Here is a 72,089-nt window from a genome sequence, read left to right as displayed (position 1 = left end):
AACCTTGCGCCATTACAGTTATCGGATCAAGCGTCCTACTCGTTGTAAAGCTACGGTTCAAAATTAGAAAATGCCAGACAAGAAATCATCCAACTCCTACAGACCAAAAAGCAAGACTTCATCATGAACGAAGCCCCCGAGGAAAGACCAGTTAAAATTGTCATCAGAGGCTTCCCCATCTACTCAAGCACCGAAGATATCAAACAAGAGCTCGAATCCAATAACTATCAAATACTGAGAATTAGCCAGATGAAGAACTTTAGAGCAAAAACCCTCCTCCCCCTATTCCTGGAAGAAGTAAGAAAAAGTGGTAACTTTAAAAGCATCTACAATCTGAAAAACCTCTGCTACCTATCAATTAGAGTCGAACCGTATAGAAACAATAGATCAGCCACTATCTGCTACAATTGCTCTGGATTCCACCACTCCGCCCGAAATTGCCACATCAAACCAAGATGTATTAAATGCAACGGAGATCACCCCACAAGAGACTGCTACTTAAAGGAGAAGATAGAAAATCCAGTATGCATAAATTGTAAACAAACCGGACACCTCGCAGCCTGGAAAAGATGCCCTGCAATCCCTAGAATCCTGACCCCCACAGAAATACATCCTAAAAGATCTTACGCAGACGTTACAACTAGGAGAAAACCCTACTATAGTGAAATAAACACCCCAAGAGTCCCAGAAACCATCTCCCAAAGCCAAAGACCCAGTCACCCACAGCCTTCCCAAGCTACTTCAGCAAGCTAAATCGAAGACATCAAAGAAATGCAGAGCCACTTAAGCGATATCAGAGAAATTAAAGAACTACTAACAGAATTTCCAAATATCCTCCAGGGCATCCAATTAAGTAAAAAAGCGAGAAAAACTTCTCATCATCCTTGACGCACTACTCTGTGAAGATCCAGCTCCCAACTAGACACGCCCACCGCCGAGTTCAAGCTTCCTGATTCGCCCGCCCCTACACCTCCTCAATAGTACTTAAGACGATGCCTAGTTCACCCAACCTCATTCAAGACCTACTCAAACTAAACATCCCGGACACACTGGTAAAGCTCCTTGAATCCTACCTAAAAGGCCGAAAGTTCCAAGTGAGAGTCGGTAAAGAACTATCATCGCACAGAATAACAGAAGCCGGGGTAGTACAGGGCTCAAAATTAGGACCCCTCTGTTTCAATATCTTCATTAATGACATCAGCCAAAACACAGCAACCCGCCTCTGTCTTTTCGCAGACGATACAGCGATCTTAAGTTCAAACAAAAATAGAGATAAACTAATGGAAGCACTGAAGGAACACCTATTGGACCTAGGTAAATGGCTGATCAAATGGAAAATTAAAATAAATATCGACAAATGTCAGGCCGTATTTTTCTCAAGGAAAAAGAACCTCCCTCCCACTCCACAGTTATTCAGACGCCCCATTAAATGGGAAAATAGCACCAAATATCTTGGAGTCATCCTAAACAAAACACTTACCTTCGGACCCCACATTAAGAAAATCGGAGATAAATTTAAAAAAGCAAAAGGCGCATTATACCCATTTCTGGGCCGGAACTCCAAATTATCACTAAAAAATAAACTCCTCTTGTACAAGACCCTGCTAAGACCACTCATAAGCTACGCCTCCCCGGTGTGGGGGGCAGCAGCAAAAACCCACGTAAGAAAACTGGAAGCCCTCCAAAACGGAGCAGCAAGGCAAATAGCTAACGTGCCCTGGTATATTCGCAATAAAAATATACTCAAGGACCTACGACTTCCCACAATAGAAAAATATCATAAAGACATTTCATGCAAATACTACCAGAAACTTGACACAAATACTAATTTAGCGTTGCAAGAGATCCCCACCTACGATCCAAGGAGCAATAGAAACAGGAGAAGACCGAGAACCCTGCTCATTTAAACACCTAGCCCCCCTACGCCTCAACTAGATTACACCCACGCCAATTAGCCAATGGAACTCATTAGGACAACTAAAAAACCCCTCATAGTAAATAGCTTCTTTTGTTTTGTTTGTTTGTCGTTGTTGTTGTGTGTCTTGTGTCGTCCATGTCCTTAAACCCAATAATAATAGCTATAATATCTGTAAATTGTTAGTTAATTCTACTCTAGTTTATGCTCAACATAAGTTGTCTGTCACTAATAACCATTTCAGCTGAGCGGAAGATGAAAGGCCGCCGAGCCTAGGTGCTTCCAAAGAACCCCAACATCATTGGCATTGGCATTCAAGACCTCCCCAGTTCATCGGACTTTTTTGCGAAGATGATCACGTCAACTACTGAAAGCCAGGTCTTTTAAAAGTTTTCCATCTACCGGAGATTAAGCCCTAACCCTAGGGGCTAGGCGCTCCGTCAAACATATCATTACCGGCACCCAACCTCATTCAAGACCTTTCCCCACTTCTGTACAAACCATCCTTCGTTCTGCTCAAAGTTTTTGTCGATCGGAGATGGCGCTCCTAATGTTTTCCTTGTGTGTACGAGATCTTTCCCGAAATACCTCTTTAAAATGGGGCATTAATCTGATTCAACAAACAGCTGCTTCCATTAATGAATCCAACAAACGACTACTTCCATGGTTAAATAAAGACTCTGTTCCTATTATTCAATATCGTTTTGATCTATCAACTGAAAAAATTATAGTACGTTGATCTGAAAAATAAAGCCACCACTGCTTCATCAAACTGGACGGGAAAAAAATAGTCTGACTCAAAATCCCTGAGAATCTTTTGAAAGAATTAGTGATTTTAGGAAGTTTCAGAGTCGGAAATCTATACAGATATCTTCTATAAATTATAAATAATTCGTTTCTGGTCGCAAGATATTTAGATATATGAATTTAATGATTCCTACATTGATTCCTATTTTTAGAGAATGAAATGATCAACACAAATATACTGAGTTCGTTTCGTAATAAATTGAAAAAACATTGCTTTCTAGGAATTTGGAACATCTAGGAATCAGTGTTGCCTTAAAACATCAGTTGGATTTAAATAATATTTAAATTCTTTCGAGGAAAGCTATTCCGGCTGTATACGATCGGCTAAAATAGATCAGAAAAAGAATAGATTTTTTGTAAATTTAGCCCAATATATTATCGAGAACTGTTTTCAATAAACAGTTAAGTAGTTTAATGCGTATTATATATACAGTATATTTGTGTTGATCAGGTACAGGGTGATCGGTAGAGTCCTTTTGAGCCCTTTAAATTCAAAACCTTGCACAGCCATAAAAGTAACGAGTACCTGTAGTAAAGTGACTATGCCGAATTTATTGAGGCAGATTATAACGCCCTAGCGGTGAAATAAGGAAGTTATAAAAATAAAATTAAAAAAAATAAAGGAGATTGACCAAGAAGTCCTCTTAGAAAAATATACGCTATACCATAATAAAAGCATCAGAAAAAGATTCATGGAGCTATCTGTAAAAATGGTGGAGAAATTTGTGGTTAAAATTATGAACTGTTTGTGACTTGAAAAAAGGTTCGTCCTAAAATGGAAAAATATATTCTCCGATATCTCTCACGAGTGTGTTTTTCATATTTTTTGATAATTTTTATTTACCTTCATTTCCAAAATTTCACTTCGCCATTGCTTAACATGGATGTATAATAATACCGGAAAATACAATTTTCAATTTTAAACGAATCCTTTTTCAAATCAGGGAAAGTTCATTATTTTAATTGCAAATACTCCAGCCAATTTTGCAGATAATTCCATGAAACTTTTTCCTGTGTTTTTATTATGGTATGACGTGCATTTTTAATTGAACTTTTTGACTTATTTCCTTTATTTTGTGAGTTATTACCTATAATTTATTCATTTCACCGTTAGAGAATCTGTAGCACATCACAATAAACTCAGTATAGTTACTTTACTATAGGTACATGTTATTACCCTGATAATATGAGAAGCCGTTTTGAATTTAAAAGGTTTTAAAAGACTTACTGGTCATCTTCTGCAAGAAATCCACTGAGCTCTTTCATTAAAAAGAAAATGCTTTCTTTAGTTGTTAGAGAAGCATGATTACAACTACCAAGAAGAAGAGATGAAAACGAGATAATTTACCGCGACATGTCTCAAGAGTAATGTAACTAATCTGAGATAATCACTAACTGGGATAAATATGTAATTAAATCAGTAAAATCTAAAACTCACAAAGAATTATTTAGACTAAGTATTGAAATTATTGGAATGCATTTTAAACACAAGGCAGTAGCCAAAAGGAAGATCCTATCATGATTTTTTTATCCCATTTATTTAATTCTACAGTATTAGAATTAAGATTAATTTGGAGATAACATTATTATTTGGAGATATCATTATCGCCAATCCGAAATGAAAGTAGCGCCCTCAATCTTATCGAGAAAAACAAGAACGGATAATCTTCAAGAGAAAAAGAACGTTAAAGTCGTGAGGAACGTGACTCTTTCAGCTGATTTTTAAATTAGTAGCCCTCATTTACTTGTGTTAATTTAGCCAGGCGGTATTACTTATAAGAAGTCAGATGGGCACTGAATTGGTCTGATATTTCATAGAAACTCTAGAAGCCAGCTACATCTGTGAATATCCATATCAACAAAATCGTCAATAATTAAATATCTAATTTTAATTCATTGTCTATTGAACTGTGCCTCCATTTTAATGATAGATAATCTCCTGAATGTTTTTCAGCTTGTATAAAAAAATATCGAAAATAAAAGCTCAATAAATTCCAATATGAATTATAGCTCCTTTACTCACAGTTGTAATATAAAAACTTTAAAATTATCTATTTAAATTATACTTTGTGAAATTTTCACTTAATCTTTTTTTTATAACTAAGCTACCGAATCCCAAATAAGTAATTCGCCCTCTTTCATTTTATTAGGAGAATATATGAAATCTTTTATTTTGAATTCGAACTGGATGTTTTTATCAGATAAAGAATCATTGATACTGATTTGAAAAATGTACATATATATATATTCACAAAATTTTCTACTGCTATTTCTTTGGTTTATTAGATTTCATTTGAGTGCGTTAAAATTACTTTTTGACAAGTTTTGATTGACAGAAAAATAATAATTATTACTCTATAACTTTTTTCTGTTCGATTGTTTTAATTTTAAAATAGCTGCTTTGGGATGTCAGTTTTGTTGCTGTTTTCTTTACTGAGTGTTGCGAAAGTTTATAAGTGTTTTCTTAAATGTCAACGAATTTTAATAAATTAATTTGGCATTTCGAACTCTATTCATTATTTTTTAGGAATATAAATAATAGTTTTCTAGAAAGAATTCAAGTTTTCTTAAAGTTTCATAACTTAGAAATCGAATGCAGACACAATTTGCGAATCTTGCCAAATAAAATAAAATTTGAAAAAATGTTGTCGGTATCTCACATAATAACTAAAGAAAAATGCTTAGTATTTGGTATATTGTTTGTGGCAATGACACACAGTTCCAGAGGCGATATATTACTTTAGCATGCATTATTTGCAACAAAGCACATTAAATAATGACACGGCATCTGATTAGGCCATTTTATGGCAAATTTAGCTATATTGCGTCACGGGAAAATATTTTCTTCTCTCTTTTTACTTTCTCGTACATAAAGTATAGAAAAAGAAAGTGTCTACTATAATCGTCAAAAAATTCGAACTCGAAATTTTGACTAATCTCTAAGTTTCAGACCTTCCTGAATCCGAAAAGTACGTTTTTTGAATTACGTCTGTCCGACTGTGAACTCGATAACTAGAAACGCTTTGAGCTAGATGGATGAAATTTTGTATATGGTATTTACACCAAATTTGTTAATTTTTAACAAATTTTGTGGCAAATCCAAGGAGAGGAAGTCTGTCAGTTCGGTTATAAGTTAACACTATAATTACGAAACGAAACGAGGTTGGTGAGTACGCAGATTTAACATCTGAAGCATAGATTGGTATCAAATTCGGAACTAAATCTGACAAGTTGATTGTCTATTGGTCTATACTTTCACAAGCATGCAAACGCAATGAATGCGATGACTTAAATATATGAAATCTAGTAGTGAATAGTTCTAGATGTATGTCAAATTTTGGTTTGAATCGGTCGAATAAAAGGCTTCCAAAGTCTACAGTCAGTTTTTTGGTGTTTCTGCACTAACCGCAGTTCAAAACGATTGGTCACCAATGGCATGCAGTTAATAATATACAAGTGCATTTATTAGAAGGCATGCTAGAAAGTTTCCAGAAGACCACTCCCAATTTTTGGATTTGTGTCTTTCTGCGGACACGATAACTCCAAAGCGCTTCTAGCTATATTGATGAAATTTAGCATGTGAACTTCACATTAAATTACATTGCAGATTTCTATCATATTTTGAGCAAAATCCATTCCAGAGAGTTTGTCTGTTTGTCCAAAAGCAAGTGAACACGATAACTTTAAAACGTAAACGTTAGATCCCCAATATTTGGTACACAGTTTTAGCGTTTAAATTATAGATCCGAAACAAATTTTGGACCAAATCTATCAAGAAATTGACAGTCTGTCGGTCTGTTTAACAGCAAACTTGTTAAAGCGGTAATTCTATATATTATACCCACCAATATTATATATTATACCCACCAATAAATAACGGATGGACTCCAATTCATGGATTGTCAAATCGGTACAATAGGCAACCAGTGCAGGCTTTCCACACAAGAAGGTGGAGGTGACCGCCTTGCACCTCCATAATCTATAGAGGTTTCAAGATTCATTTCGACGTATATCATAGTGCTAAACTGATGACAAATTTTCTTGTTCAGTCTTCTATTCTATCTGGTTAACAGAATTTTCTCCTTTTATTTTTATTGGGCCACAGTGGCTTGGTGATAAGGTCCCGGTTTCAGAGCCGGATTGTTTTTAGGTTCGAAACCTGATTCAACTGAAGAACCGTCGTATAAGCGGGTCTGGTGCACGTTAAATCTGCCGGGGCAAACGTCCTCCCGCTGGTGTGGTGTGGAAGTTTGGAGAGGGGGTGCCATCTTTGGTGTCGTCATCTTCATCTGATCGCGGTTCAAAATTACGAGGTCTGTCCTAAAGTAGCCCCAGTGTTGATTTAAAACGGGACGTTAATATAATTTAAAAAACTCCTTTTATTTTTCCTTTGAAAAAAGAAAGAAAGAAAATGAGTGAATTAAAAGAGCCAAATGAAACTTTGGGAGGAATAAACACTGACAAAAATACGGAATGAAAAAACAGATCAGTAAATAAATTTGAAAGACTTGGTATTCAGGGAATTTGTAAAATGTAAATAAAACTGATCACTAAATAATTTCGAAAGTCTTGGTATTCAAGGAATTGATAAAATGTAAATATTACAAAAAAAAACTATATTATTCGATTAACAATCTACATGTTTAAAATAATAAAGAAAAAAATTAATCAATCACCCAACCTAGTTCGATTTCACCCATTTCTATTTTACATGAAAGCTCATGATAAAATGCAGCTGATTAAAAATTGGGTATTTGATTACCATTAATAAGTTGGACGAACAGATGGTGGCCGAAGGTGGACGGCATCTATTAAGCTAAAAGCATAAAAAGAATATTTATCAATCCAATGAAAGAAATTAATTCTGAGTAGTAATCATTTACGTCAATCCTCGAATTCTAGCTTTATACTGTGGTTTGTCTTTTCTGTCAAAGTCACAGTTGTCAGGATTGAGGTGATCCTGTATGTGTGTGTGTGTCGCTCAAGCCAGGTACTTCTCTTTTCGATAATGGCAGATTACTTTAATTAATGGGAATAATGACTCACATTTTTTAATTAATGAAAGCATTCTAAATGCAGTAAATTACAAATGGAAATTAAATAATTAAGTAAAAATTCTTTGGATGCTTTATGTTTATTTTTCTACGAACTGAAATCTAACGGAAATCCATGGCGAATTTGTAACGCAAGTTGAAGATATAATTTTCTGTTCTAAATAGTCAAGAACTATTTAAGGAATAATGCGAGTCGCTTATTTATTGGGAATTGTGTCATCAAAAATTATAGACAAGTTCTCCCAATTAAAACAAGAAAATGATATTTTGGTACTTTGATGCCTTTCAATATTTGTTTTTATATTTGTAGAATTTTACTCTCATTTTTTTTTTTTAAATTTCTTTCATTACCATATCGAATGTATAAATTTAACGCACCTCAATATGGACTTTTGTATCTAAGTCTAAAATTCAATTTAATTTTTTTTTATTATTTGTTATCAATATTTCTATTATTTTTCTACCAAAAATGTTTAACTTTACTTTCTTTATTAGAAAATGTGCCAGAATATAGAAGGTGCCATTTAGCGTTTGGGTTATAGGAAGCTGACAATGTTTATTTCAGCTCGAAGTTCAGAGAAACATAGCATATTTTCTGATTATAATACAATTTATAATAATTTTAAAAAAAATCAATTATTTAAGAACTCGAGTCCATTTTTACTTACGGATAATGAAGTATATAAAGAGAAAATATTGCAATCGTCAAAAAATTCGAACGCAAGATATTTGATAAATCTCAACATTTCAGAATTCCCCGAATCCGTAAAACATAATTTGGTTATATGTCTGTGTGCATACTAATTCAAAACTCCCTTGAGTTAAATAACTGAAATTTGGTGTGTTTTCCTGACACCAAATTTCTGTCAATTACAATTTCTATCAAATTTTGAACTTAATTCATTAGAATGAAGCCCGAGTACAAATGAACACGATAACAACAAAATGTAAGTACATAAATAAAATTTGGTACATAAATTTAGCATCTAAGGAGTAGTTACTTATCGAATTGAATCCTTCAAAGAATGAACGAGTTGTTGGTCTGTACTCTTGCGTGCCTATAAACGCACGGTAACTTTAAAAAATAAAAAACCTAACGATTTAGATAAATGAAATTTGGTATGTGCTCTTGATATTAAAACTGTAGTCCTGAGTTAAATTTCAACATAAGTTCGTTGTAAAAAAGGCCATTCACAATACAGATCTAGTTTCCTTTATTATACTACGACACACATAACTCTCCTGCGTGATTGTCTGAAAATGAGAATCTCAGCACTTGTGGCACTCAAGGCTTTGACCAAGATCCAAGATTTCATGGGAGTAGGGGAGTGAGATCTTTGTTAGAGAGTATGCTAAAAAGTTTGAAGAGACCACTTCCACTGTTAAAATTGAATAAGTTCTTTTTTTAATCTTAATAAAGATAAACAAAAATAATATAATTATTAGAATTTTTTTTTTTTTGTTCCTGTTTAATATAAAATTCAATGCTTGAACATCATATGTCCATCCGATTTAAAAAGACGAAAGGATCGAAAGAAACCATTGTCATTTTATTCTTTTACATATATTTTTTTAAGTTTAGAGTAAAAATTAATAATGAAAGGCAGTAAAATATTGTATCTTTTTTTATTTATTCGATTACATGCATATGTATCCAAGAATATATATATATATATATATATATATATATATATATATATATATATATATATATATATATATATATATATATATATATATATATATATATATATATATATATATATATATATATATATATATATATATATATATATATATATATATATATATATATATATATATATTTATTTATTTATTTATTTATTTATTTATATATATATATTTATTTAATTTATACCCTGAAAATAATTTTCTAGTCTGTCATGCTCTGATTTCACTATGCCTTTAACTTCTGAGATGCGTGGGCTCCTTTTTCCCATAGAATCAAAATGCTGCGTGGGCACATTCTTTTCTAAAACTATACAAATTCACTATACTTTCTCATGGCCATTTTTTTCTACTTTTTGTCTTCCTATTTGTACATTATAGCGTGCCTACTAAACCTTAAATAAAGAATATTTATAATATATAAATTTTGGACTATTTTCCCGAAATTACGAAAAATAAAAATTGATAAGGAATTCTAAGACTGTTGCTTATATTAATATACATTATTAGAGGAAAATATAGTAGAACCATGTAAAAAAATGACATAATATATAAATTATGTCGATAATAAAGTAAATTATACAAAATAAAGAGAGATAAAAGCTATAGATACATTAAATAACATATAAGAATTACCTTCAAATTATATAAAGATATTAGAAAATAAGCATGAAGATAAAGTTAAAAGCTCAAATAAATTTAGTTCATGTTACTTTCTTGTCTTTAACAGTGTTTACCAAGGAGAGGTCTCAAAATATTTCAACGCCTGTGGCCTCACATTATCAAAATTCGCCACTAAAGGCAACTACGTAGAAGCTGGTTGGCTGGCGCAAAACCCATGCTTGACTATGCTACGCCAAGTTTATGGTAGATAAACAGGTTCACGATATATGATGATGAAGGATAAAAGGAGTTAAAATTTTAAAAACATTGAGATTTTTTAAGGTAAAGTTTATAAATTGATAAAATACATGTTGTCAGCCCTCAGATTGTAAAATAGTAAATTAAATATATGTCTAAAAAATCAAATTTTGAGCAAAGGAAAAATATAGCAGAAGTGGTAAAAACAATATAGATAAAATGGTAAAACACTGTGTTAGTAAACGAGTTTGGGTAAAAAAAAATATGCAACAACTTTTTTTATATTTTATAGGCCAAAAGAAAACAAAAGCATGTCATAAAGATACATATTCTTGTATTTCGTAGGGATAATATATTTAAGCATTTCTTTTTTAGGTTTGGTAGAGGGTGGAGGATTTAAAAACTGCGTAGAAGCATCGCAGTTTTAGGGGCTTCAATTTCTTGAAATCTTTCTTGTGATATTTTGAGTGTAAAATCCTTTTGTGTCTTCATTGGATTTCCAAGGGTCATATACTCGAAATTATTCAAATTAAAATCGAAAATCATTTAAATTTCAGGACACTGTTCATAAGAAGTTTTTTCATATTTTCAAGTTTGCTTATACATCAGTGTGGTTCACCTTGTTTAGCTTTTGGCTGACTGATTAAAATGTCAACAATTTTCATAAGCTTTTATAGAGCATTTAGATAGTGTTAAAAAGTTTTGTGAATTTTATTTTATATTTTTATTATTATTTTGTTTCAAATTGTTTTTTTTTAATTTTCTTATAAACAAGTTACTGAATTCAACTTTTTTGAACATATTCCATAATTCAATATTTTGTTTAATTTAATTTTTCTATTAATTTATTTCGTCAATAAATTAAAAATAATAAATTTTTAATAAATTTAATTTTTCATTAATTTATTTTTTATTATTTTTAATTGAATTATTTGGTTAATTTTAATTTTTCCTAGTATTCGTTACCTATAAACTAAGATAATATATATATTATTAACTAAATTATATATTATATTAATTAACCTAATATAATATATGGGTTAAACTAAATTAAATAAGAAAAATATTTGGTTTTGGAAACTGAAATTGCGAAGGATAAGATGGAAATGAATAACAGAGTTGAAAAGGCCAACTGATGTCTCCTTTTCATGAAACTCTTTTATCTGTGCAACAAAATTTCCGCAGAGAATATCAGAACAATCCTACATAAAGAGACAATATTTGCAGAGAGTTTAATTTGGCTGACGTGAATATACCCTCAAACATATGAAAAATATTCCCTAAAGAAACATTTTTAGAATAACCAAGGGCAACTGTATTGAAAATTTATAAAAATGTTAACTTTGTGTACTTCGCTCTTTTGTAATCAATTCTATGTACTTTCTTGTTTGGCTGTATAACTGTGCAGGATAAATTATTATTTTTTCCCAACTGTTTTGTGCATTTGGAGGCACCCCAAACAGAAGCATCTTTTGCTGTGGTGTAAAGGGGCAACTGTCCCCTGTCAGCAACCGCTTGTCCGGCTGCGAAAGATAGAGAATTTTGTCGGCAAAAATCTTCATCGCTTCAAGATGGTTGCTAAATTATCACATTCTCCAAAATGATAATTTAAAAATTACCATAAAGTTAATATGCTGTAAACAGTCGAAATATCAAAATAACGGTTAAAGCGATCTGTCTATATTTAGCAAAATAATCGATAAAGTCAATAAGATGCCGCATTTTGTGGATAATTTTTGATCCGTTGACTATGAACAAAAATGCGATAAACGTCAAAGAAGTTAAATCCGCAGATTTTCAGACTTTTGATTGAAATGTCGCTCATCAAGCTTATAATTTCCATTACTTTTGGCAATATATCCGACGTGAATGAGTTTTTAGATGGCAAACTATGAAGTAAATGCGATGGAAGTCCGCAGATTTTCAGACATCGGATTCAAATGTCGTTCATTCAGTTTATAATTTGCACTATATTTAGGAGAATAATCAATAAGCTGGCAAATGAATAAGGCATCGCATTTTTGCCGACTAATCTTTGTCTTTTTTTTTTTTTTTTGGCTAAGATGTTATGAGAAAAAAATTGTTTTCATCGAGTATTTCGATTACTTGCAAGTGAAGTGACGAGGGAAATGTACTTTTATATAATACATGAATAGGTTTCCCTAATTCAGAATTCAATGAATAATAGCTAAAAATTAATCGTCATTTTATTCATCGAATTTTTACTGCCTCAATAAAGCATTGGTAAATTTATTTTACCGTGAAAAATAAAAATCCAGTTAGTGGTTAAACTAAATTAAATAAAACACTCTTTTTCTCTCGATACTGTTGTGCAATATGCATGCTAAGAAGAGTTACTTTGCTGAAACCAAATAGTGTGAATTCTTTATAAATCACTGGAGTAAGTAAATTTCATAACTATAAATTAAGTTTATTTAACAATAAAATACCTGTTTTTTGCAATCTAATTTACAAGCTGTAATTATTACACTAAACAAATATTACCGATTTCAACTGACGATAAAAAAATATATATGTGTGAAATGGAGCTTTTTTGCTGCACCAAAAGTGCTTATCCATGTATGCACTATATTTATTACTACCTAAATTTTTCAGATTCTACATTCAATAATAAAACTATATTATCAAAAAACTTTTTTTTATTTCTTTTTAATTTTTTTTTCTTCCTATTACTCTTTGCAACAAAATCTATATAATTTCAGGTGCTTTTAAATTTTTTAATAGACTTTGGATAAAGATGTCTTGATAAAATGACGATTAAAATAGTTGTTCATAGAATATTCGTATATATAACACATTAACAACGTGACATATGAGAGGCCGCGGCGGCCTGGTGGTATGGTCTCGGCTTGTGAGCCGTAGGGTTCTAGGTTCGAGACCCGATACCACCGAAGAACCGTCGTGTAAGGGGGTCTGTTGCACGTTAAATCCGTCATGCCAAACGTCCTCCCGCTGGTGTGGTGTAGAGAAGGGGGTGGCAGCTCAGGTGTCGTGCTCATCATCTGACCGCGGTTCAAAATTACGAGATCCGTCCCAAATTAGCCCTAGTGTTGCTTTACAACGGGACATTAATATAACTAAACTTGACATATGAATTTACTTAACTTCCTAATTAGATGGCACACCTTATTTGGGACAATTATTATTATTTTAATATCTAGGAAAATATAAAGGCATTTGAGGTCATGATACGTTTTCAAGTGATTTTTGAGTTTTAAATCTATTAATACTTTCACTTAATTGCAGATTAAAAATTAAAATTTAGTAATTCGATACGCGAGTCAGACTCGTCATTGTATACGAAGGAGTTAAGAAAAACCCGTGCATGCAACTGAGGGCTTAAAACTCAATTTTTGGGAGGAATCATGGCTTACAATAGCTTCGAAGGAAAAAAGTATTTAACCAGAAGAACACGTGCCTAAAACTATAGATATGAGAATTCATATTCAAGATCTAATTGTTTTTTTTAATAAAATCCATTGGTCTTTTAATCCTAAATACGCATTGAAGAATAAATACATGGGGGAAACATAATGTTTAAGTAGTCCATTTTTTTCGCATTTTTCATATCTTACATAAAAATAATAAGTATGTACATATATTTACAAAATATTTTCTCCAACCTTCATAAGAAACAACAATATCTTTATATCTTTCCCGCATTCTATATTGTTTGTGCCCGAATTATAGTAAATTTTTGTTGTGCACGCGCACTTATTTGCCTCAGATTCGAAATACAACTGAATTTCTTCTTATATAATTCCTATAAAAATTATTTTAGGCAAAGGACTATGCTAAAAAATCGATTTTTAGAGAAAACTTCGATTTTTTAAATTTATTATTCTGGATTTCTGAAAACTTTCTTTTATTTAAACTTTTTGAATTTAGTTTCTACATTCGTTTTGTATATCTCCCATGATAAGAGCATACATTTATTTATTTAAGAGGACACATCGTTTAGGCGCAATATGTGTTTCTATCTATATGCTATAATCCAGAATTAAATATAATCATATTTTTTTTTTTCCAAAATTAGAAATCAGTACAAATAAATCTCAAGATTATCAAAAAAAAAAAAAAAAAGACACAAATATTGAGAATTTTTTGTAGACAAATTTGATAATTTTTTGAAGAATGGTCAGTAAAAGAAACTGAGAACATTTTTTTTACAAATATGTTTGTAAATTTTTAATAATGAAAGAAAGAGTCAGTATCTGAATAAAAAAAAGAAGTTAAATAATTCTTAATTTCCTTTAATTAAATATAAAAATGAATTATTATGAGTTATTTTGAAGCCAAATTAGAAAAATTGTGCTTGCCCCCTCCCGTTCGGCAAACTTCTGTCACCGCCTCTGACCCCAAAAATGGGGATGAGAAGCTTCTGGTATGGTAACTGATACTCGTTTCTTTGGTAGTTAAAGTAAGATGCTGTGATGAATCGATGACAGTATTCCTCCCGAAGGCACGCTGAATAGAGCCTGGTAATGACCATTAGGATTGAACCCTGGTTCTCACCTCATTACTGTCGTGACAACCAGGTTATTCCATCAATAAAATCCGTATACTTTTGAGCAGAGAAGACATAACTTGTATGGCTATAAGCTGCCAGTGTTGATTCAATAAAATGATGAATGGTCGTATAATTATACTTTTAATTCTCAAAAATAATTCAATCGACTTTCAAATTTCATGTATTGAAGTGACAAACAAATTTTAAAATTTCAAATAATTGTGTTTCATAAGAGGCTTCTTTGTCTGTGTATGTGATTTTAAAACAGCTAAAAATTGTTGGAATGGATTGAACCGAATTTATAATTCCATATTACTTATATCAAAACAGGTATATTTAATACTTGAACAGGGATATTTAAAGGAAGAGAGATTAAAAGATAAATAAAAAAAATATAAGGAGAAAATTTAAATTCAAAAACAGTGTGGACAGTATTTGTAGCATTTGATATCAGCAGTAGTTAAGTTGCATCACTGTTAATATGAAAATAACAGAAAACATTTATCTCTTATTCATGCGATATTCGTAATTATTTAATTTTGGCTGTTAAAAATTAATTGCCTCATATAAAATGTATTTAACAAAAAAAAAAAATGAAGTACAAAGAGTAATAATTGAATCGCTAGTTGCAGAAAACACGCGAGTCTCCCCCCCCCCTCTTCCTTTTTATCTCAAAATTGTACATATACTGTGCTCACATTCTAAAAAAACCTCTTGCTGATTTTCATATAACTGTAGAGTAACTGCTTAAGTAAAATTGCACTGTAGGGTTGCACAGTGACATGACATTCTGAAAGATAAACTGAGTTAGAAGCATTGTAGATCAAATTTTTCAATCTTTGATATCAAACAATAGTTGTGATTGTGAAATTATTTTTTAATCACCAGCAAAATAATTTAGCTCTTTTTTTTTTTTTTTTTTTTTTTTTTTTGAATTATTGTCTCCTTGAGAACTCTGAATCAAGCTTCTAAACAAGTACGGTCATAAAATGTCATTATTAGGTTTTTGGCAGAACGTGGGATGAGATCTGCTTTCTTATTGGTTGAAACAATGGGGTCAATTCATGTGACGTAAAAGTCACATGTCATGTACCTCTTGCGCATGGCATTTAAGTTTCATCCGCGCCGCTCTCGTCGATCAGTCTGCCATTAACGTTCTCCGCCGAGTATGAAGCGGATTTTTTTGTTTACATTTGCAGTTACAATTTTTGAGTCATTTTCTTTCCTCTTATTGCGTGTTAAAAGAGGAAATACTGGTGTGCTGATGGATGCTTTAATGCGAAACACAAGAGTGACTGTCATGATCAAATGTTTTCTTATTTTCCTTTCAACAATCCTGCCTATGGTTGGTACCTTTGGTATAGATTTTTTCAAGCCTTCGAAGTCGGTGATATGCGTCGATCATTTTGAAGAATTCATTCAGTGTGTGTCCATTTATTAAATATAGCTGTTCCAGTAATTTGTTAGAAAAACTCTTCGAAGAAAAAGAAATCGGTAAGCGATTTGCCACCAAAAACAATGAAACAAAATCATGAGTGCATTTCTAATTTACTTCATTCACATTTGATGAAATTTCTGATAATTTTGAATATGTTTAGAAGGTATAAAATGTTTACATGAGTATTATATTGCATTTTTTTACAAAATCTTATCTTAATTTAATTTATGTAAGTAAACAAACTCCTATTGCAAAAATAACAACTGCTATAATGCTAAACTTAGGTGGAAGTGAATATTACTAGTTTTCTAATTACATTTGCAGATTTGTGATGGATTCAAAGTGAATTTATATCAAACATCTTTTCTATTATTAAAAATGAAATGTCAATAGTTTATTGTATTTAAACTGAAATTCATTGTTATCATAATATCCTGTTATAACACTGTGCACCTCAGTGATTTCATTTTTAATAAATAAAGGTCTTTTCATTGAAAATCAATTTCCATATCAGCATTTATTATATAATTTTTATTCCCAACTTCATTGCTACATGCATGTTTCACTTTTTTTTTCTATTTCTTTAACATATCAATTTTGAATTATAAAATTCTGTGAAAGCATAAAAGTGTTTCTTTCAACTCCTCTTTATATCCTATTTAACTTCTCTCTCTCTCTCTCTGTATATATATATATATATATATATCATGACCTTATTCTTGTTTATTCATTCAATATAATTTTTATCAATGTAACTTTAGCATTTAAAAAAATTTCATAAATGTCCTGCTTTAAAAGTACACTGTTCAACATTATGTTTTTATTAGTGATAAAAAAAACTGTTCTTTAGTATCTAGGATGTTTTTGTTGAATAAAATTGATTTCATCATTTACATTAACATTCTTGTCATACTGTGTTTATATTATTTCTAAGTGTCTAGAAAAATAAATGTTGATAAATAGTAAATAGTTTTTTGTATTAGTGAGTACATTGAAATATACATTTGATCATATTTTTTCAAATAATTATCACATATACTTTATCTCTCTCTCTCTCTCTCTCTCTCTCTATATATATATATATATATATATATATATATAATATATAAATAAAAATTATGAAAGCGTGAATTTGTTTGTTTTCAGTTAATAATTTCTACAAATTAAAATGAAATTATTTATTCATAAGTTGCATAGATTTAAAAAAGGTATCCATACCTTTTATATTTCATAATTTGAAATTGTAAACATAATTTATTCAATATATACTAATTTGAGTTTCATGTTCTTTCTTCTAAGCAAACTGAAAACATCAAAGTCTCAATATTTATAAAAGTAATTACATAAGGGAAAAAAAAAAATACAATAATTTCATTAGTAAGCTTTAAAATATTAACTTATCTAAGAGTAATAATTATTTTTAAAAAGAACTAACTGGGGGAACTATATTCATAAAATTTAACATTCAATACTATTTAAATAATATGTAAAAAAGAACATATGTAATTTTTCAAAAACACTGCCATAGTCATTTGTCAAAATGTATCCTTCGGACAAAAAAAAGGGGGTGGGGGGATATGGGAAAGGAAAGAATAAAGCGGCACCAAACGAATTAAAAAGCGATGTTAATTAATTTTGCATAAACAATAATTCCATTGAAAATACTAATTAAAATTTTAATATAAGAAATAAAATTATATAACTAAGAAAATGTGGAGAAAATAATTCAAAATAATATCTTTAAAAAAAAATCAGAAGTTTTTAATAATTGATCGGATAGCTTAATATTTACTAAACAGTGTCAACGTTATCGGCAGACATAACGACATGCGCAGAACGGTTGAAAATTGAACAGAAGCGGGTTGTTTGGTACCTGACACGTGACCGTGAATTGACCCCATTGCACATTTCGTCTATAGTTGAAATTTATTTTAGTTTTATAATTTAATTTGATTAGATTCTAACCAAAACACTGCATTTTGAATAAATTTTCAAAATTTTCATCTTGTCTACCTAAAATGTAAGAATTCTCAAGACATTATAAATGAAAATAATTTTCTACCATTGATAACTGCTAATGTCCTGCGGTCTATTTCCCGTCCCATCGTTACTTCGATTCGACGTTATTGTTTATTTTTATTTGCTTGATGTGGCAACACCTCTTTGAATTGACGTTTCGTAGCAGTTTTGTTGTGTGTTGGGTGTATATGTTGTTGTTGTTGACACATTCCCCTTTATATTTGCATTATATTTACTTTAATTGGTGTAAGTAGCAGTTCTTTATTCCATAAAAGAATAATCTGGTAGAAATATATATAAATAATATGATTTGAATTTTTCCGGCTATATCCTGGACTCCGCCTTCTTTACACCGCTTAAAGATTCTTGGTTTTCCGATTACTTTATTTAATCCTTATTATTTCCGTAATTTGTTAATTATATAAAATTGCTTCTAAAATAAGTATGTTTGTAAAACTAAGACATTTTAGTTGTTTGATGAAATACTCAAATTTCAGTCTGCTTACAATATTTTGTAGTTTTGTTTTCGTGTTGTGTGTCATACTAACTTTTGCTTTTACCGTATGTGGTCATTAACAAATCTTCTTCTTTTAAAAAAAATAAGATAAAATTCATCCAAATTAAAGTTAAACGATCTGTTGAAGCCAAAAATTATCATATAATGTATAATAAAAATATGAATTTTGAAAGTTTAATTAATTAAAGTTTTGAGGAGAACACTTACCATAATATTTACATGTGATCATTGATGACAATACTCATTTAAAAAAGCACTATTACTTAATTAAAATTTAATATGCCAAACATAAATGAAAAAGAATGGATTTTAAATTTAAAAAGTAGGGTTTACTCTTCCCTTTTTTATAGTCAAGTTGTTTTTCTTAGCCTCAGTCTGTCTTTATATGCTGTGTTCCATAGAATCTTGGAGATAATCTTTAAATAATGCATTTATGATTATGAGTAGCCTTATTTATATTCAGTTTCAAATAATTCGTTCAGATGAGTTAAACATTTCAAATAATATATTTTGGAATCTACTCATATAATTTCATTAATATTTGATTTTTTAACTGTAATAAAGATAACTGAATTGAAGAATCAAATTTGTAATTGATACTAATTGCTTTGGTGTAAACATGTAACTATATACTTTGTAGCAATTAGTATTGTTTTAAATTATTAATAAGTACATTATTTTTATGTTTAAGAAATGTTTTCAGTTTTTAAAAAGTAATTTTATTTTTTAGCTATTTAGCACAATTTAGTTCATAAAATCCATTCAAAACTTAACAACTCAGCTTTTTACTCTTTCATCAGTTATAAAATGGTAATTACTGACTTAATATAGTATTTATCCTAACTACTGCAACTTTATGATTATGAATTAATATATATATATGACTTCAAATTAATTGATTTATGTTAATTCTCCATTATACTTATTCCTTAACCAAATCTAATGTGTGTTTTTTTCTAATATCAGAAATTTTTTCATATACTTGTGAACTAGACATATGATATTTATAAATGTAATGCTGTATTGAAATAGTTATGAAAAAGTTAGCCACTTTTTAAGCTTTTGTTATATATATATATAATGTGTGCCAATTTCTTTCTAATCAATAAAAAAAACATATAAGAATGTAATACATTTGCAGTAATGTAATACATTTTTGAAAGAAGAGAATAAAGGTAGTTTCAAATAAGATCTTCAATTAACTAAATAAACACTATAATATTTATTAATATACTGTATGGAAGAATTGATTATTTAATTACTTAAAAATATAGCTTAATAATAGTAATTTTAATTCCATAAAAGTTACGAAAAATTAAGCAAAGGAACTCTACAAATCATCACTTTATGAACTGCAGTTATGACTTAGCATTGTGCTCGTCTATCTAAATTTTGATTTTGCAAAAAGAGCATTATGAATCTTGGATCCTTTTTAAAGGATTTTGATAAAATCCTTTTTAAGGATTTGTTAAAATCCTTAATAAAGAATCCTAATATCAAAAGATTTTGCTAAAATCCTTTAATAATAGAAAATAAAAATTTAATTCCAATAAAATCTAATCTTAATCAAATTTTTGATTCTGTTATGCTAACAATTTTTATATTAATTGGTTCAAAGTCTCAAATAGCTAAAAAAATGAAGTTACCAAAAAAGTTTATGAAATTTTTACATTTTTTTATTAAATATTATTAGATGTCCTTAACTTAAACCATATGCTTTTGTGATTAATAGGTATTATTGCTGCCATATTTTTACATCTATTTGAGACAGGTAGTTTAATTTAATAGTTAATTGAGGTAATAAAAATATAGATATACTTTTTAGAAACTGTAAATAATTTCCAAATCTTATCAAAAGTCTATTAGCTATTCATGCTTTTAACCTGCTGATTAAATTTTTAAAATGTATTTTACATCTGGACTAAAATATTTGAAATTAGTAAATTTAAAGTTAATTGCAAAATAGGTATAAATCTTTTGTACCTGAATATATTTTGACTTCAAATCTAAAACAAGACAGTGTTCGTGAATATATTTTTAAGCAAATCATTATGAATTATCTTTAAAACCATAAATTGCTGTTGCATTCATATAAAATAACATGATGCTTCATTAATCTTGAGAAGATAATTAATTTCTTCATCTGCAAGATGTCTCAAATTTTGATCTTTATCAAAAACTGTTATCTTTTCTGGTTAGTGCATATTAAATCTGGATTTTCCGTCATAAAATCGCATTTGAACAGGTGTTTGGGGATTATCTTCTGCATCTGTTGAACCTAATACTATGCTGTAATTAATCTCCTTTTTGATTTTGTGTCATTTTGTATTAAATTTTATTTTTTGACTTTCCTTATTTATGGTAAAATTAATTTACTTTTTCATCCAGTGATGATTATGATTTGTTGTAGAAATTTAACTTTTTATGTGTATTTTTAAAATATAGTATAAATTTCTCGCTATTATTAGAAGTTGCCTTGTTATGCTTATTAATTAGAGCTTTTTATAGTATATATGTGGTTTTGCTATGTATCTCATGTGTATAATTAATATAATAATGTTTGAATTAATGTTATTTTTTAAAAGTAACTGTTAAAGTTTCTGTTTATTAGGCAATTCGTGATGTCAAGAACAGCCACCAATGGCCCTTCTGCTCTAGAAAATATCAGTCTTGAGCAAGATATGAAAGAAGTATTAAATAATAGTCCGACTATGAATGAAAGCCCAGATGCTGTTCATTCTGGATCTCCATCTCATATGGCCTCTTTTCGTTCCAATAATATACCTATGCAGCGTTCTGCTATTCCCCCGTCTTCACTTCCCACCACAGCTTCATGGCAACCAAATGCTCCCGGTATGGAAACTTTCATATGCTTAATCTTCATATCCTTATGTTTGTTAATTCTGTTCGAACTTGTGACTTCTGGCTTAAGGTGATGCTGCACTTGAGGCAAATTCTTAAATGATATAAAATTTGATTATTGGTATAGCAAACAATTTAAATAATTTTTATTATCTTCAATGATGTTTATTCTACAGGAATTCTGTATGGAGTGGAGTTTATCCCTTTTTAATAATCATTTGAAAAATATATTTCATTTTTAGATTTCACTTTTTTTTATGAAAATGGTTTTTTTTTTAATATTAATCCTTAATTACTGTATTGAAAATTATAATATATTCTGTGTTAATATTATTGCATCCATCATTGTACTGAAATTATCTTCTAATCTTTTATGTTTCCATTCCATGTTATAGCAAGCACCTCTGTTCCATTAAGTAGCCCAAGTCCTGTTCTAAATGGAGATGAAAGCAAAGCAAGAGTAGCAAAGCCAGCTCATTCAAAAATTGATTCTATTAAACAGTGGAGTATTTCTACATACAAATGTACCCGGCAGATTTTGTCAGAAAAATTGGGAAAGGTGAGCAAGTGCATTTATACTCAAATTTTGTGAGATGGTAGATTTATTCAGAGTAGTTGCTGCATGGTTTAATCATATATTGGTGATCTTTGGACAAGTTTTCATGAAAAGGGTTTAATCAGGAATTTTTATCTCTCTTGTGTTTCACTTCTTTTTCCATCCAAAACTTTATATTTTAATATTTGATTGAAGAAAGCTTCTCTTTGTATTGATTAAAGGTAATAACAGTTTTATTAATTGGAATGTTATTGAACAAAAAGGATTAAACTATATAGTCTTTAGACTAAGAAGAAAATTTCATCTGACGGAAGTTTGTATCTTGCCTACTCAGAAGTGAAGAATTGATATTTTTATGAAAGATATCGAGAAGCATCTAATGGAATAAGTTGGTAATTGCATAAATTTATATGATGTACAGATAGTATTGAGTTAAGATATGATTGAAGTTGTTGCTTATATTTACTGTATCAAATAGGATTTAACAGCAGTAGATGAAATTGATTGAAAGTTGAAAAGTGTTTGTAAACTTTTCCTAGCTTTAAAAAAATCAATTTAATGAAATATATTTTGCTTCATAATTGTTTAAAATAATTTTGATTTTAAAATTGAGTTGAGTAACATTGTGGTTGAGTTGGACAGGTATTTTCATGCACAAGACAAAGTTCTGAGAGTCAGTCCTATACAAAGCTATCAAATAATCTATGAACAAAATTCTTCATTGCTTTCAAAATGTATTAAAGTCTTGTAAAATGTGGATATTTTGCTTTGAATATTTTGGAATTGATTATTGTTCTTTACCCATAAACCACTGCGAATCTATTTATCAATATAATATCTTCAAAAAAATTAAATTTCAGTTTAGTAGGATGTTAATAAATATAATAGTTATGATAATATTAAATAAAATATTCATTTACTTTTTTGAAGGTAGTGTATTTTTACCAGTAGTATAATTCAAAATTCTTAAAATTCCTGCTTTGTAAATTTTTTTCTAAAATTTTCACTTTATTTTCTATTTTTCCATGTTAAAAATTGCTGTTTTAAAGTTGGTTTACTCAAAGGTAAGACTCTAAAATTTTAGATAAATAGTGAATGAATTCTAGAAATTTTCCAATTGTTTTCATGGTTTTCTAAGTTTTAATTTTTCCCTCCACTTAGGGAACAAGAACTGTTGATGCTGAAATGGAAGCACAGATCGAATTACTGAGAGACACACAGGCAAAGTACTGTAATATTCTGAGACTTGCACGTGCTCTTACTAGTCATTTCTATCACGTTGTTCAGACCCAGCATGCATTAGGAGAGGCCTTTTCAGAGTTGGCACATAAATCACCTGAGTTGCAAGAAGAGTTTTCATACAATGCTGATACTCAAAGAAGTTTAAGCAAAAATGGTGAAACTCTTCTTGGTGCTCTGAATTTTTTTGTTTCTAGCCTGAACACTCTGTGTAACAAAACAATGGATGACACTCTTCTTACTGTGAAGCAGTATGAAAATGCTAGGTATGTAAGTTTTTACATTTTTTTCAATTTAATATTCAGGTTATTCTGATTTAATAGATTTTTTTTTATCCTTGAATGTAAACATTTTTCTATTAAAAATCAAATAAGAAGATATGATAACTTTCCTTTTACAAATTCAATTATAAATTGACTGAACAAGTTGAAAAATATTAAACTTTATATTTGACTTCAATATTTGTACTTGTTTGCTAGAATGTAGGTTTATCATTTTTGCAAAATGAGCTTATTGATGACTGTTAATTTGAATTTGCAGTTACAGATGGAAAAAATTTTGTTAACCCATTCAGGACTGTGATCAAATATCCATGTTATGATCAAATATTCACAATTCACCGTAACGCGTTATCTTCCTGCTAAAGTCAGAAAGACTCATTTCATATGTGATACTTGTGAACCATGGAAAGAAAATCATGGATATTTGATCACAGTCCTGAACTGATTACCATTTATAGAATTACTGAAAAAGTTCATTTATCATCCATATGCATATTTAGTGCGGAATTTACAAGAAAAGAAAGCTGAGCATTCCATTGGAGGTGAGATTTGAAAGATTTGGTTTCAACTCGGATTTTCTGCTGATAAACTGAAGATTATATTTTATGGGGGAGGGGATAGATTTTTAGTGCACTGTAAAATTGGAAGATTAATGAAGTATGTATTCATATAATGTGGTATGTTTTAAAATCACCCCTTATTTTTACTGGCTTAATAGTTTTTTTTATACTCAAACATTCATTTAAAAACTTTCATATTTCTTTGAGAATGTAATAATTTAACATACTTTTTTGGAGGAAATCCTAATCAAGGTTTAGAAACCTAATAGTTCATTATACTGTGAGATATGATGAACCATAATTTGGATCTCACAGTAACATTCTTTCAGTTATGACAATATGTGACTGGAATAGGGATTTTTTTTTTCTTTTGCATCATAACATTTAATTTTGAAATTTAAAAAATGTTTTGAAATGGAAAAGGATTAAATTAATACTTTTGCAGCAAATTAATAATGAATGATGAACCTTAATTTTTGACAAGTATGAGTTTTCTAAAAGTAGTTTATCTCAATGTTAAAAAATACAAAGCCATGATTTTAGATTATGAACATTGTATAGTATGACTTAACAAATTGTTATGCTTTTGTTGAAATCTTGAGAGTGTTTGCATGACTGACCATTCCTGTTCACTCTTATGGAATTAGATCATTCCAAACTACATCGTCAATATAAAAAGGAATCGGTTGGAAGTAATTTGGTCTAGATAAGAAAACTGGATATTCAAACTGTAGTAGCATCTTGTCTGTCCATTATTATAATTTCATTTGGATTTCCCACTCACTGAATGCAAGAGATTAGTTGTGTGGAAAAGGGGATTTGCAGTGCTCCATAGAAAGTCCTAAGATATCTATCCACCTAAGAGATTAACTTTAATTAATGTGGAATAATTGTGAATAACCAGTCTAAGTGTATGGGTGAAATAATATGGAATGGTATGAAATATGTTGTGGATTGATCATGAGCTACTGGCTTAAGAAAATAGCCCACTTTTAAGTCATTTTTACAGGATCTGGGTATGATAATATAGGGTGTTCATTAATTATTGTCGGGGTTTCCGTACCTCATAACTTTCGAATAAAAAATATTACGCAAAAACCGATTACGTATTCGTAAATTACAACTCAAAGAAATTTATTAATGTTATTAAAGTGTAAAGCTTGCACTTTGTAGGCATTCAGCAGAAGGTGATTATGTATTCGTAAATTCGCTGAGCAAATTTTGACTTTTGATAATCGTGCGGGTTCTCCGAGCCCCATATTCTACAGTTATGTTTATTCACTTTTTCTGACACATGAAAAGTGGATTCGTCACTGAAGAACCATTTCGTAAGGTAATTTTCATCATCCTCAATTCGAGTCAAAATTTGTTCAGCGAATTTACGAATACATAATCATCTTCTGTTGAATGCCTACAAAGTACAAATTGTGCAATCTTTACACTTTAATGTCATTAATAAAATTCTTTGAGTTGTAATTTACGAATACGTAATCGGTTTTGCGTAATATTTTTTATTCGAAGTTATGAGGTACGGAAACCCCGACAATAATTAATGAACACCCTATATTGATCTGAATATACTGCATCTTTCAAAGCACATTATATATACTCTATAGGATATGTGTGCTTTGTTTTGGAAAAAATTATATACACATTCTCAATCCCTTGCAGTGTTAAAGAATTGGAAAGTCCAGTTTTTGATAATTTATTTGAAGTTTATTATTGATAATTTATTTGAATACCTTTTCAAATAATGCCTGTTTTAGAAGCTTAAATATTCATAAATTTTTCTTTATTTAGGTTTTTAAGATATTATTGCTCAATAATACAGTTTAAAATCCCATTTTGGTAATATTTTGTATTTTAGTAGATTTTATTCATCTCAGTTTTCTAGTAATTTTTTAAAAATTCATCTGGAAAATGGATTTAAAAAAAAAAACTATTAGTGACTCAGTGAATATGGTATTATTTTGTTGAAGAATTTATACATTTATTGGTGTTTTTTCTGTAATTAAATTGCATTAATTCCTTGCAGAATTTGAAATCTAACTCATTTCACCAGTACAAAGATTTTACATTTTGTACTTACTTTTTAGGTTAGAATATGATGCTTATAGAAATGATCTAGAAGAGTTGATGCAGAATAATCAAGGAAATGTTATGTCATCAAAAGTTGAAGAAGCACGAAGAAATTTTACAGCTCATAAGGAAAAATACGAGAAACTTCGAGCTGATGTTGCGATTAAAATGCGATTTCTAGACGAAAACAAGGTATGTTTTTCGACTTGAATTCTTTTCTCTTTAATTTCTAGATATATGTCTAAATTATAAATCCGTAATGCACAGTTGATATGCCAAAGAAACTATCCTGTAGACTTCTCTAAAAATGAGGTAAAAGATGAGGCAAAGCCATATCTAGTTGAATATTTAGTCATATTGCTTATAACTTTGTAGCTGATTCTGACGCCCCATAGAGATAAATGTAGAACGTGGCTAATGACAAACCAAATGAAAGGCTAAATTGCGACAAATCATGAATTAAAAGAAGCATAAGGCATTTTTTCAGAGGTTATGTCCTTTTTCTGCAAAATGCTTTACATGATGCACACCCATAATTTGATGCTATATGATTAATAGAGATTCTTGTTAAACCAAGTTATCTTAATAGTCATAAATTGACCTGTAATGCGTGACCTGTAAACCTGTTTCTCCCTAATAATTTTGAATTAACCTTGCACCTTGTACGGCTCAAAACGTCATAAAGGCTTCTCTGTTAGGCACAGAGAATAAAAGCTTCTCTCTTTCTTTTTTTAAAGCATTGCCTTGTTGTATACGATTTTGGTTAATACTTCCATTCATAACAGCTATCTGGAAGATGGTAACACATTAGATGAGGACTAAGCGTAGACTCCATAGGTGGGAATGGCTGTCCTAAAGTAATATTCACCGAGTTTGGAACTTAAATTAGAAGTTTAAAAATATACTAGGAGGCTCCACCCCCTGCTCGCCAACCCCCAGGAATTGCTGATGCAATTCCTGTCTGATTGCTTTGAGATACAAGCTCGCTCGCCATCTACTAAATCACTTTAGTCTAGTGACAGATATATTCAGATTCAATTTATTCCAAAATATGATAAAACAATGAAAGGAATAAAAAATGTAAAGCAAAAAGTAGACTCGCAAAAATCACCTGCTTCAAAGTTCTTTGTAAACACAAATAACCTTTCATTTAAATAACTATATACATTCACCAAAGAAACAAATAAAAAAAATGTGCTTTTCTCACAATTTTTGAATTTGGAAGCTATACTATAGAAACAAAATAAGAATTTGATATTTGCAAAAAAAAAAAAAAAAAAATGTCTGAAAGCAGCTATATTCAAATTCAGTCCATCCAAAATAAGATAAAACAATGAAAGAAATAAAAAATGTAAGGCAAAAAGTAAACTCGGAAATTGAACCCGATTCTCCTCTTGGAAACAGCAAGGGATAGACTGTTTAGACTTCAATTCAATTCACAATAGAATGGTTCAAAAAGCTCTTACCTGTCAGAAAGAAACTGGAGGCAACTAGTGGATTTTTCACATTGTATTCACACACAGCTAGCATATTTACAGGAAAGACAAACCCAGAGGGGGACACAGCACCCCCGGGCGGAAAATCTTGGACGAGGGGTGTAAATAAAGTTTCAACATAGACCATGGGATCACAACATTGGTTTAATGAAGAAATATTTTTGCAGCTGTCGCCTACTGGATAAATACAGATGTCTGTAGCAGGCGGTTCGCCATTTTCTGCAACAAATATCGCTGCAATTTCTATTTTGTAATAGGTTGGTTATATCTACGTGTATTTAAATTTCTAGTCTCCATGAAAACTATCCTGATATTTGTAGCAGGAGTTTTTTTTAATTATACGATGCATCTGCAGGTAACGATCGATAAACGGATTGATTGCTCTCAACATAGAATCAATCTTTCCATCACAGAGAGCAAACATTCTTCATTTCTCTCCATGCGTTTTTCGGTGGCCTTCACTGGTATCAAACATATAACTGACCATAACCTCGTTTGTTATGTCCATTGTATAAAGGAGAAACCATGTGGTATATCTGACCATGAATTCTATAGCAATATGGCCCTGTTCCAGAAGGAGGTTTAATTTGAGCCCCCATGGAAGCAAAAACTAAAGCAGAATTACATTTTCTTATATGCTTCCAATAGTTTCTTCCTTCGTTTGAATCACTGATCAGCAAGTCTTTCAATATTTACGGTGGATTCAACAGATGTTCCAAAACAATTTTTTTTTAAATCTATCTTGACAACATATCGTGTATTTGCCTATTGAATTTACTTCTTTTTCCCAGTAACGTGCCTGGCGAAAAGAACAGTCCTGACATAGCCCCATAATTATGTTCCTGTAGTTCAGAAACTTCGCTCCGTACACATAAACGTTATAATCCTATCTCGTTCACTCCGACCAGATCGTCTTATGAACGATTCTTGAACATTTTCATTGGACTTGTCTTCTCTTTTTAGACGATTTCGTTTAAAATCGATACGGCACGACTTAAACCCATTGTAAAAAAATTTCAAACCGATGCAGTTATAGCGTTCGCTTAAAATCTTATCAAGCCGCGTGTTAATGTTCCCGGTCGAAATGTAGCCAAACGGCGAGTATATAGATGAAAATACTGGTGTCAACAATCAGAACACACTGCGCATGCGTGACTTTTCTACTCCAATTGAGGTAAAGCAATGCAGATTAAAAGTTTTTAATTTCCTTTATTCTTTTTTATTTTATTCAAAAGTACTTAAGAATGAATCCGAAAGACCGATTAATTAACAATGTTTAATTTTAAATGCATCAAACACTAAAAAAAAATAAACAGAATCGTTTGAAGTAATCGGTCGAAAACATGTTAAGCCTAACCTCATTAGCGTGGGGGGGGGACTGAAATCTTACTCATTTGGCGGTATCAAATATTGCCAAACGGCGATTAACAAATTCGGCCTGATTTTGCGTCCACGTAAGCGTTTTATATATATATAGATAGATAATCCTACTCAAATACCAACAATCAGTATGTTCATACTGTTTAAATAATCTTCTTAATTGAAATGTGTATTGTTTTGCATCTTGATTTTTATAGTATTTCTTAGTTCTAACAAATGTTTTTCCCCCCCTTCTAGGTAAAAGTTATGCATAAACAACTATTGCTTTTCCACAATGCTGTCTCTGCTTATTTTTCTGGAAATCAAACAATGTTAGAAGCAACCTTAAAACAATTTAATATTAAACTGAAGAGTCCAAATGCTAATTCGCCATCATGGTTGGAACAGTAAATGATGGGAAAAAAATCTATTGTTCAAACTGCATTTTATTTATGAAATAATTGTAATAGAAAATTGTATTATGTTTCATACATAGACAAGTCTGATTAGAGCATAAAGCACCTGAAAAGTTATTTTGTGCTCGTACACAGGCTTGAATAATGTGCCTCCTGAGAAGCATACCAGATACCTCCAAAAGGCATTGCACTCTTATTGAGCAAATATAAAACTGTATTCATTTATTTCTCTTATTTTTATATACAACTGATTTTCTCTGTGTTTTCAGTGCTATTTGGAAATGAAAGTCGTCAACATTACTATTCTCTGCTACAGTGCCTTTTATTTTTTAAGTAGTAATGCTTCTCTATTTTGTTGTTTAATTTTAATGTCTACTTCAGACTCGACAAGAATATTTTTGTTTTTTAGCATTTAGTATTACATAAAAATATTTCTATTTTGAGTTTTTTTTATAAATAAAAATGCTGTGTAATAGAAAATTTTGTATAAAATAGTTATTATTAACAGTTTAATTGTTCCATTGACTGGATGTAACAATGTTGCCTATATTATTTCGAGATTTTTTTTCTAATTTAAACATCATGAAAAGATATAAATCAGCCACTACATTGTTATGCAATTGTATCAACAAACCATTGCATTATACACATTGTAAACATATCTTGGCTTCTTTCTTAAACATGAGATCTTAGTTTTAGGTAAAAAGCATGTAAATGTTTCCTTTTTTTATATACATATATAAAAGACTGATTCTTTGTAGATTATTGATGCATATGAATTATATTGTGTTGTACGAAAACTGCATTGATTGCTGTAAACATTAAATACAAAATAATTTCATCACTTTCATGTTTGTTATATGGTCTGGATGGTATTCCTATGCATGGTTCATTGATATTCCCGTGATATATTTTGTTTGAAATTATACTAGTCATATGCAGACCAAACGGTGATAAGCTTTTTTTATTACGTTTTAAGAGCTTTAGTGTAACTAATTGAGCTTATTTCCAGAAGAATATTATTTTCTGATTTCAAAAAGTCTGTACAGCAACAATACTCTGTATTAATTATTATTAACCATTCGTTTATTACTGTCTTAGTTGCTTACTGTTGTGAGAGACCAAATTATAAATATTTTTGAAATGTGTTTTATGTGCCATGCACTCATACAAATGTAAAAAAAGAAACTCTGATAGTGTTTTAATTTTTTTTTTCAAATAAATCACACAGAAATTTGTTAAAAACAATTAAATTTAAAATTTACCTATTCAAAATTTTTAAAAAATTCGATAAACATTTTACTTATTACTAATGCAACTTTTTTAAATTCTTAAATTAGCTATTTATTGCCTTATTAAACATTTTTTTTAATACTGTCAAATGAAATTTTTGCAGTTCCTTTGTTTAAATTTATTTCCAAAGTATATTAATATCAATAACTGAATCTTCAATTTTGTGTACATTTTATTTCTAAATCAATATTACAAAAAAAAGGAGGACAGTAACAAATCCAAATGTTTGAATATGTTATTTAAATATATAATTTTATAACATGTTCGTGCATTATGAATAGAAAGCAAAACACTATTCTAGAGTTTCAAAACATATATATGCAGTACTATCAGGTACTGTGTATTTGCATATGTATGCAAAATTTGTGTTTGTGTCTTTTTGTATATACATATAACCGTACATCTATCTATATATGAACATACATTCTTATTTGATTAACTTTTAACTATATAAATATCTATGTGACTTTAATAGAATGTAAATTATTTTCATTTTTTTTTTTTTTTTTTTGAAGATGGATTTATTAAATTTAAAACTTATAGGATTATTTAAGTTGAACTATTATTTCTTTTAATTATCCTTTTTTGCTTTGTCATTTTAAATAGATATTTATGTAAAAAATGTGATTGAAAATATTGCCTTTAAATAACCTTTGGTTTATGTTCTTTTAATTACTAAAAATTTTGCAGTATTATAATTTTAAATGCTGTATTCTGTCTTGTATATAAGTTTAAATAGCGTAAGTTTACACTTTTTATAAAATTTAGTTTTTAGTGATTCTTGGTATCAGAAGAGTTTCATACTTTTCTTGTTAATCGTCTTATAACATAAAATGTCTATTGTAATTCTTAAAATTAGAGTGATCTGAGCTGTAAAAATACTCTACATGTCTTTCATAACTATGATATAGTTTAGTTGCATGTGTTTTTATGCAAAGGTATAAATTTAGAGATATTTTCCAAAAAATATGCTTAGATATTTGCAAGCAAAAAAAATTAGGTATTGGTAAAATGCACACTTATTACAGTATGACAATACTTCCAGACAATTATTAAACTACTCTTTCCTTATCGAGATTTTTTCAGTCATTTGTGTAAAAAAAAGAAAAATTTGTATTCACATATAGTTTCTCTGTGCAAAATGCATTTTATTGATGACAAAAAAAAATAAATTTTATTTTTGTCTTTATTTCTTATATGACAGTTATCTTAAACAGAATATTTTTGAAATAATATTCATATGTAAACTATGTTTTATAATATTCACTTTTCGGGTATTTGAATGATAAAAATGTTATTTTAATTTTACAAAACTTTCTGTTCACGCTGCAATTTTTAAAAAATGCTTCATAAACAAAAAGGCATTTTCTCATGTTCCAATATAAAACTGATTAGACTCCAGTGCAGTATGAGTATTACTTTATCATGCTTTTTTTTTTTTATTCCCTCAAATACTTCCACTGCACTGAACTTAAAAGAATTTTTTTTTTTTTTTCTTTCTTTCTCCCGAGATACTATCGGTTTTTTCTAGCATTTCCAAATCAATTTTTTATTGTCCTGAAAACGTCTTTAAAGAGCCAGTATCTCTATGTAAATAAACATTCAATTTACCTAATAAAATCTTGCTTGCTAAATAAACATTTAATACAGCCTATGTTTTAATATCTTACAGTTATCTTTTTAGTACTGTGAACATTGTTGTTTGAAAGACTATTTCCATCACTATAAACAATGATAATTAATTTAAAAGGAAGAAACTGCATTTTTATATTTAGTCTATAATGCTGTAGTTCATATCGTGATTATTACAAGTCCTTGGTGTTTCATTTTCCAAATTCTTTTCCCTCCTAAAATTACCATTTTACTCCTGGTGACTCCGGAATTCAACATTGTACACTTCCACCGCTAAATTTACACATCTTATTTCCTATAAAAGTTTTTAAGAAAGCAAATTGGTATTAGGAAAAGAACAACTGCCAGAACATATAAAGTAATGCATACTGGAGAAAGGGAAATGGACAATTAAAGCACTTTGTGAAATGAAAAATCCTATTGAAAATACTTTTGTAAAATAATGTTGAAATTATATATTCGTTTGCTTGCGTATAAAAATTGAAAATTTGTTGTATTTAACAAAGAGTAGGCATAATTGCTTCAATTGGAAATATTTGTACTTGTAACTTGAAAACAACAGGAAACTTAATCTTTTTCCAGTTTGAAATGTACAAATAGTAGATAGTTACCCCAGCATTATTGCTATATGGCTTAGTTATTGATATTAAAGTTCTGTAACTTTTTAAACTACTGTGAGATGTAAGTTTTATATTTAATTAATAAAACAATTAATGATTGTTCCTGACCAGCATTTAATAAAACTGAACTTTGGCTGTTATTTCTCTATGAAAAATCAGCTATTGATTGAAGATGACAATATAATACAATATTACAGATAATTATTAATCAGATGGTCATTAAAGAAGGGAAGAGCAAATTTCAATTTGGATATTTTTCATTTGTGAAGTGTGGATATTTAAAAAGGCTTGCTTCTCCATAAGCTTACTAATAACCTTGTTTTGTTCCTTTATTTATATTCCCTGCCACAAAAGAGTCATCACAATATAAAGGATAATGATAAATTGAGGTAGGGAATACATTTCTTAATGTAAAATTTATTTCATAATGAGGTATATTAAATTAATGCATTGATTAGAATGATTTTAAATTAATTCATCAGTGCCCAGCATCCTATTTATTAGACAGTCACATTTCAATCTCGTACCTAAACCGATCACTTGTTTATCAAATCACTGTATCCAGCATATACCACCCATTAATCAGATTATTAAAGTGTTTTCATTTTGAAAAAAAAATATTGAATTAATGTAAATCTTTATTTTTTAATGTTTTAAGAATTTTTAAATATATATCAGCAGAAATTTTTTTTTTTTTTTAGTGATTTTCTATCAAAAAATCTTATAAGTATGAAATTTTATTTTATAGTTATTTTAATCTCAAGTGTTTTTTTAACATAATTCTACTGATATCTACACTTAATTTTAAGTTGAGCATTAATGAGTTAAAAACTTTTAAAATTAATAAAGCATTTAAATTCTATTCAAAATCTAATTTTTTATTAATCACATAGAAGTTATGATATAGGAAATAATTTCGGAAATTTATCAAGTTTTAATGTCAAATTTTGAGCATTAGAATACATAATATTATAATACGTTTATATTTAGCAAGACAAAGAATGTGTCTATTAGCTTTCAAAATTCTTGGCTGGAGAAAGGGAAAAAATCCATCACAGATAAAATATAGACTGCCTACAAATTTTTCTTAAGCATATTTTCAAACTAGATCTTTTCAGCAAAAAAAAAAAAAAAAAGCAAAATATTTAATAAACCAAACACTGATAAGAAGGGATTTTTCCCCCCCACAAATTACTTCCTTAAATTCAAAGATTATCAGTCAGGAACGTATTCCCCCTCCCCCAATCGACTTTGAAGCATTCCATGGGAGAGTTGGTGCATCCAGAGGCAGCAATGTTTTAAAATGAGTATTTCTAGTACATGGGGCAGTGGTTCAGAAAAGATTGAAAACCTCCGAATTAACTGCTATTTTTCAGGGGAGTGTTTAATTCAAAGAAAGATAATACATTACTGAAAAACAAAAGTAATTGTTTATTTTCAAAATTATCAATTGACTTTAACAATAGAATGAAAAAAAAAAAATTCAAATAATCAGCATCAGATTTGATGCAAATACTCAACCCATTTCCTTTTCTCTTTAATACATGCATGAATTAAACCCAATTAGAAAATTTGAACCAGATATCTATCTGTATCATGAGAATTATAATTCAATGCCAAAACATAACATTGTATGTTATTGCATACATTGATTAAAGAAAAATTTTCCCCTTCATTCATGGGGAAAAGAAAAAAAAAAAAAAAATATTTATACCTTGCCTCTCCCAAACACATTTTCTTATTTTATAACTGCATTAGCATATTGATATTAATACTAAATAACCATAGGTAACGATGATACAGAATGTTTGTTTTAGTGCTTGCTGCCTGAAATATATTGATGGGCATTATGTTAGAATATATTTTGATTTTTAATCTGGTGAAATTATTAAGAATGAAATTTCTTTGTATTCAACTTTCTTAAACAAGGATCATTGTGTTTTATGTATGTGGAATTACATACTTATCTGATTGTTAAATGTTATAAATAGTGCAATTTTAAAACTCGACAACTAACACTTTATAAAGTTGGGGACCAAAAAAAAAAAAAAAAGTGAATATTGTGGTTACATTTATTTGTAATGTTCAAATGATAAATAAAACAACCATTATAACAATGAACTGCCTTTGAACATCATTGCCAAACTTATAAGGTAATTATAGATTAAACCTTCTATATGAAAAAGCCATATTTATAATAGATAAAATATTTTTGATAATGTCATTAATAAAATTATTCAAAATGATCATAAGCAATAAATGAATTTTTAAAACATTTAATCTATTTTGAAAATGTGGTTACAAAAATAAATATGATGAGGAAATAAATCAAGTTTCTACAAAGGATGCCTGTTATCAATGGTCTTCTCTACATCCTCCATCAAAGTAACTAAAAAAGAAAAGAAAATGTCTAGAATTTTACAATAACAGAAATTCTTTCACCTTTTCCATGATAAATATACATAAACATAGAACACTAAATAAGTTGAAATCGATAAACAAAAAGAATTACAGCAGATTACAAACTTAATAAACTTTATGAAGGCAACAGAATAAATACAACTTTCATTTGATTAAAAGTATAAAAGATAACAATATTACTGGATAATGAAAGATATCTGACTCAATAGAATCAGTCTAGAAAAAAAATTCACAGAAAAAAAAATTGCTTAGTAATCATTATTCAATTATTTGCAAAATTATTCCTGTTCTATTTTACAAATAAATGCTTCTGTATTCATTTTTGCTCATTAGTAAATGACTGAAACATTAATTGTAATAGTTTACACTGAATGGAAATTATTGTCACTCTTTTTTTAGTCATAATTCAACTTTAAAAAAAAACCCGACAGTGAATATTAAATTCTTCCAAAAAAAATGTTCAGTGCCATATTTCATTTATGTCTACGTATCACAATAAAGAATACTTAAAAAAGGAATGAATTTGAGATTTCCCATTGATGATATTTAAATATTTTGATAAATATTATTTACTAAAGATGTCACTACATCTTCAATGCTTTCTTATTCAAAAATAGGAAGAACTGCCAGAAATAGACATCAGTTTCTACAAAAATCTTCCAATCAACAATAAGCAGAAACATGCAACATTAAAAAAATATTCTTACACTATTTAAAACTGTTAAAAATTATTCTAACAATAGTTAAAAACTTAGAAATCAAAGTCATCTCTTAATGTTTCGATCAGAACAAACTAGTAATAACAAATGACAACATAGGGTAGTATTAAATATATTATTTAAAAGTTAAAAAGAATGACAAATTGTTTTTTTTTATATAAAAAAAGATATTTAATCTTGACAAAAATGGATGCTAGAATAGAAAATACATTTTTATTTTACTTACATTTAATATTCTTTTAAAATTCAGCTTTTGGGTGGGAAATTTTAAAACATTGAAAAAAACATAGTTCAATATCACAATCAGCACAGAAATAACCTCGTTTCTCTTCTCGCTCTTTTTCCAAAATCACAATTTTTTCTTTTTTTCAAATTTAAAATCAATACTTGTTGATGGGAGTAATTTCACTTTTTAAAAATGTTTTCCAGTCAGACTATTTTCATGTTTGCATCAGATATATTTTAACTCTACACATATATATATGTGTGTGTGTGATACACAGAGCATTAAAAAGCAAAATTTGTGGCTTTTTCCTGTGTAAAAAAAATCAATAAAACTTAACAACCAAGTAACTGACATATACCGGTTTTGCAGCGTAATGTTGTTACTGGACCACCAGAGTCATCTATTAGAAATATTGCAAATTAAAAATGCCAGCAAATCAATGGTTTTATTTATTTTTTTTAAATTATTAGAGCAACTCTTGGCTAAAATCTGAAAATTTCCACTTCCTGATTTCCTAAATGCTATGGATATTTGCAGACAGCAATAGAAAAGTTATAATTAGCTCATTTTTCCCATTAGAATTTACCGTTTATTCCAGGAATACACAGGGTAAAACAAACTAAAATTCTAGATTGCTCAATAATTCTACTTCAGAAATAAAAAATATACACAATCTCATTAAAACTATGTTCTACTTTATGCTGATTGCTTAGAGCAAAAGCAAGATAGAAAAATTCAGAGGAATGAACTTAATAAAAGTCATAATGAATAAGCATTGTATGACAATACAAGTACAAAAGGTACATCTTAATTTCATAAGAGCAAATTTTTTTAATGTATTGCACATTTGACAATCATAAAATTATATTTCAAGTATGACTAAATTAAGCAATACATTCAAATTAACTCTAATATTTAAAATTAAAATTCTAAAAAAACTCAAAGCAAACAAAATATAAAAAGGATTAGAAGAAAATCTCAACAAACTCAAATCTGGATCTATCAATTTAAAAATGTCAATTAAAAGTTAATTACTTTAAAAAATGTATTTAATCACATAAGAAACTGGATTAACTCATTTTTTATGAAATTATTTCAACAAATTGCATTTAAAATTTACTATTTTACATACTTACAAAACATAAGTAAACCGTTACGAGTAATTATAAGAATCATGATAACTCTTAACCACAGACAACATATGGAAAATTATTTGGGGTATTGTCACACGCTTCCACTATTTTTTACCTTCAGATTAGTATATTCTTTTTTATTCTTTATAGATTTAGCTCTTTTATGATGGACACCTATGGAAGAAAGTGCTCCCACAGGATGGGAGCTGACAAGTGCCAACTGTCCTTACTGGCAGGAGCATTTTCTCATGCTAAGTTTAGCACAATAACAATTTTGTAATGAGTAAAAAAAAAATCTATTTATATAGAAATGAAACCATTTTTAAATTTGTGAAGAAAGATGTCAATCATAATAATAATAATAAAAACCTTCCATTAAATTACTTGATATTTAATACTAAAAAATGAAAATACAGTGTTCATTTATACATAAATGAAAGCACTTAAACTAGTCCTAATTTATAGATTCAAACACTTTCTAGAGTAATAAAATCCCATGACAAATAGAAGAGAAATTAGGAACAAAGACTTCAAAATGAGCAAGTATTTCTTTTTACATTTGTAAGCATGCTTCTGCTTTACACTCACAAAAATCCAATGATTCACCTGACTGATTCAAATCCAACTTTAAAGAGAGAAATATTAATGTACTGGACAAATCCTTTGAAAGTAATATGGACTAGTAACACCCTCCGATAGTAAATATTTCATTCTAAAGTTTGATACATCCATGCAATGATCCTGCCAGACAAAAATATTTGCCATTTGCAAGGACAAGGCATTCAGCCCTAAGGCGAATCTAGTGCAAAGATACATATACACTGTTCGTCTTGAACAGATTAACTGACACCTATATAAATTATTAGAAATTTCACTTTATAAATTATTTCAATCTTAAAGCAAGCAGCATAAAATATAAGATATTATTTTTCATTTAAAATGCAAGATGAAATTTCAATATTAATTAATATTGGGATAAAAATTTTATTTATCAAATTAGTTATTGAAATGTTTAAATATACAATTGGCTAGGATCTATAAGCTAGTACCACAAAGTTGATCACTAATGTGGTAAACCAAATAATTCATCAAATCAGTAGATTTTTGATGTAATTGCCAGGAAGTTTTATTGCTGAATTGTATACTTACTACTTAAATTCTAATAATCTGAAAATTAAAAATACTTATACAAAAAAATTTCAAATAACAGAAGGAAAAAAAAAGCATTTTAATGAAACTTTTTAAAAAGAATTTTGTCTATTTATTCTCATGAAATGAATAATATTTACTCATTTAGGTTGAAGTGTAGTTTAGTGTGTCCCCGAGTTTGTCACCAATATGGCAACCCAACAAAACGATCTTCTTGCAACCCTAATGCTGGTTTGTCTCCAGCATTCCCCATTACTAAGAAATGCAGCCATATGTTAATTTCTGGCAATCAATGCACTTACAACTTTTTTAGTAAAAATTACAGGTTCTATATGACCAGAATAACATTTTGATGCCCACAATGACTTTTCAATTATAAGAATCTCATGTATAATAATAAATATTGGGAATGAGACTACTTGCGAGGAGAGAATGTTAATTCCTTCAACAAGCTGACTAGCTATTCAAGAAATTATCCATTAGATTTTAAACAGTAGGATCATGAAATTAATTTTTTGATGCAAAAACTTATGTACGTTCTTAAAGAACGATACATTAATGAGGATGCAATATAAATAACGTTACAAAATGTTTGACATCAATAAAATTAAAGAATACAGCACAGAATTTCTGCAAATCATGTCAAACATTAAAAAATTCACCAAATAAGAACTAAAGATTACAGTTAGGTCACCACATTTGGCAAATTATTACCATAATAATAATTACAGTTCGGCATTTGTATCATATTATTTAGTCAGGTCAAGTAATGGTTCTATAACAAATTTTAAGGATGATAAAGAATTCATATTTCAAAAATCTGGATTTAAGAAAGTACAAAATCTAAAATTCCATACCTATCACAATCACTATATATGTTTTAACAAACCTAATCTATTACACTGAAAGCACATAAGAGAATTCATACTTTATCTGAAAGGATGAAAATGAATTATACAAATAAACAATTAAGATTATTTACACAATACAATGGGAATGGTTTTTATGCAATGACATTAAAAAAATAATAATAAAGCAGCGATACCCGCCACTTCTAGCTGATAAATCAGATTTCCAAAATGGATTAAAAAAATTATTGAATATTAAACAGACTGTTTTTATGTTCAACACAAAGATAACTTATACTCTATTTTTTCAAGAGCTTTTTGTTAAAATAAAATTATTAGGAAAAAAAAATAACTTCATTATAAAATAATGCTAATTTTTAAGGCATTTTATACAATAAAGTACTTTCATAGTAAGTATTATGAACAATGTCATTCATTTTATGAACTAAAGAAGGTGCATCTCGCATATTTATTAAATGATAAATCTAAAATTAAAAGCATAAAATTTTTAAGAATAGCAATTAAATATATAATTGATAGTTTATAAGAATCAAAATTTTAAATTCTCATTAATTCTCCGAGTAAATCCATCCAATGAGTTTTAATAATTTAGAATTCTGCACTGCTTATTGAATCATTTATACAAGGTGATAAAAAATCCATTTATAAAAAAGTTTTGCCTTGATTCCAGGGTTTTCTTTCTGATTGTTAATATTTATGTAATATTCACAGCAGATAAAAAAAAATTCAAATAATTATCATTTTTCTTTGATTAATATCAACTATTAGTTTCCAAACTTAGGTATGAATTTTGAATATTTTTTTAGGTGGAATGCCCACTGCTAGGTTGCAAGATTTTCTGAACAATAATTTTACCATTCACATTTTATGTTTCCAGAACATTTCTAATCGAAGATACAGACACACATACACATACACTAAAAAAAAAATGCCAAACAAGCAAGGGATTTTTAAAATCAAACCAAACAGTCAACTAAACCCCATTTTCCGCCTTTTTAATTTAAATCATTTGCACTTTAAAGTCATCCAAAACATTGATTTATTAACAAAAAAGTGTAGACTTTATCTAAAAACTATCATGGATATTAAAGAAGTTTCATTCAGAATTACTTCAGAAAAACTGGAAATAATGTTCAGGTCCTAACATTTCACTCAAACTGAATAAAATAGTAAATTTTATAAATTTATGCTTCGTCTTGAATCATTAAGTGCAGCAAAAATAAAGTTGTAATTACCAAAAGACAATTAGCAATAAAATGCTGAAAAAGATTAAATGAATATTATCCTTTATATTGAAATTTTTACAAACCTCACATGTCATCAATTGAATTCCATTTCATGATGTTGACCACCAACTCTTTCCAATCGTTTTAAAATAAAACTAGATGCATCAATAAAACGATTCACACAGTTTGTTAAGCATGTCTCAGTCTTTGAATCGAGACGTTGAGTAGGCTTATCAAGACATATATCCCAACATTTTTCATTCAGTTCATTAACTAATTGCTGAAATCTTTGTTTTTGATTCTCTTCTTCTATGAAGCGTTCTAAATCCTTATCGACAACAGGAGATCCGCCGGCTCCATATTCACCTCCGAAGCTCATTGTTACAATAACAAATTACTGAATACAACAGTTTTCTAGTAAATAGAGATATTTTAGATGTAATCTCAAACAATTACATATACTGTACCGCTTGTTGCATCAGGCACGGATACTTTTTTTTAATTAAGGCAGATTAGTGATGAATCGGAACTAGTCCGACCAGACGAATCCGATTAGTCGTGGAATGAATCATCGGGTCCGTTATGGTACCGGTACGAAATGAACATCACTTCAGTATCTTTATTCCTCATTTTGATAGTTTCGAAGCCTTTGAGGATGAAGATAAGACATGTTGCATTGCATCAGCTGAGTAAGGGTAGCAGTACGCATCGTGTCATAGTCATTATACTGCTATATTTTTTGTACAGTTCCCCCAAAAGAAAGAGTTACGCTAATCATTCAATCCTATTAGAATGAAAGTAATCTGATATAAAAAGCGATAAAAGGAACCACTGAAATTACTCGTTTTAATCCACTAGAAATAATGATTTTTTGTGACAAATAAATTAAAATGATTTTAATGATGCGGCGGAAAATTCTTAAGCATCTCAGGCGGAAAATTCTTAAAAAATTAACCAAAATAAGAAGAATTTCTCATTATTTTTGGAGGCCCACCACCTGGGATGAAAATCTTCCGGTTGGTTTTCGCTTTCCTGGTGGATAAAGTAACAGTGTGGCGTCGAATTACTACCAATCTGATTACTGGATATACATCCTACAGGAGTAGTTATACATTGGCGGATGATGTCCATCAGGATTTAACCATACTTCCCAATTCAATTTTGTCATCACAGTTGTCATCCAATTTACCCCGGATGCTTCGGCAGAGTGGGAGTAGCATCTTTGCAATTATTATTTGATATGCATTCAGTTATCTTCGTATTTTAATTTTTTAATATTTCACTCTAGTTAAAAGTTAATTAAAATAACCATGTCTTTAATTTTTCAATAAAAGAATACAATATTCTTCCCCATCATTAACTATATCGCTTTGGTTATATTTTATAAATACTTTTTAAATAATGTATTTTTTACCTTCTTCTCGGATTTATAAATTTTCTGTGGTTGTTATAAGCTGTAAAATATCTTCAATAATTACTACGGATGTGATTAAAAGAACACTTTATTTGCGATTATCTACATAGAAAGTTTTGAAAGCATATTCACATCGAGAAAACGAAATCTGAATTAATTAAACTTGGAGTGGAGTTGAGTTGCAACTGGTATGACGCTTACATAATCTCCCACCTTGCAATTTTATGGCGTACCTGAAATTGGAACAAAAGTTATAAATTGAGTCTATTGGGAAATTTAATATGCCGGCCAGCTTTAGTGATAACATCAGGAGTTACTTTGGTTATATAATTATCATCTTCACTGCAATCTTGATCTGAAACAACTGGAGTTGCAGGAAGTTGAGTGTTTGTGTCTTTATCCTTTTGCTGAGCAATGAATGGTAATTTCTCAGAACTTCTGATTTCCAAGGAATAAAGTCTCTGGAATGGTCTTAATTTTCCCCCCTTGAGCTGTACTCTGGCGACTCTTGAATGTCCATCTGCTCCAGGGAGGACTTCAGTTACAATTTCTAAGGACCAGTGAAGACGTTTTCCATCAGTTTCAAGGATAATTGTGTCTCCAACATTCAAAGATTCATCTGGGGTGGGACGACCTTTATGCACTAACATTGCTAAGTATTCGTTGCGAAATCTCGTTCTTAAATCATGCCGTAGTTTTTGAATAAAACGTAATCTTCTATTTAGGCTTTTACTGTCGATTTCGTTTAAATCAGTTGTATCATTACTAGGAATGCCTTGCAAGAAATAAGCAGGTGTCAATGGCCTTAGACCTTCTGAATTATCTTCAATATATGTGAGAGGCCTGGAATTTATTGTAGCTTCACAGTCACATGTAAAAGTTTCCAATTCTTCATAATCAATACTTTTTCGGCCCAAAATTCTCCTTGGCATTTCTTTTAGCATGCGGATCATCCGCTCCCACCATCCACCCCACCATGCAGCAGTTTGAGGGTTGAAATTCCATTTAATTTTCTTCATAGTGGAAAACGACATGATCTTCTCCCAATCTAGAGTTTTCAAGGCATTACTTGAACCAACGAAGTTGGTGCCGTTATCAGTGTAGATTATGTTAACTCGACCTCTCCTAGCAAAAAATCTTCTTAAAGCCATTATAAAGACTTCCGTGGACTAGGAATTGACTAACTCAAGATGAACAGCCCTATAAATAGCACAGGTAAAAAGGGCAATCCATGTCTCTTCTCCAGAACGCAAAAACAATGGGCCCGCCAAATCAATCCCCGCGACTTCAAATTCTGCAGCAACTTTTATTGTATTTTTAGGAAGAGGTGCTACAGGTGGCTCCGTAGGTCTGACTTTAAATCTTTTGCAAGTAATACAATGAGAGCTTACTCGTTTTGCTATTTTATTGACAGAAATAATCCAGTAATTTTCCCTCAAATTGGAAATGAGAGTTCGAAGTCCGGCATGCTGCAACTCACAATGTTTCTGGTGTATTAACCGACGAATTATTTCATGGTTACCCGGCAACAATACTGGACACTTAAAATTCTCTTCTTCATCTCCCAGTTCTAATCGAGGAATTGTAATTTTCTTTGTTGGTGACACTCTTGATTTACTTGCTACTGATTGAACTGAAACTTTCCCGTTATATTCAGCACGTAAAAAAATACATGCGGCATAAGAGACTTCACTGGCGTCACTGAAACAGTGAAGAATTATCTGACAATCTTTAAAAGGATTTGAAATGAGTCTTCTTACAATTTTGCAATCTTTCAGCAGATTTATATGTTTGTACAAGGTTAAAAATTCATTACATATATCTGGTGGAAGCACATCATCCCAATTAATTTTGCTTTTCCATGTTTTTTGTAGAATGATCTTTGGAATTAGAGTAGTTGGACTCGTAAATCCTATTGGGTCGTAAATTCGTTGAGCAATAGATAATAATGTTCGTTTAGTTATATTTTCTTCTGAAATTTTAATAGCGCTGTTACAAGAAAGTTAATCGTTTTCAGTATCGCAGGACAGTCCTAGTATTGGAATATATCTCTTTTTTGTTTCTTCTATAATTAATCTTCTATGATTATTTACCTCTTAAATCAAATTTGGCTGCAGACATCAGTTCTTTAGCTTCAGAAATAAATTTGGCTGCCTTTTCTCTAGTTTCTAAACTAGTTATGCAATTATCTACATAAAAAGATTTTTGAAGTTGACGAGTTGTTTCCTTCCTTCCATCTGAAACATTCTCTAGATGATGAGCTATCGTTGCCTCAAGTAAAAGTGGCCTAGGAGAAGCATCAAATACCACTCGACAATGTCTTAGGGTGATCAATTCATTTCTTCTTGAAAAAACTTTCCACCATAAAAACTTAAAGTAGTCTCTATCCTTTGGGTTCAGGCTGATTTGCAGAAAGGCCTTTTTAATATCTGATATTCCAATAGAATTTTTGCGAAATTGCCTTATCAATTTTGGTACTAATTCTAATAAATTTGGACCCTTTTCTAAGCAATTATTCAAGCAATTTCCTTTAGAGTCTTTTGCTGAGGCATAGAAAACTGGACGAATCTTTGTAGTTGTATCAACAGTCTTTATTACAGGATGATGAGGTAAATAGTGTCCTTTATTCTTATCTTCATCTACAATTTCGATAGTTTTCTCTCGAATCCACTCATTAAACACTTCATCATATTCGCTTAAATGTCCTGATCGAATGAGATTTTTTGTAGTTGACATCAAACGCTTAGTGGCTAATTCTTTGTTGCTTTCTAACTCTGGATATCCACTTTTCCACGGCAAACATACTTCATATCTCTTGTCGTCATTTCTCTTGATAGTTTTACGGAAAAATTCAACTATTTCTTCATCGACTACTTGCCTTGATTTAATTTCTACAGGATCTCGTATACAAATGGCATCTAGGCTCCATAATTCCGTCAAATCTAAATTATCAACATAAATAATATTCTCCAAAGATTTTGACTGTTTCGTTTGTTTACCTTGAAGTTTCCATCCGAGTTTTGTTTTTATGGCTACTAAATTTTTATCAATGTGTTTAATTGATCCCGTCAGCAATACACCAAGGTAATCTGCTCCTATTAATAAATCTATTTCAGGAGTGTCTTCCCCTGTATCACTTAATTCTATATTTTTTCTCTTCAAAATGGGGAAAATTTCAGGATTACTTACACGAGGAATAGCACCACATATTTTCTTTTCATCTAAAACGGAAATGTTGAGCCTGAAATTTGAACACAAGCTTTGCAATGTAATGTTATACACATTATGGGACTTTTGTTTAGTTTCACTGGCCCCCATAAATCCATGACTTAACATTTCTTGATCTACTGGTTCCAATCCTAGTTTATACACAATATCCTTTTTTATGAAAGATCTTTGAGCACCGGTATCGAATAATCCTCGGATAATTAAAGATCTGTCTTTATTGATGATTTTTACCAATACCGTTAACAATAATGTAGATGAATTCCTTGATGACAAGATAATCTTGGCATCTATTTCAGTTGATGGATTCTGTTTTGTTTGATTTATGTTTGGACACATAATACTATGATGTTTTTTCTTGCATATAATGCACTTCAAATAGGCCCTTCAAATCTTTGAATTATGACCTGGTTTCAAACAAATAAAGCACACACCTTTCTTCTTTAATATTTCTTTTTTCTCTTCCAGTGACATATCAGGAGCTTTAAAGCATTCTGTTGTATTATGAAATGACTTATTACAAAATATGCATTGCTTGTCATTTTTTTCAGCTCTTTCTTTTCTTTTCACTAGATACAATGCAAGCTGCCATAGGAATTTTATCTTTCGATTTAATTTTTTGAAACTCTTGATCCTTCGCAAAACCCGATTGAGCAAGTTGTAATCTTTCATCACTCTGGACTTCCGATCGAAGAAATTCTAACAAGTTTCCCAAAATATTCGTGTTTGACTTTATTTTCAGCTCTGCTACGTGTTCGTTCCCACTCTTTTATAAGATCTTCTGGAAGAGCTGACTCTACTAATGGATACAGCATTGCTTCATACTTTTCAGATGTCACTCTTAATGTCTCTAATGCTCTTAACTGGGTTTCTAATTTATCATAAAGAGCACGTAAAGTGAAATTTTTTCCATTCTTTGCTTGCATTAAAACAAGATTCAAAAGTTCACGAACATAAATTTGGATCAACAACTCATCTTTAGCAAAACGCGATTTCAATTGTTCAATAGCTTTATTATAATTCGCGCCCGACGGCGGAAAACTTTCTACTAAATCTCTTGCAGATGAACCAATTTCCGTCTCTTGCAAAAGATATTGAAATTTATTATCCGTATCAATACTATCAACATCGTGAATTTTTTTTTAATTGTCCCCAGAATCCGAACCAGTTCTTTATATCGCCTTCAAAACGTTTTAATTCCAACTTAGGAAGGCGAAAAGTTCGTTTTGTTTCATTTAATACACCGGAAGTGTCGCTATTTTCTTCCTTCGTAGCCAAAACAAAATCGACTTTCGTTTTCATAGCAATCCACTGATCGCGGTAATTTTCCGTTATGTCAAGGTCATTAGAAAATTCTTCTTCTTCTATGTTTTCAATTTCAGACCATTTTACTCTAATTTTTTCATCTAATTCAAATAAACTTTCAGCTTTATCACTTAAAATATTAAATACCGGTATCAATTCAATTTTACTTACCGGTTCCGTTTTCACAGCATTTTCAATTTCTTTCAACGATTTAGTAAATAATCGCCTAAGTTGTGTTCTCTCCCGTTTTATATAATCCATAGTCCTGTCATGGAAACCAATTTTAAAATATCTTCAATAATTACTATGGATGTGATATGAGAGAACACTTTATTTGCGATTATTTACATAGAAAGTTTCGAAGGCGTATTTACATCGAGAAAACGAAATCTGAATTAATTACACTTCGAGTGGAGTTGAGTTGCAACTGGTATGAAGCTTACATAAGCCGTGATCCTTTTTTGAATTGATGAATTAGTTAATTCTGTAGAACACAATAAGATTTTTTGTTTAAAAATAATCCTCAAGTTTCATGTTAGTTTGTTAATTGCATCAGTGGACTTTTCAAATTAAATCCTTACCATTTCGCTTCGTTGGATCTAATAACATTTCCACTCTTTTATCACCTTTTAGCATCGAGCAAAATTATCCACAAAATTCCTCTTAACTATTTGGTATTATGTTTATAAAGACGTTTGTCATTTCCTTCCAATTAAGAGCTAATTAATATGATTATAACTTTAGTAATTTTGCAATTATAGGAGCAGAAGCAACACAGTTTTTTACCATAACAAACACGAAAACTTTTTTTTTTTTTTTTGTAAATCTTAAAAAGTGTTGCGTTTTTTTTTTTTTTTTTTTTGGTTTATTCGCAGATATGGAAAATTTTTATGAACTGTTCATTCATTATTATTATTATTTTAAAGGTTTCTTTTTATTTTTTTATTTGGGTGTATGTTGTACAATTTGATTTTATTGTTTATTCAAGCTGATTAAGTTATTTATTATAAAAGTAATCTTGAAGTCCGAACTCAGCTTCATAACTGGCTGTTTTTATTTGATTACAATCCCCTTCCCCCGCTTCTTTCAATCTGATATTTTCTTCCCTGATTTCGCGAATTTTTAAAATTAATCACCATAATACCAAATTATCTAATGACTTCCTCCAATTAAAAAATTATTCAAATGAGAATATTTCCTAGGTTTTTACAATTTGATTAACAAAAATCTGACATTATGCTCGAAGAAAAGTTGTAAAACTTTGAGTGTGCTTTTTATCTTTTGGTCTAATACGGAGTTATGGAAATTCCATAACCACTCTTTGCTCCTATCGTTGCAGAAAATATGATTTTAAGCCAATGATTCAGCTCGCCAAAATAGTCAGTAAAAGATTTTACAGAATATTTGGGGAAATTGGAAAGTGAGGGTTTGGTATTTCTTGTGGAAAATTGCCAATATTATATTCCTTTTCTTTCATTGCTACTTTTACAAATGATGAAACAAATAAACTTTCAATTTCTAGATTCTATCATAGTCTTGAACTCATTAAAATAGGCTGATGGTTTTCATATATTTCATTTAGTTCTTTTTCTCCCTATTTCGAAAATGTATTTTTTTCTTTAAATTTTAATTTAAGTATTTATTCATTTATTACTGTCCCTATCATTCTCCCCTTTATATAAATGAAGAAACTTTCTTTACATTCAAACAGAAAAATCCTTTATTTGAAAATCGGAGAATGGGGAGCTAGGTTTTAATTAACGATAAGAAATTCTAAAACGTTCATTGCAATTTATTCGAATTATGTATATACTTGGAGAAACAGTTTCTCCAAGTTCGCTGCTCTTCTCGATAAAATTAGATAACTAGTTTGAAGAACGGGTGTCAGGTATTTCTTAATGAAAAATGCTATAAAATATTCTTTTGGGCTCACTGATACCTTTACACAAATCAAGTAAATGAATTTTTGGTATGCATTTGATAAATTTGAAAAAAAAAGAAAAAACATGTATAATCTTGATTATTTTTCTTTTTACTACCTTCTTGATTATTTTGCTTTTACACACAAAAAAGCAAACTTGAATGGAAATATGTTTCAAAAATGAAATGTATACAAATTAAAATCAAAAAATTTGATTGGCTTCAAAATAAAATTATAAAATTTTCTTGTGATTTGTGTTACATATTTATATAGAAACAGTCTTATTATTGTTTTGCATGATAGTGCGTCCAAAATATCTTCTTGTAAATTTAAAAATCCATTCTTTGAAATCTATACTTGAAATTTCAAATCTATTCTTGGTAATGATAAGTTTTGCTAGAGTTCACAGGTTTTAAGGTTCTATTCATTATCAGGACCATTCTCATTTACGTTAAATCCTCACGGAAAAAAATTGCTAAAACTGTCTCTGCTATTCACTAAAGAGGACTTTCAAGGATAAGTTAGCTCACCAAAACAGTTATTTTATAATTTCAATTTTATGACACTTGCATCTCTAACTTGTGCAATTTTTAATCAGTTTCTATTCAAACCTTAGATTATATTGGGGGAAAAATTTGTTTAACTTATTCATATACGCACTTGTATATGCTCTTAGATTGGAGATGGATTTTTGAAATTAATGAATGACTTTTTATGAAATTAATCATCAAATATGGCCACGCATATTGAAAAATCTGTTAAACGTCTTTTAGCTGGTGTGGCTGAAAGTTCGAAGAGGAATTGCTGGTTAAGGTTTCGTTCTCGCCATCTGATCACAGGTTAAAATTACGATGTTTATTTCAAAATAACCCTTGTTTAAACCGGTTGAAAAATACAAGTAGGAGGTTAAACATCAGATATTTTAAAATTGATGTGTTATATATTAATTCCCATCCTATCAGATGTAATTGATTTTAAGAGTAAGATCATTAATTGAAAACTTTTAATTTACCTTTGTTGCATGGGATAATGAGCAGTTTTTTAAATAATTATGCAGATTTATTACGTAAAAAATAATTCTAGATAACAAATTGCATTACTTTGGATAAAGAGCGATATCATGTTCACAAAAATTGAACTGCTGCTGCTGTTTGTGTTGTTTATTGGCACAAAAACGATAGTTAATCACACTGTACCAAGCAAAAGGTAATATCAAAGAGCACTCTTTTTTATATATAAAAGCAGAAGAATTAAGATAAAAACTCTCAAACATAATGACACAAAGAAAAAAACAACGCGCATGATTATAAAATCCAAGCATCTAGAAGCAACAGATTGATCCTAAAAAACAACGATGCAATGTCGCTTCGAAATGTTTAACACAAACACAAATTAAAAGATTCTAAATGTAAGAATAAAAGCGAATATCCTTTTAAAAGTTAAAAATATTAGGGTGGCATTTCTTACCCACCAAGTTTTGCAAATTTAATGACAATGAATAAAAAAGTGGAGATGGTGAAGATTAAAAGAAGATCAAAAATTTTTACTGGCCTTAAAGTTTTTACTCAGGCTGTATATATATATATATATATATATATATATATATATATATATATATATATATATATATATATATATATATATAATAATTCGATTAAAATATGACGAACAGAAAGATCTGTTTGACAGTAGAAGAACATGTTCTATAAAAGATAACTATAATAAGATAAGAACTATAAAAGAACGATAACTATAAGAACTAAAAGATAAGATAAGAACTATAAAAGAACATGTTCGCCAAAAATTAGATGTCTTGTAAGAAACGTGTATATCCTGTACGAAGGCGAGTCAATTTGACATTAACCTCATGTGTAAGAAGAGAGGGCCATAAAACTATAGTAAATTTGACAGTGACATACAAATCTCATTTTTTTAAAACCTAGTATAATAAATGGCCTTCTAATTTCACTGAATGGAAGTCCTTGGTTCAGAAGCGACAATGCAAATTTTACAGATCGACTGGAAGAGTGCGAAACTCTCCTGAGCAGAATGGTACGCAATATTCAGTCGCCATACAATAAATGAAAGGGCGGAACTGCATACAGTATACCCATAGATAAAGCGCGAAAGAATGACTTTTTCATAAATACGGAGAAGGGATATTCAATCGGTACCCAAAGATGCTTTGATAGTGTTTTCAAGATATTTAAGGTTACTAACATCAAGCAGAGTATTAAATGAAATATGCGAAAAAGTTATTTGAATTACTTCATTGATGGTTTAAGTCTTAGATTTTGGGCAAACAACTCACGTAAAAAAAAAAAAATCTATAACTTAAAATCATTTTCTCACTTCATTAGTAATATATACAGCCTGAGTAAAAACTTTAAGGCCAGTAAAAATTTTTGAGAAAATGGAAACATATAAACTGAGGAATTAAAATACCATTTGATTGATAATTATTGAGCTTAAATAAAAGTGAAAAAAGTAGAAAAATTAATTTGCAAATATTTTATTATTAGAAAATATAACAGAACACACAGATGAATATTTGAGCCTGAGTAAAAACTTTAAGGCCAACATAGAAAATAAAATATAAGAAAAGAATTACAAATTCGTAGAAGGTTGTGTAGGAGCCATTTCTTCGAATTACTTCAAATATTCTTGTTTTCATGGATGAAACGAGTTTTTGACAAAGGGTGGGGTAGGTTTTATACCATTCATCTTCGATAGTAGATTTCAGCTCTGTTGTTGATGTAAAATGTCTCCCATTTGCATAAACTCTTCTTGCTAAGTCACCCCAAAGGTTCTCGATTGGGTTGCGGGCAGATGATCTAGCTGGCCATTTCACAGTTTCAACATTGCTGACTTGGAACCAATTTTTTGTGCTGTTACTCGAATGGGTCGATGCATTGTCTTGCTGATATTTCCAATTTTCTCCAGCAAGACATTCAGCATTTGGCAAAAGATTATTTGTTAGGACATTTTGGTATCCTTGTGAATTCATTCTACCTGAAACGAATGCAATTGAGCCCACACCATTGTAAGCAAAACAGCCCTAAGTCATGACAAACCCTTCACCTAATTGGCGCTTGGTGAATATTTCTTTTTCATTTCTTATATCATGCCAGTAAAAATTCCAGCCATCTGGTCCATCCAAATTCCATTTTTTTCGTCAGAAAAAATAATTTCTATCCATTGGTTGTCCCAGGTCATGATTTTATGGCCAAAGTTCAAATGCTCTATTTTGTGTCTCTGCAGTAACTGAGGTTTAGTCAATTTTGCTGTATAAGTGAACCTTCCAGACCTTCTAATTGTGTTATAAATCGTTTTTTGACAACCTTTTAAACCTGTCGTCAGAATCAGTTTCCTGGTTGAGTACTTTCCAGTAGATGCAAGTTGGCAAACTCTTCTTTCATCACGTGAGGACAAAGCTTTAGGTCTTCCCCCAGTATTCTTTTTACCATAATTGTCTTTCAATTTAAAAAAAATGTTGACTACAGTCTTTGATCTTCCTATCCTTATCGCAATAGCACGACTACTCAGTCCTGTTGAAGACAAAGCTTCGATCTGTCCTCTTTCACGATCAGTTAACTTCTTACCCTTCGCCATCTTCACAAAGATCACCAATACTTCGAAGCAACGTATGACAAATATGAAAATTGCAGTGTTGTCACAAGCTAGTAGTTACAATGGTAATTACACGATTATATTATATTTATTTTTAAAAAATGACTGTTGGCCTTAAAGGCAGGCAGAAATACTAACTTTGTAAATAACCACATGTTTCTCATAATTATGTACTTACAAATTATGTTTATGCCATTTATTTCTTATCAATGAACTTTAATAATTAATATTATTTGAATCCCTTTTATTTCATTTTACATTTTCTCAAAAATTTTTACTGACCTTAAAGTTTTTACTCAGGCTGTATATATATATATATATATATATATATATATACACAAAAGTATTAGAATCAAGTTAATAGGAAAAACAAAAATCAAATAAAAATTAAACCAAAAAAATTATTAAAAAAATATAAAAAAAGAATCCGACCTGAAGACTTTTTCAAGGGTCACCCTCAGGCAGGGATTCAAAGAAAGGGATTTTTTCTGTGAGGACATACAGACATTGTCTAATAATGATTCCTCGTGACCCGAAAATCCCCTGAAATTATGCTCAAGAGATATACCATTTTAACAGAAAGGAAATACAAAATAACAAATTAGAAGAAAATAACCACAACAAAGTAAAAATACAATAACAAAAATAACAATAAAAACAAAAACTAGCACTAAAATTAAAATTAAAAACGAAAAGGCCAGAACATACCATCCAACAGTCAAGGAAACTTTAAACTATCGATTGTGATTCCCTGTTTTTAAAAAAATTAACGGTAAATTATGTAAACAGAGGTAGGCTCCCAGCGCCATCTATTGAGTGATCCAATATGCAAGGAAAGTTCTATTTTTATTTAAGCCAAAGGATTAATCCCAAACCATACCTTGTTTAATTAAAAAATTGACATTACAGTAATTTCTAGGAAATTCATTTTTAATTAAATTTTTAAGGAGGATGTTTGATGCTTCAATATAAGAATTTTTATTATTGCAAACCCTTTTGATCCTGTTAACTTGTGAGAAAATTAGATTTTTGAAAATTTTAGAGTTTAGATTGGAATGGTAGTTACATAGTTTTGTTATTTTAAAGTTGAAATCATCCCTTTTATCGTATATACCAACTATTGTTTTATCATTAGCAATTTCGATTTTTAAATCCAGAAAGGTAGCCTCAAGTTGATTTTTATTTGTATCTTTTAGAATTAAATCTTTTGGATAGCAATTAGTAATAATATTAGTATTGTCGAAGTTAATCAAAAGTAGGTCATCAATATATCTCCACCCGTTTATTAAATTATATTTAATTATTTTTTTCTCATAGTAATGCAGGAAAATATTAGCTAAAGCACTTGAGAAAGCTGTTTCCATTGGAAAGCCCTTGACTTGTTTATAAAAATTAATACCATTAAACACGTAATTTTCAGTAATATTAAAATTACATAACTCAAGCCAGTTATTTTTAGGAATGATATTTTCATTTAAATATTCGTCATATATAAAAGTGCAGACCTTTATTAATTTTTCATGAGGTAGATTAGTGTATAAATTTTCGAAATCAAAAGTATTAAGTTTATTAATGTTGTTATCTTTAAGAAAATCCAATACTTCTTTGTTACTAGAAATAATAAAGTTGTCTTCATTTTTTATTTTGTCCAGGATAATTTTTAAGTATTTAAAGAAATGTTTACCCGTATAGTAATTATAACTGCCAGTGCTACAGGTTACGAATCTGAATTTTAATGGATTTTTATGAAATTTAACTGTTGGGAATAAATAAGGATAGTTAAGAGAGCAAGTCTTAGTTTTGGTTTTTTTTGCGAAAGCTAGCATTCTTTTATCTAATTCCTTTTTCCCGGTGTTCTTTAACATATAAGTTGCATTAGAGTTATATTCATTAATTAAAAGTTCTTTATAATAATATTTACAAATTAAACAGAAATTATTTGCTGATTTATCTATTACTGTAATAACAAATTTTTCTTTTAAATTTTTTATTTCGTTTTTTAATGTTTTACTAAAATAAATCCCACGTTCTTTAGATCTGTCAAAATCAGTATTCATTTTTATTTTAATTTCCTTTAAAATTCTCACTTTCCATTCCCCGAAACCTTCCGCAGGCCAATGGTATTTTCTAGATAATTTGGCAATAAAAACATCCAAATCATTACCAATAGAAATCAAAATTTTGTTATGGTTTATTTTTTCTCTTAATCTAAATTTTGTTCCTCTTCCCATCAAATCTCTTAAAGAGTTGGATTCAATAATTTTTAAATTACCTGTAATAATATGACCTTTATCAATATCTATAAAATCTTTATATTTTTCTTTGTTACCGTAACAATCTGTTTTATTTATTTTATCTAAATTTTTGCTATAGTAATTATAATTACAAATTTTTTTCTTTAAAGTTGAAGTGTAACTAAACGCTATTGATACAGTAGTTTTATCTGCAAGAGGAAAAAATATATTATTATTATGTATATTTTTGGGTAATTTTAGATATTCGAAGTAAATATCCAAGAATTTAATCACACAGTATTCTTTGTAAACATTATTTTTATTATTAAAAAGTAAATCGTTTTTTCCAATGTTAAGTTTACATTTAATAAGATCTAGAATAATACATTTAGTGTACGAATTTTTAAACTCTAATTCCCCGAATTTATTATTTAAAAACCATTTCATTTTATTATTTCTAAGACCAAAAATGTATTTCCTAATTCTGTAAATGTTTTCACTATTGTGTTCCAGATTACAGTAATTTTGAAATTCCTCAAATATAATTTGAAAATTGCCTCCTTTCCCTTTACCTCTTTTAGAAAAGTTATCTTTATTTAGAAAATTTTTAAGTATGTTAAATTTGTTATAAATGCAATTATTGTTTAAATCTGCATAACCTTCCCCATTTAATTTACTATTAAGACCATAAGGAAATAAAGTTTTCAGGTTGCAAATATAAATGTTTTCCAGATCTAATCTTTTGTTTAAATCGTTAATATTGTCTTCAAGAATGTAGATATTAATATTGTTAAAGTTATGGTTTTGAAAATGCTCCAGTTCGAAGTCAGTGGTCCTATTTTTTATGAAGTTTTTTATATCGGATCTGTGATTGTTAATTCTTAAATTAAGCTCGGTGCTAGTTTGGCCAATATATTTTAAATTACATTCTGAACAATTAAGAAGATGAATCAAATTTTTGTTTTTACAGAATATTTGTAATTTTGAGTTTTCATTTTTGATCTGTTCCTTATCTGCTAATGGACATGTCCTACACTTTCCGTTTCCACAAATTTTATATTTTTTTTTTGTATTTTTTAGATTTTTTAAACAAAACAATTGTGCCAGTAATTTTTTCTCCGTGAATGCTTTTGACACAAAGCTATCCACAGTGCCCCTTGGTAGAGCGCGCGACGGGCCATGCGCTATGATAAATTCGTTATTAACTTTTTGCATAGTTTAATTTATTTATTAAAATGAAAATATATCTCCCAAACGCCAAAAACAAGGAATTCTCGAAAAAGTAAAATCAGGAAAAATGATCTGAAAATTCTTAAATTTTTTAGGCAAAACACCAAAAAACCTATTGAAACCTACCCCCCCCCCAAAAAAAAAACTATTAAATATATATATATATATATATATATATATATATATATATATATATATATATATATATATATATATATATATATATATAATGCAAATTAGAGAAAAGTACAATCGTAAAAACTGCCTTCTTTGATTTATGTCTTAGTGAAATAAAAAGTTACAACGAAATAATTGTAATTTTCTTTTGTTCTAAACTGAAAATTACAAATATGTTTTTTTTGTTTGAATTCTAATAAAATAAAATTAATAAACTTGATCAAATAAAATATTTATAGATTTAGGTAAAATAGAGAGCCGCTATTTTCTTTAACAATAGAAAGTTCTTCGTACACAAATTTAAATATACTAACAAATGGAAAATCAGTCTAGAAATTATTGTGAAATTTTTATCTGTATAGAAAGAAGTACAATAAGCAGCATGGGCAAAGAATTATTAGTGTATAGCTTTATTAACATATACTGTAGATCATTACAATATATTACACTCTTGTTTCACCTAATATTTTTTCATTAGGATGTGACGAAACGAATATTTATACAAAATGTCCAAAGGATATTCTTTTTCTTTAAAGGGCAAATCAAACTTTTGTCAATTCTTCTTTCCATGATTGTCCAAACACTAACTGTCAGTAAATAAATGATTTTGCGGGTTTTTTCATGATGATAAGAACTTCAGTTTTTCACGCAGCAAAAATTCGTCATCTCGAATTCGGAAGAAAAGATATGAGAAAAAGACTAACAATTTTAATTTGATTTTTGTTATCTTTACACACACCTTTGGTAGCTAAAGATAAAAATTAAAGTTAGTCGTAATAACGACCTTCCTCGTAATAAAATAAAAGCTATTTCGGAATGACCCTCATATTAAAGATGATAAATCGGAGGAAGAATTCTGATTAGGCAATTGTATAGGACTGCTTAGCTGACAGGGACATAGACAGGTCGATTAAAAAATAAATTATTAGTTTAGCTACCAAATAAATAAATAAAAATATTAGGATAATATTACCACTTTATCAAGTTAACTGGTAAGGTTCCTGTCTGTTTCAATACTTATTTACAAACACTTAGAGTCTGCTTGGGTGAAATTGTGTGCAGACATAGATTACAGATAGTTAAAACTCTTCATAAATAAAAACAAATGAATTTTCTCAAAAGCATTAAAATAAAAATGTGAACTAAAATTAATCATTAATATGTTGATTAAGTTAAAAACGTGAAGCTTAATTAATTACTTTATTAAAACAGCCTAATAATGTTCACTGCCTAGAACGCAAAATGCGTACATATGCCCCTATAAGGAATGCAAAAGATTTAGAAACGCTTTAAATCTTAAGATTAAAATTTATATTATAGATTTCATTCAAATATTTTGCCTTCCTGTGTCTGTTGTCAGATGTGGAAGATCATAGTTGCAGAAATATTCAGAAACGTATCTGCAAATGTCTTTCTCAATATCTTTTATGTAGGATATGATGTGCCCATTTTGATTTAAAACAATGATTTTTCTCATATTTATTATTTCCATTTTTAGGACGTGTAACTTTTGATTCCATTTGCATACCTTTGACAAGATTATTATAATTAATTGCTACGTCATTTCACTTTAAGAGCAAGCGCGAAAGTACATTTAAAAATTATAAAATTAACAATTCTTAAGCTATTGTTTGAGCTTTATAAGAGTTTGCATATATCTCGTTTCATCTTTAAATTCTTTATTTGAGGTCTTGGAAAAGAATTCCTCCGCAGCAGGAGAATTAATATTTTTCAGATCTTTACTGCTACCAGTTTATTTCACCATTTCAGAAAATCTACAGAAGCATCAAATTTTATTATTATTATTTTTTCATTTTCAAGCTATTTGAGTTCGAATATCGGTTAGCTGGAATTGAAACAAAAATTTACGAAATAATTCTTGCTTGAACGCAGTTTTTATTGCATTTATTCATAAATAATTTTCTTAAGACAAAAATGTTTTGTTTATTTAACTCGTTAAGTCGACATCCATTCTCTAGAATCACATATCCCTCTCATTGATCCATTTGATTTCGATAAATATGTCACTGTACTTCTTTCAGGATAAAATTTATGCATTTTTAATGTGAAGTGATTAAACTATTTGAAATAGTTTAAAATCTAGTAAGCAGCTTGCTTCCAAAAAAAAAAGGTATTTGTTATTCATTAAGTAGTATGCTCATTTATTGTGATAAGAGTATGCTATAGCATACACAATCAATTCTATGGCTGACAATTATGGTTTATTCATTCAATTCTAATGCAGTTTTGCAAACAAAATTGATTATTATGTAAAATGCATCAAAACAGACGTCTTTTTTTTTTTTTTTTTGTTACCTCTAGCCGATTTTGCGAAAGAGACATACTAATTAAATAATACAATTCTAGAAGTTGCAAAATAACACCAGCGTAATTGAGAAATTTTTCATTAAAAAATAAACAAGCATCACCATATAGAATTTTATCCTTAAAATACCGAAAAAAATTGCTACATTTGTAGCGAAAGATGAGAGGTCCATGGTTTAAATTGAATTTTCATCTTATTTTATTCATGAGCACCAAAAAATCTACTTACGAAATATCATTAAGTCAACAATTAATTAAAGTTAAATATCCAGCGTTTTTACAATTTCATGAATTATATTACCAAACAACAGTATTAGAATTTTGTTCACATGCAGGATGTTTCATATTTTGCTCTTTTGTTAAAAATTGAATTATAATTAAATAGCAGCTAAAAATTGCCCGTGCCATGCTATGCTCAAAAATTTCGGGGATTCTAATTATTTCTAAATGAATTATGTCATTTCTTGCAAAGCAAATGAAGAGTATCAAATCATTGACAGATGAGAGCAGGTATTATTCAGTTTTAATTCAGTGCATACGCACAGCTCGTGATTACAGCCATTCAAAATTTCTCGTTGGGTGGAAGGTAAAGTCGTCGTTACTGTAAACGGAGGTTCGCAGATCCGTCCTGGTATTAAATAACCTGTCAAAGCATCACATTTCGGCACTTCAACAATTGATTTATCACCCTAATCTTGCCCCATGGAACATTTCCCTTACATGAAAGATTTGCCTAAGAAATGAAAGATCTCAAATTTCGAAGAAATGCGGCTACAATGTTAGTGGTAGAAGCGGTGGTAGGATCCTTGTAATGTAGGGAACCAAATAAATTAGTTCGCTCTGCATTCCTTCTAAATGAAACAAATTAAGGAACTTTTTGAATGTAATAATCATAATAGTCAAATATATTCTGGGAAACGAGGGTACCTACTGAATTAATGGGTCTAAATGTTAGAATTCTTAATGTAGTATATTAAATAATAATAAATTTCTTTACATTTTATATATATATATATATGAAATGTAAACTTAAATGGTATTAAGGCCCAAGGATAAATGAAAAGCAATCAAATAGGTTTTTAATGCACTCACGCTTTTTTTTTTTTCTCAGAAGTAGAATAACAAAACGTTATTAGCAACTTTGTCACTTTTTCACAAGGATGAATGAAGCTGAAAGAAAGAAGGAATGAACTTTTAAACCAAGTATTTTATTTAAAAAAAATTATATACTCTTGATGATCGTCTGGAAAGTTTTAACCTCATTTCCATCAAAAAGTTATAATTTCTTTCAAGCAACACTTAGAAATTTCTTTAAAAAAATGCACAAATTAGAAATTGGTAACTGTGTTGGAGATCTCAATAACATTTGCATCCCTCAGGAAGTTATTATTTCTTTCTATCAATCTCTGAGTTTCACTTTTGTACGCCGCTGCTTGTTCCGCCGTTTCTGCTTCACCTTCCCAAACACCTGTTTCAGTTTTCATGTTTTTCATTCTCTCCTATAAATAAATTTCAAACATCAATACAAATATTCACAATGAAAATATTAATAAAATAAATGCAAGACATTCTAAATAAACACACTTAAAAATAAATAAGAAAAATATTAGACAAACTGAAGAAGAGTCATAATAAGCATTTTAACTACAAAACTGATTTTACTCTGCTGCCCGTTCAAACGGCGATTTCTGGTTACATGTTGAGTAATTGAATACAAAACAGAGGACCATTAACACATTGCAACTATTCTACAACTTGATACCTGCTGTCTATAACCACCAAATGAACAATTAGCCATCAATCTCTAGATTAAAAGCCGGCCTGAATATAAAGAGCACTGTCAGCGCCTAAGGACAAACGATGCGCTTAACACTTTTATATTTTTTTAGACTATTAAGAATTACAGAAGAGAAATCAAGATAGAAAATGCAAACAATTATTGGTTACATATATACATTCTGTTCCAAAGTTTATAGATTCTAGTAAAATATATATTTTTACGAACAGAAAATCATATGAACACCAATTTCAAGTATGATTATTCAAACCATATGCGACTTTAATTCAGCGAAATATTTAGAAAAATAACTATCTGTATTTCAATTATATAAAAAAATGGAAATATTAGGTGTCCCAAAAATTTATAGAATCTATGACATTTCAACAAAATATTCTCAATATAATGCCCTTAATAGTTTAAAATCTTTCCTTTTTTCAGTATGATATCGCAGACACTTTTTCCATCGTCAAAGTTAAGGTATTTATATATATGGTTCCAAATTGTACCAAGCAATTTTAATGGATGTATTCTTGGCCTTCGCTGAATAAAATTACCCTCCATTCTCAAATATTTTCCGAGACATAATGCCACACACATTTCCAATTAGGTTTGACTCAAGGCTCATCGGTAGCCACTCAAGAACAGTAACATATTTCGAGGTTAAATAATTTTTCGTAGCATTGGAGGTCATTATCATGCTGATATTTCCAATTTCCCACTATATTTTCTGCAAACGGCATAAGATGATTTTCTGGTATTTCTGTGTATTTAGGAGTATTCTGTAGGCAATCTAAAATGGCCAAATCTTGACCGTTGAAACTGACAGCCGCCTACATAACACAGATTCTCCATCACTTTGAAGCTTTGAGAGAAGTAATCTGCGAACCATTTTTGCGAGGATCATGTAACCAGATTCTAAAATTTGTCAATAAGAAATATTCTTGGATATTTGTAACCATGAAGTCCTAGTAATTTTACGAATTGATATTTTCTGATTTGAAGCTATTCTTCTTATCCGACTATCACCCTGAATATCCACCGCACGTGGTCTTCCCGAATAAGGTTTTGGCTCATATGGCGTCTTACGAGTTAATACACCAAAAATCATATCTTTAGAACGTTTTAAAAGTGCCGATTTTTCCTTAACAATTATATCGAGCAATTCCAAATTCAAAATTTTACTCACTTTTTCATTAGGGGCAGCGACACTTTGGGAATTTATAAAATCTGAACAAATGGCCGCTTTCCTTTTCCTACAACACATTTATTAGGCTCCGAATCGACATCATGACTTCTGATATCATCTTTGCATAAAAATGCATTTATCTATAAACTTTTGGAGCAAGTTATTTCTGTTTATTCTACGATTTAAAAATTGGCGTTAAATATGTCGGATAGAATTGTTTATTTCATTATAAAAATAACATAACAACACAATAAGATTAATCGAAATATATTGCATATAACAAACAATATAAGCAAAATATAAGATTCTATTAACTTTTGGGATAGATGAATATGGGTAAAAAATCTTCTTCTAGACATTCATTATATTAATGAATGTCTAGAGTCTGGAAGAAGTTTCATTTCAGCTATAGTCCTTTTGTTTTAAAATCTGTAATTAATCAAGGAAATTCATATAGCGCTGCCAACTAAGTGATTGCAGATTTAACTTTTAGATGAAGATACTTCAAATATCTTAATGCATTCGAAAAATTACCCCCCCCCCCCAATATGTTTTAGAACCGGTATTAGAATTCGCATTCAGCAAAATTCTTCTAGGGATTGGGTGAGCAGTTTGAAATCCATCATATAGTCCTGTCCTGGATTTATCAGCAAGAATTTATTTTATTCTTTGCAAAATTTCTTAAAAGGCAGAGATTTTAATGACACTGATGATGACAACATCCAATCTCATTTGATTAAGTCCTGGCAATAAAACCCAGAAGTTTTATGAACATAGAAATATGATGCTAACCGAAGGATGGCAAAAAAGTAGATGTTATTGAATAATTTTTTTTTCTCTGAAAAAATAACTTTATTCAGTAACATAAACATCTACTTTTAAAAATTCATAATTACTCAGTTTCTAGTAATATTCCATATATACTATAGATTAAAATATGTCTTATATGCCAGTCATGAACAACCAAGGAAAAACACATAATCTGAGTAACAAGATCTTGCAACTAAGACTATTTTTAATTTATAATCATTAATACCAGAATATACTAACAAAAAATCATCACTGTAACAAAAAGGGAGTTTTCTTATTATTCATTTATGATGAGAAAATGCCGAGTTAGAAATTCTTTGATTTAGGCGAAATTATTTGGAATTACAAGCCAACTCCCTCTTTTAAGAAAGAATGACAAAAAACAATGAATATAGAACTGAAAAGGAAAATTAGAAGATTATTCTCTGTCTAAAGAAATGCCTTCACCACTTTAAATCCCATATTAATATATTTAAGACTTACACTTTATTTTTAAAAAAAAAACCCGGATCATTCATTTAATTAAATTAAATTTGTGTAAATGCAAAACAATTAATAAATGAAAGAGAAACGAAAAAAAAAAAAAAATCATACCTCATCTTGTTTCATAAAGAGTTCAAACATTTTATTATAGACAGTTTTATCTTTCTTTTTTTGCTTTTTAATTTTTTCTTGACAGATGAAAGTGGCATGAATTGCAGCTTTATTTTCAGGATATAGAAGCTGCACATTTTTGAAATCTTCTAAAGCTTCTTCACAATCATTGAAGAACATTTTGGCCTAAAAGAATAATTTATATACACATACATACATATAACAAATTATAGCGCTTTATCAACAAATTCATATTTAATAAAAATACTACCAGTAAATCAAACAGCTAATTTTGTCCTAGGATTAAATGAGCGAAAAAAGAAATCTTGCTTTTGCGGTTCAGTCACTTGTGTAGTTTGTAAAAGTCTTCGTATTAATGAAAATAAATTATTGATTGACATTTTCACTAACATATTTCAAAGCAATAAGGCAACTGGGTTAAAAAAATTAAAGACGAAGAGTAGAAATTAGCACATGAGCGAAACCAGTAGGCAGAAAGAATCGAATGACAAATCAGGAAATCAACTAGGATTAGATACGGCAGGGTATACATAAATGCCGAAAGATGCCCCACGGCTGTCATTGTAGTTCAGTGGAAGATATTGCAATGTGTACATTGATTTTAACAATGCTGAGTTGCCATCTCAATGCGATATGTCCAATAAACAATTCTATACACCACATCTAGTTTATTTTATCCAAGATCGAATAATTGGGAAGATGAAAGATTATCAAAATATAACCAAGAAGTTCGGAATTACTCATAGCATTATGCAGTGACTTTGGCGAGATTTCAAATGACAGGGACAATTACCCGAGTGTTTAGCAGTATTCTATCTCGAGCAAGCCTAGCAGCGTTATGGCAATTTATCTTGTCTTAAAATTAAGAATGTAGAGATGACATACAACGGGTGATATCGCAAGACACTGCAACGAACTACTGGATGCATCATATTGCATTTTATACCGGCCAGGAAGTTATACAAAGATAGTCTATTTGTAAATGCCATGCATGGTGTGTGCTATTAACAAGCATTTATTGGAGACGACATTTTCTGTAATGGCAGGAACACAAGAGCTGGGCAGAACAACAATGGTGCTCTTTAGAAGTGGGTTGGTGCTCCTGAGAGAGCTGATTTCTCTGATTAGCAGTTCTGGACATATATACATCTGGGGAGAGCGGAGAAATTGCAATCACACCTCTAACACTGAAAGGGATATCTCAGGAAATGGCAAAGTACTCGCTGAGAGAGGTAATTTGTTTTGTAGAAGTACTAAATTCCTTATTTTCCAAGTAAGTTTAATCACAATGCACCCGTTAAAATATCAAAATTTTACCTCCACGTTTGCATTTATTTAAATTTCGATGTTCAGTTCATGACCGGTTCGATTTAAAGCGAGGCCTGGTGCAAACTTGATTCCCCGGGGTGCGCAAAAAAATGTTACTAAAATATTTATTGCCTTTTGCTGTTTATTACATTGCACATATTGATATATTAATGACATTAGGAATAAAATTCAGTGGAATTGTCATGAAATTATTAAAATGAGGGAAAAAAAATACACAACAGCAATTTTTTTTGCTTTAATGAATTTGCCGCCCCAAAAAGGTCACTGTTTGCAAGAGGATATCGGATCGGATAAGGGGGTGAAAAAGTTGTAACATTGGTGTTTTGCGCTTACACAAAAGGTTATTAATCTGAGAGAAAATGTTTAAACAAGAAAGTTGTAATTATTAAAAACACCATATATAATAAAGAGGCGTTGTATAAGTATATAGAATGCGGCTTAAAGCATCAAGATAGCTTAAACAGGGTAAAAGAAAAATTCAACAAAATTTTATATATATAGTTTGTAAATATATATCAGTATGAACGCATGTTTTTTGTAATTCCACTTCAGTATGTCTTACACAGAAGGAAATTCCAGACAAAAACTTCAAATAGATATGTTTATTATTTTTAAACTACAACTTTTTCTAAAAATGCTTAGCAGTACTTTTCTATTTGTCCGAATTCACGTCCCCCCCTTTTTTTTTTAAAAGTCCCATTCTATGATTTCAGTTAGTATTATAATGGTCGATTTTCAAAAATGTGGAGTTGGGGTGAGAACTAAAAGAATTGCAAAAATTTTTTGTGGCGAATGAATCTTAAAAATCATTTAATAGTTTATGCAAGCATAATGGTTATTGGTAAATGAATTCAGACTTAATAATTGAAACAAAACGTTAATTTTAACTTAAATTTTCACAAATTTAATTAAAAATCTACTATTTTAATATCATCTGAAATCGTTGAACAACATTTTAAAAATAGAAGTTTCTTTCAGTCCATGGACTCGGTTACAAGTAAATACTTATAGGCATTTTTCCGATTACTTTTAACTCCGATAAGGTTGAATCTTAAAAAAAAAAAAAAAAAAAAAAAAAATGCAGCTATCGATTTGAAATTTTTGTCAGGTATTTTTTTCTGTGTAACACATATTTAATTAGAAAAAATTTGCTGAAATTGAAATTTTTAAAAATATTTTTCGTAATTTATGCTTTTTAAAATTTACCCTTAAACTAATTGAGCTATCTCAACGCCCAACAGCTCATTCTATAAGCCTTGTTAACACCTATAACTTTTAAAATTATTCTTCTCTCATCTTAACAGACTTTTATTTAAATAAAAAAAATGAAATTGTAGCAGCTTTTCGATCCGCTATCTCCGTTGTCCGGTCCGATATTCGGGAGCAAATAGAATGAGTAACCCAGCAATAAAAGCCAATAAAATAGCTATTATATATTTTTACCGTATGAAAGTACAATTCGACTGGCTAATATATTAAAAGGATAAATAATTAATTTTATTTTATTTTATAAAGTTAACATTTCAATCATACTAAAGAAAATTAATAAATCTAATAAGAGAAACATTGCTCATAAATTGTAAAATACAATTCGGTATGCGTCAGAATATGCACACATTATGTGATTTTAGTTTCGTTTTCTGAATTGTTCTGTGGCTATTTCGCCAATAATGTCATTATAATTTAGTTTTTTTACTATTTCTGATTCATCGCATAAAATGGCAATAAAGGTAAATTGTTCTTAAAGAATGCTAGATCCCAAAGAATCTTTTTTATTGTTAATCACGAAATAGTTTCAGTCATGAAAAATATCTTTTTATAGATAAGATATTGATTGATGAAGTCAATATTGGTTTCAAAACAGTAATAAATCCTGTACATAATTTAAATAAGTTACTTTTAAATTAATATCGTAATATTGTGATCCTGGAAGGCAACACTCGATAACAAATTTTGGTATCATGAAGTTAATCTAGAAAAATAATATTATTCTGTAAAGTAGTATTTAAATCTTTACAACATTTAAGAACATCTTTAGTCAGTTTGTTTTCGTAATAAACCTTCTGAAAAAAAAGGGCCTTGTGCATTCGTATCAGTCTTACTTCCCCTTGGATTAGCTCTGGCTCAAACCCTGTTCATCCATGAGAACACAACAACTTATTGTACACAGGCAATTACAGAGTTGTTGCAGAGTGAATGGAATTATCTGCAAAGTAATCCAACTTAAATCCAACTGAACATGTGTGGGTAATTCTTGGAAGATGCCAACAGACTTCAGCAGTTATATGGCAATTACGATTTATGCTAAAGGAGGAATCGGCAGTGACACCTCAACTGCTCAAAGGTAATCTCATACTCAACATGGTCAAATGACGTAAATCCTGCAAGGCAGGTAGGATAATCATATCATGTATTAATTCTTTTTTGCTAATCGTCTATTATATGAACGATTCTATCTTTTGACCGATTACACATGAAATTTTCTTTTCAATAAATTTCTCATTACTGCTTTTTTTTTTCCGTTAGAAAATTTTGTTCACTTCACCCCTATTCAAATGTTTTGAGAATGTTACCAGACGATTACAAATATTTCCGTGCCACATTATATTAGAAAAACCATTTTCTATTCAATTTTTGTGCACCTACTTCAATGCATATATTAAAAATTCGAATATAAACAATTTCGAATTGCAGTAATTCTGTTTTAAAATTTAATAAGCATTCATATGTTAAAACAGGAAGATTGTTTAAAAATCCAGCTTTAAGGGGGGGAAATGCCATTTATTTTATACCATATTGAATTTAAAAAAATTAAGAGGCAAGCTAAAAGGAAAGGAGTATTTTGTAAATAAGAAATCACGCATTAGCAAATGAAGAAAAGAACACAAATTACAAATAAATGCTAAAAATTGTAAAAAAAAAAAAGGAAAATTTAAGATTCCACATCAAATAGTTTTTAGAAAACAACATTTAACAGCAAAGAGCATATACAATAGTATAATAACAGCAACAGTATAGTTTCACATAATATCGGTTCTCATAGGAGCATAGTTAATTTACATTTGTAAACTTTTTAATTGGATGAATACATTATTTTTGTCTTATTTCGAAATTGTAATGATTTTTATCCCAGAAAAGTATTAAATATATATAGAATGGAGTATAGAAATTAAATTAAATGATATTTAAAAGTACACAACTAGGTTCTTAAAAGAAAGAAATATGATACTGTCATTTATCTATCAATTAAAACTTGTTTGGAATCATATCTACTTTGCATTTTTGAATAGGAATAATTTTTAAATAGAAATCATCCTAGCATTTCAACATCTTAAGAACGATCTAATATATATAAAAAAATTCAGAACAAGAAAGAAAAATGGCAATCAAATGACAAAGCTATATTCTAAAATTGCATTAGCTTCGAGTATTTTTCTACAAAGAATGTATGACATAATGTAATAAATACAAATGTCAAAAGATTTTTATTTCTTCTTAAAATATTAAATCATATAATTTCAATTAGAAAAATCTCCCCCTTCCAGCTAAAAAATAGAGAAAAAATCAAGATTTCAAGCTTGATTAATAGATACAATACAACTAATATTGAAATATATAAAAACGATAATAATTTTAAATTATTAGCATGTAATCTTATATATATATATATATGCATATTACCTGACCCCTTCTATAGAGAGCCTTTTCATTTTCAGGATCCATTTCAAGTGCTTTATCGCAAAATTTAATGGCATCAACATAATTCTCCATTTTTAGAAGACAAAGAGAAATATTCAAATATGCAGAAAGTAATAGATCTTTACGATCTTTTTGAGATTCAGGTGGTACACCAGGTTCTTTTTCTAAACATGCAAGAATCCATCTAAATTGCCTCAAAGCCGCTTTACATTTCCCAGCCTAGAAATTATAAGATATTATTGTAAGCCTATTTTTCAAAACAAGAAATGGAAACACTGACAAATTCAATATTAATTGGATGGAAATATTTAAGTTATACAAGAAAATATTTCAAAAATAATTTCATAAAGACGACAAAATGTTAAAAATGTCGGTTTACTGTTGGTGGAAAACTTTTAATTAGAATTCATTAGTTCTTCATTACAAGCTGAAATAGTTAAATATAAAAAAATCTTGTCAAGTTTATATATTAATGAAGAATTTAATGTTTCATTTTATCAAATGCTTAAATTGTTGATTGTTGTCAAAGAAATCTTAAAATATTCTTCACAATCAAAAACAATTCAAAACGGCAATAGCGTAAAAGAAATAAACTATGTTTCAGAGATGATATTTTCTTTACAACTATTCTTAAAATCTAGAAGGAATGTTGAATTTTGGAGGACACTCAATGAGTAAAGAAAAATATGAATTATATATAATCTAAGTGCCTATTTTAATATTTTTCTGTCATTTTACACATCATTTGATAGTTTCAAAAAAGCATTTATCATTCTCAAGCAAAAATGAAAATTAACTGAAGAAAGACCAATCTTAAACAAATTAAATGTAGTTCATTTTTGAAGAGGTCTGCTATAAAATAGGTAACTGCATTATATTCGGATCAGAAATATCATAGAAAGTGAACATTAAACAACCACCCTCTTAACATTTTGATAAATTCATTGTAAATGGTGTACAAAAAAAAAAAAATCATAAAATATATTTTAAAATTCAATTTAGAAAAAAAAAAAAAAAAAAAAAACTCGCTGAAATAATAGAAAATACATTTTATTGCTAATTTCTTAACATCAAAATAACATCAGGAAATGAACACTCAAAGAAAAATTTTATTGAAATCTATTTATAACTTATAGGATGGATTAAATTTACAGATTTTCATTCTATTGAAGTAATGCAGGTCAAAAATATTTAAAAATAAATAAATAAACAAATAAAATTTTAAAATCACACTAATAATTTAAATATATATGATTTTCAAATAAATTGATGCCAGCTTAAAATTTTATTAGACCACAAACAATATAAAACTAGTCATCAATTTTAGCAAAAAATGTAACTATATATTACTCATTAGAAAAATGTTTAGTATTTTTGTGAAAACAAAACAATAACGACAAGACCCCTCTTGAATAGCATATAAATAAGCAAAATAAAATTTAATAAAATTTAAAAAATGCTTAAATTTTTTTCATAAAAATCAAACCAAATTATCAACATAAGCAAGAATTGGGAATTGTGACATACTACCACAAGACAGAAAACTAAGATACAAATATTAAACAATCTTCAAAAATTTAACCTGCAGCTTATTATATTACAAATCCCAATAGTCATTGTTTTTAAAGTAGTTTACATAAGTCAGTTACTACAGAGATAAAAACTGATTGGAAAAAATAAACTTAAAATAGCCCATAAAGTGAGACAATGTTTTTGGAAAAGAGCAAAAATAATAAATAAATACAAACTTTCGATACATGAAAAGGTTTAAATCGCCATGGAACTGGTATTCAATATTGAAGTTTTAAAGTTAGAAGGGGGGGGGGGACCTCTTCCTTTAATTAAAGAAAAACAAACCATTCGTAAATTACATTACCTTCAGAAATTCAATAGCCTTGTATTTTGCAACTTTTGATTTTTCAAATTTCTCATCAGTATTCATTTCCCATACCTCCTTTGCCTAGAATAAATATGAAAGTAAAAGAAATTCTTATATTACGATAAAATACAAAATACATCATTACAGAAATCGTCAAAGAATAATATTTGAAATCATTAAATCCAGGCAAGATTTTAATACTTTTTGTTAATGAAAATTTATTTTATTATACATTTATTTTACAAGCTCAGTACATTAAGAAAAGAATATCAAACACTTTGCCAATATAAAGAGAAATATAACATCTATGTTAACTATAACATTCCCAGGAATTTACTCATTGCTGATATAAATTCTATATTCTTTAAATTAAAAAAACAATTAAACAAAGCTATAAAAGCAAAACATTTTTTCATCTCGTTCTTTGATTAATGTTTTTGCTTAAAATGAGTTATAAAAGTTGCAAAATAAACACACTTCATTATTTGTAATGTTAAGATAGGATGGATTATGAACCAGGTAGAATGCATGAGACAGATAATTTTAAAATCTTAGTGGCATGTGGCTCATTCAAATTTAAATTCATTGATATATTTTAAAGTAAAAAATTTTTTAAATAATTCCACTAAATATTGAATGCTAATTACTGCAATGAATTTCCCAAGAGATACCATAGAATCTATAGAAGAGTTGGGTTTTAGCAATAATCCTATCATGGTCTGTGCAATTCATAGGGTGTCTACGAAACAAAAATAATTGAAGATATTATCCACATAAAATGATTAGCATAACTTTAATATTGAAAGAAGTATCATACATTTGTCAATGATTCGAGAGTAACCACAGTATTAATTCCTGGCTTGGGGCAACATTTTGGACAGAGAGACTGCATAGGAGATGTAAGCTGGGGGATTATCCTCACAGTACATCATATCAAGATGTTGGTGCATTACTCTATGCAGATATAGTAACCCATATATCCTGAAAACTATTGCAAGGCATTTATAAGACAGAGCTATAAGTTAGCAAATATGCTATGTGCATTTATTAGAAATTCACTATAGTGTCCCTCTGCAATGGTTTGTTTGTATTGCTATTTGACCAATGTTAACCAGGTCAATATTCTACTAGCAGATGGAATTCAATATGTACCTGCACAACAAGGAGTTGCGCAGGAAAGAGACCGATGTATTTGTAACAATCTGGACAAGCATAATATTATGGCCAATCATGCATGCTATGACATATGCTTAAGATGGAAGCTATGACCCCAGTAAAACGAATTGGTAATGTTCCGCTGTCTCATGCAAACATTTCTTATGATGTCAATGGTGATAATATTCTCCTTTATGTGTAGTAATAAGCCCTATCACTGCATCAACAAAGGACAAGATTATTTGAACAGAGAGGATATACAGTGTATCAAGTGGTCAACACAATCGCTTGATCCAAATCTCAAAGATATAGAGGACTGGTAAAAGTTGCTGAGTAACTCCTTGATCATATCATTCAAATCATAAAACACACAGAAAGTTGAATAGAACTGTAAGGCCTCTTTGGATAATCTGTTACAAATAACATGCATTGCTATTTTCTGTGAGATGATGTAGGTAATATTAGAAATTTAAAAGTAGATTTACTACATATATTCATGAAATATAAATGAAGGAAATAAATCTCATGTACTGATAGAGGTATAGAGGGTCAACTTTAAATTATTGCGAGATTATTTTAACATTTGTTTAATGCCTCTTAAAGAGCAGTGAATAAAAAAATCCATTCTCTCGTTTAAAACTTGTATGGGGTAAGAATATGGTAAAATATGTGCTATAATTATAGTTAAAAAGCTGAAGAAATTGAAAAAGTTAAAATGAAAAACGGCGCTATGTGAAAAGCAAGCGTCTTACAGAGATTTAAATTTACCAAAATAAATAACAAACAAAATTATTTATAAGTAAAAAAAAAAAAAAAAATGAAAAGAAATTACACCACATATTTTGTATTTTCAGACGTTAGGCAAAATTTTGAAAATACGAAAGTTTGAAATATTGTGACACTATTTTATAGTTTAAGAACGCTAAATAACCATTATTTCAGTATGAAGCCGAGAAGTGCTCAATAATAAAGTAATAATGAGTCAGTAATAATAAGTCGCCTAATGATTGGTATTGGATAGCCCATTGATAAAATATATGGGGGAATTATTGGCATTGGTAGCCCATTGGTAAAATACATGGGGAAATGACTGATACTGGGTCGCCCATTGATAAAATACATAGGAAAATGATTGGTATTTGATCACCCATTGATAAAATACATAGGGAAATGATTGGTATTTGATCGCCCATTGTCAATATACGTCG

At 29.4% G+C, this 72,089-nt stretch overlaps 4 protein-coding genes across 4 annotated transcripts in view; 1 reads left to right on the top strand and 3 right to left on the bottom strand.

The window, feature by feature from the left end:
• The first annotated feature begins 18,448 nt into the window (after nt 1–18,448).
• Nucleotides 18,449–32,161, top strand: LOC129958355 (arfaptin-2-like). The gene is made up of 6 exons (XM_056070785.1): nt 18,449–18,560; nt 21,443–21,684; nt 22,089–22,252; nt 23,411–23,754; nt 26,426–26,600; nt 29,522–32,161. The coding sequence occupies exons 2-6, from the start codon at nt 21,453–21,455 to the stop codon at nt 29,672–29,674; spliced, it is 1,068 nt and encodes a 355-aa protein (XP_055926760.1). The 5' UTR covers nt 18,449–18,560; nt 21,443–21,452; the 3' UTR covers nt 29,675–32,161.
• A 10,471-nt stretch (nt 32,162–42,632) lies between these two features.
• LOC129959175 (uncharacterized) lies at nt 42,633–43,532 on the bottom strand. The gene has a single exon (XM_056071997.1). It carries the CDS (start codon nt 43,530–43,532, stop codon nt 42,633–42,635), a length of 900 nt encoding a protein of 299 aa, XP_055927972.1.
• An 18-nt stretch (nt 43,533–43,550) lies between these two features.
• Nucleotides 43,551–45,945, bottom strand: LOC129959174 (uncharacterized). Its single transcript, XM_056071996.1, has 2 exons — nt 44,475–45,945; nt 43,551–44,110 (listed from the first exon to the last, which is right to left on the bottom strand). Exons 1-2 carry the CDS (start codon nt 45,943–45,945, stop codon nt 43,551–43,553), a joined length of 2,031 nt encoding a protein of 676 aa, XP_055927971.1.
• Nucleotides 45,946–59,617: 13,672 nt separating this feature from the next.
• The window catches only part of LOC129958452 (peptidyl-prolyl cis-trans isomerase FKBP4-like), a 21,962-nt gene continuing 9,490 nt past the window's right edge, over nt 59,618–72,089 (bottom strand). The window contains exons 4-7 of the mRNA XM_056070946.1: nt 69,724–69,807; nt 67,830–68,066; nt 62,799–62,984; nt 59,618–59,927 (exon numbers count right to left, since the gene is read on the bottom strand). Of these exons, the coding sequence (XP_055926921.1) occupies nt 59,757–59,927; nt 62,799–62,984; nt 67,830–68,066; nt 69,724–69,807 (678 nt within the window). The 3' untranslated portion in view covers nt 59,618–59,756. The remainder of the gene's footprint in view (nt 59,928–62,798; nt 62,985–67,829; nt 68,067–69,723; nt 69,808–72,089) is intronic.

Source organism: Argiope bruennichi, chromosome X1 (genome assembly GCF_947563725.1).
Source record: "Argiope bruennichi chromosome X1, qqArgBrue1.1, whole genome shotgun sequence".
Taxonomy (NCBI): Eukaryota; Metazoa; Arthropoda; class Arachnida; order Araneae; family Araneidae; genus Argiope; species Argiope bruennichi.
This window is presented reverse-complemented; position numbering and strand designations above follow the sequence as displayed.

Bases quoted from the DNA above. Each gene is read 5' to 3' on its own strand.
- LOC129958355 (XM_056070785.1), top strand. From the start codon at position 21,453: ATGTCAAGAACAGCCACCAATGGCCCTTCTGCTCTAGAAAATATCAGT. The intron at 21,685-22,088 runs GTATGGAAACTT...TCCATGTTATAG, and splicing joins ATGGCAACCAAATGCTCCCG to CAAGCACCTCTGTTCCATTA. The intron at 22,253-23,410 runs GTGAGCAAGTGC...CCCTCCACTTAG, and splicing joins TGTCAGAAAAATTGGGAAAG to GGAACAAGAACTGTTGATGC.
- LOC129959175 (XM_056071997.1), bottom strand. From the start codon at position 43,532: ATGGCTTTAAGAAGATTTTTTGCTAGGAGAGGTCGAGTTAACATAATC.
- LOC129959174 (XM_056071996.1), bottom strand. From the start codon at position 45,945: ATGTGTCCAAACATAAATCAAACAAAACAGAATCCATCAACTGAAATA. The intron at 44,111-44,474 runs GTAAATAATCAT...ATCCTTTTAAAG, and splicing joins AGCCAAATTTGATTTAAGAG to ATTGTCAGATAATTCTTCAC.